We start from the raw sequence: 72,089 nt of genomic DNA, 5'->3' as shown, positions 1-72,089 counted from the left end.
ATCAGTTTGGGGTCGCTGCCCTGCTTCTTGACAGTCTGCCCTGAGGTTAGCACTCATGGTCATGAGCCGCTCCAAACAGCGTGACAATGGTGAATTACATTTGCTTACTACTTCTAGTCCCATGATCCCCATCTTTCCAGGAGCTGTCTTGCAATCCCTATGTAGCCAACAGACAGATGTCAGCATCAATCACTTTTGGACTTTGCCTTTGGGAGTCTGCTCCACTCATTCCTTACCCTTTATGCAGACTTATTTCTCTTAAACTCGCTTCATGCCTTTGCGTCTGATGAAGTGGGCATTCACCCACGAAAGCTTATGCTCCAATACTTCTGTTAGTCTTAAAGGGGCCACAGGACCCTCTGTTGCTTCATGCCCAGTGCTTTCTTAGCTACCGTGTGCACTTCCTTGCTTCTGAGCCTGTTGCTCTGTGAGATAGTTTGAGTGACATCTAATTTCTCTGGGCATTTCAGGCCTCTCTGCATCTCCTCTGTTCTAATTAAAGCAGCTTAATTTTTCTAACTTTTCCAGACAGCTGCAACTTCTTAGTCTTTATCATCTTTATCAACCTCTTCTGGGGGGAGGGGTACTATTTCCTCAATATCCCTCCAATAATGTGGCATCCAAATTACAAAACATACTTCAGCCTTGTCTATGGTGCCACACTGATGTTCAGCATCTATCCTCCAAGAGATGATTTAAAAACAAAAACTGACATAAAAAAATGATTGGCAAATGTTTTTGGTTTGATTTTTTTAAACCTTGGAAGCCACCTTTTAAATTACGAAATGCATCAAAAATAATTGGCTAGTGTTTCTGGCAGGGTGACACCAGCAAACACTCCCACCCTTTTTACGTGCAATAGTGTTGGGGGAATGGATAATGACATTGATTTTGTGCATAGAGCTGCACCAGTATTAACCCTAGATTACTAAGGGCTAAGTCATCTTTGCTGCATTTGCTAGGCAGTGACTGATATGTGTACTTGAATTAACTAACCGGTGAAATTCTCCATCTACCATGCTGGACATGCTATGACAATATTGCTTAGAAAAACCAAACTACTAACACACCACACAGCAGCTGACACTCAAACTGGCATCTTTCTTGTCTACAGACACAGCTACTTTGCCATTTAAGAGAAAGGAAAGCATCCCTCTGGCTGAGCCTGCAAAAGCTATGCTAAGCTTTTTCTGAGCTAGGAAAAGGATTGCAACAGCACACATATCACACAGTCTCTTACCAAAAGTAAAAACCCTCCCACAAAACCCTAGATCCTTCTCTAACTTCTGTTGCCACTAATAAGACAAGTTCAGGTATTGCGATTGCTTAATTGACCATGACAGCTTGGATTTAAAAGAAAACATGGATACTGTGACAAGCCCTGTGATCGGCACTTCCTCTAAAGGTGCAAACAATTAAGTCCCTGTGGCTATTGAGAAGTTTTGAGTTTACCAGAGCATTTTCTTTCTGTTGCAACATTTGGCAGTATAATTTTTAATAATTGAAAACTCTCCATACAAAGTGAATCTATCCGTAATGACTTGCTCCTTGCTGAGGTGAGCAAGGCGTAATCTTTTATAGTTAGGGTTTAAGGTCCCGCCAGGGTTTTCAATTAATCATTTTCCAGGGCAAACCCCAGGCCTCTAATCTGTCCAATTCATATAGCATGCCATTTCTAACAGGTAGATTTGTAAGATGTTCTCTTCACAGTGAGGTCTGCCGAGGCAATGCTACAGAATATATCCCACTGGAGTTTACAAACAGTAGGAAGAGGTAGTTTGTCTAGTATCAAAATAAAAAATATTTTGGGAGGAAGAAACCTGAGAAGACTAACTGTTGAATAAAACCAGACTCTTCTTATCTCCATATATGGAATCTTTGCTACCCCAGAGGTTTTAAGTGCATGATGGAACATGCTAGTCATAGCTGAAATGGACAAAAAAAGATCAGGTAAATGACTGCTGGAAGTCTAATAGTTGGTTCTCAGGTAGGCAGTATCTTCTAATAGAGTTTTCCTGTGGGAATTTTTTGTCTGAGGGAGGAGGGGACAGAACATGTCTATCTACCTTTAAGCTTTATTCACAACACGCATAATTCAGAGGTACCAGCATCTTCCATTGGTATTCTAATACAGCTCCAGTAAGTCTGTTACCACAATCATTTCTAAATGAAATGAACACATCAACCTTCAATGATCACAAACAGAACAAAGCACTGAAGATTTCTCTTATGTCAGTGTCAATGCGTGGGTCCCAATTAAAATAGATAAATAAAGCCTGTGTTAGTGGATCTAGCCTAAAGAAATATCATTTCACTACCTAACATGACCTTCCTGCTTTTAAACTAGTTCCAAAGAGCCACGTCACACGCCTGCCTTGACTAAATCTGCGCAAATAATCCATGAGCAGACTGGTTTTATATGAGGAAGATGTTGAGCAAGTAGTTGTGAACAAAAGCAGCCACATTCAGAGGTTTTACATAATGAATACCCTAAAGTGATAAATCCTTTCTAAAGATAATCAATTAGTTAGTTTGCCTGGGTCCCTACATCTCTTCATAAGACTGCAATCAAATGAAGAAAAATGCTACTTTCGCCTTTGTAACATTCTTGGGACGCAATGATTTGTGAATGTTTATATTGCTGCAGTGACCAGAGGCCCCAGTCAGGATCTGGGTCCTACTCTGTACAAATACATAGGAAGAAACAGTCCATACCGTAAAGATCTTAGAACCTTCAGTAATCAACTGCTATTTTTAATGGTAGGGAGGGAAGAAGGATGAGACATTGGAGATGTAATATATAAGTAGCAATACTGTAACATTTCTACCAGCCTTAGTTAAGTTTCTAGCTGCACACTTAATAAAGGGTCAAATCAAGTCAAGTCAAGGATTTTGCTTGAGCTGTAGAGTAGAAAATGATAAATGATAAACATTCCTGAATTATTCATTTTCTACCTAAGCAAAACTAACAGCCAGCTGGGAAACCCATTCCCTGTCAATATTAGGTCACCACCACTCTCCTTGGAAATTCTCAGATCCTGGAGTGACTTTTGTTCCTATTTATTTTCAGTCTTACATGAACAAAGGGATTTTTAGTCTATTAAGCTCCATGTGCTCAATCCACCACTAGAAGGTATAATGTGTGATGGTGTTTCAGGAGAAGAGCAGGTTTCTTGACATTGTCCTGGATTCCTGGACAACAAACAAAGATCAGTGCTATGCAACAGCGGTTTCCTAAATTCTACACACTAACAGGCTGTAGGGTTGGGGCTGGGTAAGCTCCTATTTGCTGTGCATAATGTTCAGTAAACTTGCTTCTAAAACGGCCACTGCAAGCAACCAGAGGAGAAACAGGTACCCAGTTATAACTAGCCTTTGTCTCCTGATATCAGCTCTGTTCATTGGCATCATACACTAAAGGCCCAGGCATATAAATATAGCACTACTTACTCTGAACAGCCTCTTCATTCATTGTACACAAGGATTTCCAAACCTCAGTTGAAAGAATCAAACTCTGGTCCTTGGAATAGATAAGAGAATCAAACAGATGAATGAACAAATAAAGAAATAAACTACCTGGGGTGGTATTAGGCAGGTGACTCATCCAACCAATGTCCCTTTAACGAGACTGAAGTCCTCTTCGTAAAATTAATTCCCCTCTGGATTATTGTCTCCCAGAGCAATAACACAACTCCAGCTAACATTTAAACAAAGGGATATTCTATTTGACAAATCAACAGATAGCATGTTTGCCTCCTGCAGTTATAAGTCATCCATTCGAGACCCAGCTGAGGGAGGCCAGATGTCATAGGGTAACTAAGAGGATTAACCTTTGAGAAAACAAAAGATATCAAGAAACCATCTAGGTAGGAGCTACCCCGGAAGGAGTAAGCAGTTAGTTCAGTATCCATCCTCATTCTACCCTCGGCCTCTCAGCTGCCATTGGTATCAAGCATCCCACTGAGCGCTCACAGGGACAGTGTAGGATTTTTTAAATGTAGAGACCCGCTCATCAGAGGTAAGACTGTGAACACTGTTTTGTGTCACCAAAGTGTAGCCAGCTGGAAAAGACTTCTCATCGCAACTGAACTCCAACTTGTGGCCTAGGTTCGAAAGCCTGCGCAACCCATCTCCAAACCCTTTAACTAGCCAGTCCCCCCCCTTCTGTCAAGTGCCCATTTTTACATGCCTAGGGAAACGCAGATACCAAATGTATGGACACACGTTGCTGAGAGAACACTCAAAGTGGAGCACAGTGGTGTTGCTGCTACTATCTATCACCCATTTATGTTACCATGATCAGGTGGTGCCATTTTATGTTAAATCTGGTTCAGGTTAACTGTGAAACCAGCCTAAGCCTCCTGAATTAACTATAGCTTGAACCGGTACACATACCAATTCAATTCCGTATATAGTACCATGGGGCTTTACCTTTCTTTGGAGGAAGACTCGGATTGTAATGCGGGGTTGGGATGCATTCTACTTCAAAGTGTTCACTATGTTCCTCATGACAAGAAAGTCCCTCACCAGCTTTAATGAAGCAAGTGGAAACGCTGGTTGTCTCAGAGAAACAGTGAACCCAGAGAAAGCACAAGAGAACCCAGTGAATTATATTTTAGTCAGTTACGCCCACTCTCTGTTTATTCAAGTCTTAATCGGCTTGGGCTAATGTACCATGTATGACTGTACATGCATTTGCTGATCCTCCAAAGTCCCGAAGCTCAGTTACTAGTGTGACACTGGACCCCATATTCCTCAGTGATATGATTAGGATATGATTATGACATAATAATGATGTATTTTATGCAAGATAAGTCATGTGAGGCGTCATTGGAAAAAGTATTATTTGGTGAATATTATTATCCTATTTGTATGCATGTATCATTTTTGTATCTGAAGTTATGAATATTGACTATGTACCTGTATTTCAAATGTAGTTACACCTGGGTAATGCCCACTAGACAAGAGGCTTTCAGTCTAGATAGTGGGTGGGCAAGGGCCTATTCAGGGCAATGGGCCATTAGGAAAAAAAAACAGGCCTTAAGAGAAGCTTATCTTCCACCTGCGGAGCCTTCCTAAGAACACTACAGACAGCCTGTGAGTGACGGCTGCTATGACTCTACAAGGACATGTGATGATACCACATGTCTCTAGACTCCATCTTGGGAGGTCAGTATTTTTCCACAGACTGGTCTGGTGACCAAGCTTTGGGAACAAAGGGTTCCCACCATTTGCAAAAGCCATATAAGGGAGGGAGTGACATCATCTGGGGTTCTTCACTCCCCACACAAGACGACTCCTGGAAACGCTTGAGGAACAAAGATTGAACTGGGGGAAGTGCTGGATCCAGGCTAAAGGGATTTTTAGCCTGTGAATGAAATACCTGGGCTATAAAACTATAAAGCAAGTGCAGCTCGCCCCTTAAGAATCTGCAGCCCGCTTGTATCATCCCTTAGGGTGAGAATCTGCTATTCATATACAGTCTATGTAGTATATTAATCTTAGTTTGTGTTTTTTGTTTATTTGCTAGGTATTCTGCTTTGATCTGTTTGCTATCACTTATAATCGCTAAAAAATCTCTCTTTTGTAGTTAATCAACTTGTTTTTGCTTTATCTAAACCAGTGAGTTGGAATGAAGTGTATGGGAAGCTTAGCTCAGGGGCAAAAGGCTGTTGCATAGTCCTCTCCACATTGAGGGAGGGGGTGAATTTTATGAGCTTACACTGTACAGTTCCCTGTGCAGTGTAAAACGGTATAATTTGGGGTTTATTCTCCAGGGGGGGTGCATGCCCGAGGAGCTGGTCAGAGAGACCTGCTTGTAACTGCAGCTGGGTGTGTCCCTACCTGTATGTATGCTGGTGAAAGTGCAGGTTGGAGGACTTTGCAGACTTTGGAGGACACAGCAGCACAGTGTGAGAGGGAGCCCAGGCTGATGGGTCAGGGGCCTCAGTGGTACTCCCGTTCCAAGTGGCACCCTGGGGGGAACCCGTCACAACTAGTTGGTGCAAGGACTAGCTATGACACTTGACTAACTCATTCTTTAATTAAACCAAAAAACTTCCCACAGAGATAGCTGACCTTTTGGGAAGTAATAAACCAAATATCAGTTCAGGACAGAGGAAAAGCACTGAAGGATCTCTCTTACTTCACTTGTGCCGTGGCCTAGAACTGCCAATGTGCGAGGTTCCCCAGCTATTAGCTGGCCCCCAGAGCAAACAACATATTACAAGAGTCTCCCATCAAGCTGCCAGGCTTATCATATTTGGATATTCTTGCACATTACAGCAGCTGAACCATGACCCGTGTGATCTAAAGGCAGCAGTTCTAAGAGGTTGGGAACCAACCAAGCCAGTGGGAGCGATGCAAAGCTCCTCTTCACTGGAAGGCACTATCTTGCACCACTATACAAGGTTGTCTGCTTTGTACCCAGATATTGTACGGATATAGCTCAGGATTGGCTCATGTCTGGACAGCCATTTCTTTCTGACTATGGTAGCTCGATTCATTCCTAGTCTATCCTGCAGAAGAGACCAGGCCTAGATAAAGACACTTCTCAAGCCTTTTCTCAGGAGCTCCATATATGGACAGGCCAAGTTTTGGTACAGTAGGAGCTATGGCGGAGAGGTGAGAGGGCTGCAGAGCAATGCATCACAGATCATCATCATCATCATGGTAAATCCCAAAGGGATGTGGCATCCTTGCAGATCCTTGCAGATCGAGGGCCACCCAAAGGTGGTCTGGCTGGATATTCAGTTTCTGTCCATCATTGGCAGTCTTACTGTGCCACTGAACTTTTGGCACCTGGATGCATGATCACCGGCCATGTAGAAGCACACCTTGGTACAAACGCTTCACAATTCATTGGTCTTCCGTTTTATTAGTATGTCCCTACCAAGAAAGCTGCCGATACAGAACTAGCGCTGATGGACACAGTTACTGGGTTTAGCTTTGAATATCCTAATTTCTGCTCTTGTCCTGCTACTTAATATGGAGCTGCTGACAAGGACAATGAGAATCAAAGACGCCAATCTGGTGTTCTTCTGTGATCAGTACGTTCATGTCAAGAGGATGTTTATGCTGAAGTTGACCCAACTGTGACAATCTGGTCAATTGTCCTTATAGCTGAAATAGCCAAGAGTTTCTCTGCCACTGAGGCAAAAATGACCAATGCAACCTTGTGAAATGGCTAATCTGTTATTCTGCATGTTAGCGCCAAATGCATCCTAAATAGAGATCCTTATTTATGTCCTCTAAAAACTAAAACAAATTTGTTAGTCTGAGATCCCCCTAAAAGAATTTTTAGCTCAGAGGATTCCAGAAATCTGTGATATAATTCACTGTGCATGATACACAAAGTAAGGAAGTTTACACAGAGTATTTATTTTTCCATTTAAAATACTGATCTTATAAATATACGTGAATTGGTATGCAGTGAATGATGCCGTTCATAGAATACCGACAGTAAATAAAGCCTGTTTTCTTAAAGGGAAACTGGAAGCCATTTAACAGCAGCCACACAGTCTACTGCTGAAATGAGTGTAAGCCGGAGGTGCTTCAGTCGTGGAATATAGCTTTTCAATTCAGGGTGTTGCTTTGTTTTTGAAAATGGAGTTGTTCGTTTTGTACTGTAGCGACGTGTGACCCTGTGAACACACCATCGTAATGCCCTATCAGCTCCCCGCAGCACTTGTAACCGGGGATGGGCAAACCTCAAAATGTTCAGAAGTTCAATTTGCATGAGTAGGGACGCTTCCAAACCTTCTGAAGCCTGCAGTAGTGGCTGGAATAACACAAGAAGTGGCACTCACACAGGACTGCCAGCACTCCGTTCCAGGGAGGCCAGATTTACCCCCAAAACAGCCAAGTCTGAAGTACATTTAGGCTTCTGACCAATAATCAAAAACCAGCCTCACAAGGAATAGGCACAGACACTGAGCGACCATGGTGATGAGTGCACAATCAGAACGTGAGTAAAACAGACAGGTTGCACGGTGAAGTTGATTAGGCCGCACTCATTGGCCTTATAAAAAGGTGGTAGAATTATTCTACCATAGACAAAATATTCACACTGGTTTCTCAAGTCACTACAGGAGAACAATGGTGCAGCTATAACTCCAGTGAGGGTGCTAGTTCTCCACTACACCAAACCAGCACCATGATTCTGCGTCCTTTGGCTTTATAAGTGCCTTTAGGCCACCTATGTAGAGTGCTACCAGTGTTCACAACTCTTTACAGTATCCAAACAGTGCCAAAACAAACCAGCAAGCACCTGCCCCAAGGAGCAAACAGTCTAAAGACACAATAGATACAACCAAGGACAGCAAGATAATGGACACAGACTGTCAAATGGCATGTGCTCTTCACCAGAGGAACATAGCTTTCAGAAGTCTATGTAGGGGGAGGAGGTTATGAGTGGAATATCACCACTGCAGGGAAGAGGACATAGAAGTCCAGTCCAGGACTTCACTCTGTCACAAAGGAAAGAATTAGCTAACAAAGCCCATACTAGTGACAGGCAGGGAGAGGCGCATAATCCAACATTTACATAGTTTAATTCATTTCGAATAATTCATTAGCAAGCACTTTTCACCTCCGACAGTCACAGGTAAATTCCAGGCTCATGTTTGGTGCCTCTCTCTAGCAGCACCGGAGAGATTTAATCTGTTTATCAGTCACTAATTAAATCTTTCAGAGTGATTAATTTGTTGAGATTAGTTTGCATCTTTTTGGATGCAGATTCACCTCTGGAGTATTGTATTGTTTTCTGCATTCTTTATTAATGGGGTATGTGGATATATTAAATATAGGTATTTTTAACCTTTCCCTACTGGGTAGGTATACTGGCAGTGGCAGGTTTTCCCAGTCCAGTCGATGGGACCCAGGATAATGTGGGTGTGTCTCATGCAACCCGCTACCGCTGCAGGTGATTCCTAGCAGCTGAAACAGCCACGCTCAGAGGCGTATTAATCTTTGAGCTCAGACATTAAGAGCAATGTATGGGACCACATGATTGTGGTGACACAATCTGGAGAGTTGAAATTGTTGCTATCCCATGTGACTGCAGGGAGATCATCATGATCACCTGAAGGCCACCTTTTGCCTCCATCATGGTGGGGAACCTGGTAGTGGCTTGAACCTGCCATTGTCAGAGTGGAGCTATTCTTGCTGCCCTCGAAACTGATTTCAGAAGGCCTTTGTGATGCATCATTAGACACTGTGACAGGCCTTTGCCAGGGGTTTCACCAGAAAAAGAAGTGTGTTCTTAACTCAAGTTAGCTAGTACGAGGTAAAATCCTAGTGAAGACAAGGCAGTTTGTAGTTTTCCATGAGTTAACAAGGTCAGGGTAAACCTTAGGTTACATCATAGTCTTTAACTTGACCTATTAATTCACATGAAAACTAGCAACTGCCTTGTCCACACTAGGACTTTACTTGTGCTAGCTAACTTGAATTAAGAACACACCTTCTTTCCTAGTGAAGACACACCCTTTGAAGGTCCTGGCAAAGGGTGTTGGGGGGCTGCTTGTTAGAGGTACCAACACCAGGCCAGAAGCGGAGCCAAAAATCTGGTCCTGAGTGTGTGATCTCCAGAGATTCACCCTACCACAAGAAATTAGCTAGGGAAAGAGCTGCTTGCTGCTCTCACAGTAAGACGGTTTTAAATGGGTGGGTTTTGCATTCCTGAACAGATGGAAAAGGGAGAAACAGAAGAGGGATGTGGGTGTATGTAAAGTGAGAGGGGGATATGGTGGGAGGAGGGGCAGCGGATACATGTATGTAGCCTGGGTGACTAGTCTATATTGTTTGACCTACAAAACTGCTGTCTCCTGTGGACATAAGTGGATTAAGCTTTTGTTTATTGTTTTTTGCATCTCATTACTGTTACGTTTGCTAAAGCAAAAGATTTATTTATCAAATGCATGGGGTATTTCCCCTCCCTCCCACCTTCTCCCTTCCAGTTCTGGAACATTCCTGGCCAGCATGGGAGGGGCTGGTTTTAGGTTTATTAGCGCTCTGACTCCAATAGTAAGAAATATGTGGATGTGTACAGGGGGGCCAGGTCTTTATGAGGGGCAAACACAAATCTGCTTTTCCCTACTGAGTTTCGTAAGCCCTGAATGAAAATAACCCAATTTTTTCCACTGCATTCATTTATGGCACATCAGGTCCATGGAGTGAAAGTCACCTTCATCCACTAAAAACACATTTGAGTTTTTATTGCTATAAGGAAACAAACACAGCAGTCACACTGTAGTGGCCTTTTGCTGGGCTCTGATGGCCACTCCCAAATAAATAATAGTAAAAGCACTCGGCACATTCCATCTTCAAAGCCATTAATTCATGCCCACAATACGCCCTGTCATACAGGCAAGCAGCAGCACGCCCATTTTGTAGATGGGTTAAACTGAGGCAGGAAAGTGACTTACCTGCTCCTACAGAGGGAGTCAGTTACAGTGCCAGGATTGGAGCTTCGCGCTGCACAGATCACAAACCCTTCGCTCATCTGCCAGCACAGAAAGATTGGACTAGATGAGAGTTGTGACATTAGCTCTGGAGTACACTGCTAACCCTCTCTCATGAAGGACACTAAACCTAGCAAATGGGAGAAGTCAGGAGATGGGCAAGCGTCTTAAGGATCCATTATGCCTGATTTCTGGCCTAATTGTACTTTTACACTCGACTTGCCAGAGTTTATGTTCCTATTTTCCTCAGAGTTTGACTTCCAATTTTTATAAGACGTCTTTTTGTCTTATCTGCCTCTTTTACTGTTTTTTAGTCACGGTGGCAAAAAAAAATTTTTTGGTCCTCTTACTGTTTGTTTGGTTTTTTGCAGGGGGTAGATAGATAGATAGATAGATATAGCTTCACCATCTATTACTTTATAATAAAGTTTTCATGCAGCTTGCAGGCCTTTCACTCACGACTGTTCCTTTTCATTTTTGTTTAACTAGCTTCCTCATTTTTGTGTGGTTTCCCTATTTGAAGTTAAATGCTCTTGCAGGGGTGGTGGTTGTTTTTTGTATTCTCCCCCCCCGAACCAGGATGATAAATTTAATTACATTATGGTCACTATTACTGAGTGGCTCGGCTATATTCCCCTCATTGATTTTATTCCCTTTTTGTCGTGCTCCCTTTCCACTGTGTTGCCTGCCTTCATTTTTTATTTATTGCACTTCACCCATTAGGATTTCTCTCTGAAAAGATTTTATCTGAATGCTGCAAGCTCACCTCTCTCCTGACCTGCTGCTAAGAATTGATGGACAGCAGTCCTCATTATTTTATAGTCACTCTTTACTCGGGGAAGCTTCATTGTGAGAGAGAGAGAGAGCACACATGGGTGGGTGGAGGCGGGACAGGGATTTGTCTGTCAGTGCACTAAAGTCTTCTGCAGTGGAGGAAGCTATTGCTGATCAATTATTTCCTTCCACCAGAAAAATGGGGCCAACTTCTGTGGGGGAGTCAGTACACACTGCTTCATTGGGCCCATCTATTCTACTCAAGAGTCTCTCTGGAAATGTTAAACACAGACAGTTAAATTCATCACTCATAAGAACGGCCGTACTGGGTCAGACCAAAGGTCCATCCAGCCCAGTATCCTGTCTACCGACAGTGACCAATGCCAGGTGTCCCCGAGGGAGTGAACCTAACAGGTAATGATCAAGTGATCTCTCTCCTGCCATCCATCTCCACCCTCTGACAAACAGAGGCTAGGGACACCATTCCTTACCCATCCTGGCTAATAGCCATTAATGGACTTAACCTCCATGAATTTATCTACTTCCCTTTTTAGTTCTCATTTCCATGATTTAACATCTGGGGTGAATTTAGCCCAACAGGCCATTTTCAAAAAGGCCCCAAGTCAACTTCGAACGCTCTGGCCTCTATTTTGTGCACCTACATTTTTGCTCACAGAGTAGGCCATGCTTTTGCCCTCGCAAAAGCCTGAATTTAGAAGCACACGCTGCATCTGTTTACAAAGAGGGCCAGTGCTCACCATCAGAATGATTGGGCCAAGAGACAACTGGGCATGAAAAATTGCCTGGGCACAGCTGTGGTTGGATCACATTTCCCCCACAACATGACGGGGAGATTCTGACAACATGGCCCAGTGTATTTTAGAGATGGTACCAAACTGAGTGTCCCTGGAGAGTGTCCTGTTTAGAACTCCTGCGTCAAAAGCCTGGCATACATTACACAGAGCCATGCAAGAGGGTGAGAAAGCCAAGAGAAATCTTCAGGACTCGGATGGGGAAAACTATGTGAAACAACGAGATGTCACTTTTAGCCCTCTGAAGCCTTATGACATGGCATTTCTCTAAATGAGCAAATTGCCCAGTAAAATGTGAGAGACGGCGCTTCCATTCATATTTAATGATTTTCAGGCAAATCAGTTACACTCCTGGAGAAGGCAGACACAACTGAAAAGAGTACTGCTAGGTATATTTAGAACTAAAGAAGAGAAACACAGCTGTACTGTGCAAAGTGACACAGTGAGACACCTATTAGAGGCAGGCACTTTCCCCTCAATTACAGCAAAATATATGCAGTAATATTGCAGCGCCCGGTCCAGGCCATTTAGCTGCACGGTTAGGCTATTAAATATGCATTTCTATGTAACGGCAGAAACACGTGCCAAAAGGAGAATGAAAACAACATAGGTGCATGATCTTCCCAGGATCAAGGTCGCATGCCGAGTAGGTTTCCACTCTATTGTATTTATTTTACACAGGTATAGATCAGCAGTACCAAGCAGATGGTTGCTTTGAGCATAATATAAGCACTTATGGCTGCTTTTACTCGGGGAAAAAAATAAAGTAACAGCTCCAATGGGCCATCTGTTTCTTAATTTTAAAGTAAAGGGCAGAGAGAGCTTTGAGATCCTAGCAACTATATCCACTGCATACCCATTATTATTAAATCGTCAGCATTAGTAGTTTACGCCACGCCATTTTGATTTGATATATTCCTGCACAATGCCTGAGAATCATAAGTGATTATTGCAGGTGTCACAGCAAACATCTCCATAGAATATTTCCTCCTTAAACCCAGAAAGCTTTATTTGCAAACCCACAACTGACCAGTAGCTGCGATGAAAAGCTTAGGTTGGCTCTGTGCCTAGTTACGCACACACGAAGAAGAGGAGAATTCAGCTACAGTGGGGATATGTTGGAGTTCAAGGGCAGGATTAGCTGATGGAGCTATGTAATTGTGGGTCCACAGATCATATCCCTCCTCTGGCCCATCCTTGTCTTGTCTCCTAAAAGGTCCTCTCTTTTAGGTTATGGGGAGATCATTCCAACCCACATGCAACAGGAACACTCCATTCAGGGACTGCCACATGGCCAGGAGGTGGCAGGATCTTCCCTTGGGTAATCTCAACTAACTGGAGCGTTAGCACACAATTTCTCCTGTTAGGTTCCTGAAGTGTGACACACAACATAATTACTCATCAGACATCTCAGCCTCATGATGTGAGGCACACAGTTACATGTGCAAGAGAGAATTTCCAAGGTTACCTGAGCTTTCTTCTGCAGGCTTTTCTTTTTCTTTACAAAGTGTATTTATATAGACACATTTCATAGTAGATGTGCAAGGAAGATTAAAATATCTAATTCACCTCACTAGGCACAGGCATTTAAAGCAACCTTATCCACTTGCCCATCTACTAAAAACCAAATTATATGAACTACCTCACTGACTGAGAACGCATGTGTCCCTGATATTTTGAACCAATTTTTCAATCAGCCTCCTTTTGTTGGTGCAAGCTGCACTCATGATACCTGTGCACTGGCAGGTGAGGTCCTGTGTCTCTAACTACCCAACTGAGAGTACAAGTCAGATACCTGGAGGCAGAAGTGCTGCAATTTATGTATGCAAATCACTCTGTGGATGCAAAATTGTGGGCACGAGAACAGAAGCTGGGCCTCAGCCCTTTGGAAAACTGACTCTCTAGTATACAAATATGCAATAAAAACAAAACCGAAATGCATTCCCATTAAAGTGACAAGCAAAACAATGGAGAATGTGACCAAACGAGCCTTCCTCTATAAGGAGCATTGTGGGCCTATTTTAAAAGGGAAGGTATTGCAAACCAGCCTCTGGTCTATAAATAAATGTTCAGGTACCTGCAAATTGTTATACTTGGATAAAAAAAATTAAAAAGAGCACATCGCTGAGTGTCTTAGTCATTCTCGTATTTTGAGTGGGTAGTTTTGTTCACATAAGTGTTTTTCCTTCATCCCCAGCTGTTCCTGCAGTGAAGTCATAATCTGTGTTTTCACTAGTGCAACCTTTTGGCATGGCAATGGTAGGAATGCCACCACGACAGCATCACAGAATTAAGCAGAAGATAGCCTGTGAGAACGCAAACCTCTATGGACAAAGAGGTGAGTCACCCAATCGAAGCCCTGAAAAAAATCAATTATCTCTGCTCCAGGGACACCGAAATGCTTGACGCTGTCCCACTACAAACGGATTGAGAAACCTGCCTTAAGCAACCACGTAAGAGAACAACAAAAATCTGCTTCTTATTGGAGATGGGTTTCCTAATAAAGGTGGAGGAGGATTGTACTGAAAGAGCTAGATGAGGTGGTTCTACCCTGTCTCGGTTTGTGTCTCCCTAAATATCTGCACTTGTCATTAGAGCAATTAGTAGTAGTTATCCTTATTATTCGATTTGCACAGGTATTTAGACATCTAACTACTATTTGCTGCCACAATTAATTGCAGGTTTAAAAAAATTCAGACAAAAAAAATTATTTATGGATGCAAAATTTCTCCTGAAATGTGTGACACAATATAATTACTCTTCAGAACTTCTCAGCCTCATGATGTGAAACACACATTTACATGTGCAAGAGAGAATTTCCAAGGTTACCTGAGCTTTTGTCTGCAGGCTTTTATTTTCCTTTATAAAGTGTATGTATATATACACACACACACACTATATCCACATTTTGCAGATGCAAAATATCATCCACAAAATGAAGGCCAGCCCTGGACAGCTGGCACAGTATGTCTGGGGATACTTTGGCATGGTCTCTTATGACCAGATTGTTTCGTGCTAAGTGGGGCCTCTTGTACTGATTTCACTGTATTGTCAGAGCTTCAATGACTTTGTTTCAGCTGTGTTCATCCCACTCTCCCCCCTCCCACTGCACGTATTTTCCACCATTGTTTAAAGGAACTGAGTTTCTCTGGCATAAATGTTTCTCAGAAAGCAAATGTTAAGCTTTCATGCTCAAATATCTGAGCATGATTCGTACAAGATAGGAGAGTGGTTGACACTGCACAGAGAGAGAGTTCCCAGAACTCCTCGCTTGGCAGAGACAAGTCAGATCGGGATCTGAGCACACCTTCACAACTAGGATCGTGCGTACACACATGCACTTCCTGTGATTGTGATGGGAGAAACCCTGCACCCAGCCAATAAATCTGACATTAGCTTCATTTGGCTAGGAACAATGAATGCCTTATGTTGCCCAGATATAAACCTTTTCCTGTGTTCCTAAGATTCCCTAAATCTGCTGCCTTTCCCTAAAATGCTCCTTCTTCCTGAGAGATTCAAAGCACCAATGGCATCCTCAAGCTCTCCTCCTGATAATAACAGCCATAGTCTTGGAACAGAAACAATGCCATCTGATGTACATACCCAATCACAACCAGCCAACAAGCTGTACTAGAAGAGTCTATCTAGGGCTGAAGGGGTCTCCATGCTGATAAAACTCTTAGCCCCTACACTGAGAATAATAATAATAATACCACCACCTATTTGTTATATAGCACTTTTCATCAGTAGATCTCAAAGCCCTTTGCAACCTTTAATGTCTCTATCTTCATCACCCCAGGGGGCAGGGCAGGGTTATTGTCCCCATTGCACAGATCGGGGAACTAAGGCTCAGAGAATGTAAGTGACTTGCCCAAGGTCACACAAACTCCATGGTTGGGCAGGGAATTGTACCCGGATCTCCCATATCCTAGACCAGTGATCCAAGCACCGGACCATCCTTCTCTCCCAAGAAAAGGAGAATGCCATCAAAATGGGTAGTTGTATAATATGAAACCCTGTACTAGACTAAGGCCCATGTACACAGCTCACATAAGGGCTGCAGATGGTCACATGTAGACACTACTTGGGCAGCACAGAACCAGTGATTTAGAGAGGCCACTACCATTCCCTTGAGTCAGCCAGTTCTCCCAGCCCGAGTGCTCTGAGTCGGGGAGACAGGGCTAAGGAAACCTACCTCACGTTTAATTACAGTAATTTAGAACAGCGCAGACTATAAGTACTTCATGTGAGAAAAGATGTCACAGCACTAATACGGTAACTTGAAAGCTATTGGTTTGGGGTAGGGGGTCGTCTATAAAGAGACTGATCCTCTTGCCTATTTTGGCCCCAGTTCAGCAAAGGTCTTAATTTTAAGCATGTGCTTACATCCCACTGACTTCAATAGGACTTAAGCGCATGCTTAGTGTGAAGCACCTATCTAAATACTTTTCTAAATCAGGCCGTAAGGATCCCCTTGCGCCAGAGAAGTTTCTGGCCCTTTTATAGGCTGTACATGTTAACATAGTTTCCATTTATTTCTTTATGAAAGCCTCCACTTTGCATAATTTAAAAAGAACATAACTAAACCATCTACTTACAACCCATCGTACTCTTGGCCTTTTCAAATGTTAACATCTGCTTTAGCAAAGACAGATACACAACTTCATACATGTGCGTCCTACCCCCAATCAAACCCAAATGACACTCCTTGACAAACTCGGAGAGAATGGATCCGCAAGTCTTTTGTACATGCTTCCTAGCAAACAGGAAATGTACAAAACACACAGCGAGACACATGGTTCTACTTGATCTCTTCTACAATTACCCTTTAGACAGTGAGGTTTGGTTTGCGGTAAATCTTTTGCTGCCTTTGGCTTCAAGGTGCTTGTGTGTAACAGCCAATTATTAGGGTGAACGGGTGAGATAGCAGGCTATTGCATTTGTAAAAGAACTAGATTCAAATTCAGTCTCTTTCATAATGGTGGAGTTTGAGTATCAACTCAAACTCTAGGAGACCTCTGACTACCTCTCACAGTTCAGCAGCATGGCAGACTGCTTAGAGAGGACTGGAAGGAAGTGGTATTGCAGGTCTGAAAATGTGCTGGCAGAGCACTCCAGGGAACACTGCTCAGTAGATACCCGTAGAGTTGACTCTCCGCCTCAATTCCAGCACTTCCAGGCTCTTGTCTGTAAAGAAGAGCCTGAGACATCTAAAAGCTGCTGGAAACAAGGAGGATGTGCCAGACTACCTACCTGTACTGGGGATGCTGCTACATAAGGAAAAGTGGAGGAAATAAACCTCCCTGAGGGACCAGAGCCACCAGTGGAAATGCAACTGCCAGCCACAAGCAGCATAGGCCTGTCCAAAGGAGAAGGGAACAGGTCAGTGTGTCTGGGGGAAAGTGAACCAAGTGGCAAAGGAATATACAAGGGGAGAGGAGGAAGAGGATGACAAGGTAACAGGGAAGTATGTGCAAGGGGAGGAGGAGGAAAGAAAACCAGGTAGCAGAAGAGCCGGGGTCACGACTTGGCCCAAGTCCAAAGCAGAGCTCCTTGAGTAAACAGCATCTGTCATCCCTACCTCTGGGGCATCTTCCTGCACGTTTTCCTCTCCTAGCCACGGTGCTGCGCCGTAACGAAGGTGCTGGGCACAGGAGCACGGGCACGGAGACTGCGGCTTCTGTGCACTTCAGATTGGAAGGAAAGCTCATGGGTTTATATTTCGTTTCTCTTGCGATTTTTGAATCCAACAGCTGTTTGCCATTTGGCAAGAAGCACACTGAGTGCTGCTGGGTTGCCACCCTGGGCCTGTCCTGGCCTCCGAGTCAGGCCCAACAGAGCTGATACCATATGCACTCTGGTTGGACCTTGGTATCCACACTGCTTCAGCTATCCAGTATGGAAGAATGCTGGGCACACGGCAGTTCCCCTGGACATCAGTGAGAGCCAAGGGTGGCCAGCACTTTGGAAAATCAGGTCACTTATTAGGAGCCTAAGGGCTTTTCTACAAACAAAAGTTGCACAGTTTTAACTATATCAGTGTAATTAAAGCGGTACGATCCCCTAGGGTGCCTGCAGTTTTACTAATATAAAGGTGTTTTGTACTAGAATGTGCCTGTCACATTCTGGGGTGCAATCCAAACCAGGGAGGGGTTGCTTCATCGCCTGGCCTGTAACCCCAAGTGTCTCAAAATGCTCTGCTGCTGTGGTTCTCTTGCCTGGATGCTTCCAGCCAGCAGACAAGCTAGCAGTATCCTGAGTGTCTCTGTATTATGCAGCCCTGGTGCAGTGCTCTGACCCCAGCAACCTGCCTACAATGCAACCACCCCGCTCTAGTCTTGGTCACCCAGTCACCTTCTGCAGGGGTGACCCCAACCCACTTCCAGTCCCAAATTTTCCCAAAGCTGTGTGCTCTGCAGTGCCCAGCCCTCTCCTGGACCAGAGAGATATTAAGGTTCATTTGTTCCTTTAAAAATACAATACTCAGCAGCTTGCCACATTACCTGGAGTTAGCATTCACTTTAAATCAAACACAGCACTGAGCTGGCTTAGATAAAAGTAAAACAAGTTTATTAACAAAAGGAGAGAGGATTTTAAACAAGTTCAGGTACAAAGGATAGAGTTAGAAACAGCTACCAGCAAATCAAAGTGAACAATGCTTTCTAGAGGCAAAGACTTAACAGAACAAACTATAGCCTTTGTTCAAGATAGCAACAGCAGAACCACATTCCTTTGTCTAGGGTGGAGTAACTTTAGCACTGCCTGGCAGACGTGCTTTGATAACAATTTCCAATGTCTGTCATTTTGAATTTGTCCTCCATATATACACCATGTAATAATATTAATGATCAGTGTTATTAGCTTTCTACGGATATCTTACATGACATCTTTTAGATACACGTTATGACATTAGTGAGTTGGGGTACACAGAACTGATCTGGGCATAAGTTTCAGCTGGCCTGACATCAGTGATTCTCTTGTACTGGGATGCAGTTATGGTCACCCTGCCATTAACTGATTTTTCATTTCACTGGCAGTCATGAAAAATTCTCCTCCCCCCCCGCCCCCAGCAGTTTGTTTTGGGTCAAATGAAATGTTTCGTTTTCAGGCATTTTTAACTTTTGGTTTTGTTCTGTTTTGGTTTACATAAAAGCAAAGGAAATTTTGGAAACGAAGGGCTAACTCCACAAAATGGAAGTGGTGTTGGCGGTGGTGCCCCATCTCGGCCTCGGTGAGTGCCTGAACCACTGGGCTATTGGCTTTTCTGGATGGGTCACTCTCAATCCCTCCTGCTAGAGCAATGCCACTTTATATAAATAATTACGTATCTTTTGGGAGATGGAGAGAGAGACAAAGTAGGACTCTGTTGCCTGCTGGCTAGGGTGCTCACCTGGGGGGAGGGGACGGACACCTGGGTTCCAGTGCCTACTCCCCTGACTATTCAATTATTAATACCCACCCCAGAGCAGCCAATAGCCTAGAGGCTGGGGCACACACCGAGAAGAGGGATTTGTTTCAAATCTACACAAATTCACTAAATGTTTCGGTCAAGCCAAATCTGCATTTTTTGTTGAAAAAAAAAAAAAAGTTTTGGACAGAACATTTCACCCAGCTGTACTTTATCTGGGTGTGGCTACTCCCTTACAGAAATGGGAATAAACTATACAGTTATAAGGCATCTTTATGCTGATATAACTATATCCACACTAGGGGTTTTCCTACTATAACTATTTTGGTAAAAATCACACCCCTCACCGATGTCGTTTTTTATACCAGTACAAAATGTGTGTGTAGACCAGGCCAATATCAAAATTTTGGCTTGAGACACTTCCTTACCTCTTCAAAGGAAGCGAGAGTAATGACGTTCTATTTAAATAAGAGCCAAGCTGTTTAAAAAAATTGTTAATGAACTAACGAAACTCAAATGACAAGAAATGATAGACAGTGTTTAAGACCACTTGAAGAGGAGAACGAAGAGTTATTTTCAAGGTACTTAAAAAGATAACTAAAGGAAAGTAAAAAACTAAAATCTAAAATATATGCCAATCTCTCTTTAAATAATTTAACAGGGATGTTATCAAAGTTAGCTGGCAAAATACTATGAGCTAATCTATTGTGTGTCTGAGTGCAGATGGGATGTAAAATTGGTGAAAATATGGCAGCAAATATCAAACATATAACAACCCGAAAGACACAGTCCCTTGTTTAACTCTCCACAGTCCCATTACCATCACCAGTCTGACAAGAAGATCAGAAAGGAATACAACAGTAACCTAAAGGGCCTTCTGCATCCTGTCAAGGTAAATGTCTCACAGAATAGTACATTTATCTTCAAATCACCTTTAAAAAAAAATCAACCAAGTCATTTTTGCTCTTCTCTGGTGAAGGAATCAGTTGTCCATGGTTTATTTAAGTTAGTTGACAATTTTATCAAAGCCTTCTCTTCAGGAAAAAGAAATAATGTATCTTTAAATGCCTCTAGCTACAAGACAGTCAAAGATTTATGGTTTACTCACTTGTAAATACCATTCTTCATAACTGATCCCCAGGAGAGTTTGAGGATGCTCGATAACTTTTCTCCAGGGAATGCAAGTGAAACCATCAGTGCTATTAGAAATCCAGGTTACTCATCAAGCTAAGAGTGCCAGATCCGGAAACTGACATCAGCAATGTCGTTCCCTTTCTCCTGTATCTGCAAGTTTTTGTTAATGACGGTGGTATTGTGATGATGCATTCTCACAGCCAACGCTGAACTGTAAAAGAATGTAGAGACTTTTGCAAGCCAAATGCCACTGAGCTGGCCTTGAGGACACAGCAGGGAAGATCCAGTGTGCACTTTGGGCTCTGCAGGATTACTACTAGAGAAGCTCTTTCACCTTGAACGAAAAGAAATACCAAAAATTTGTACTGAAATGGGACAGTGGCAGGGAAGATAAGAGAGGAAACCACCTCTGCTATGAAATCAGTGACAGATTTTGCAACATAAGCAGCAACATCACCAGGATTCCCATTACCAGGGCCCTCGGGGGAGGGGCAAGGTGGAAATCACAATTTCATAGACTGAGCAGAAATTGAAAAATTAGCCCAATACCATGATTTTTCCAACAGTGAGGGGGCAGAAGCAGGCACCTCTGTGCACAAATCCAGTGCAGCTAGTAGCCCCCTCCCTCCCCCCCACGGCCAAAAAAATTGCTGCTCCGACATGGTGCTGCCGTGAATTATGAGCCACACTAAGCAAGAGACTGGTGCACTGCCTCTTCGCTGTTGGAAAAATTGCAGCCGTTGGGAGACAACTCAGCAGCCAGTTTTATGCAAGGAATGCAGGGGTGACCTTTTGCTAACTGCATCCCGTACATATCCCATTGTAGCCTTTGATTAATTGAGGTTGCAAAAATGCACATGTCACTAATACCAGGTTCTTTTCCTCAGGCAGCTACTTGAGATTTGTTATAGGAAATGAGATTGGTGAGTCACATACATAGAGACATGAAGACTGTATTTTGGTAGTAAATAAAGCCACTATGTCTCTATGTACATGACTCACCAATTGAAACCATAGAAAAGATAAATATAGCAAAACGGCCTCCTTCATTGCTCATACTCAAAACCTTACGGAGACCATCAGAAGAGAAGATGCAAAGAATATGAAGAGGAGAAGCACCATAAGTGGGAATTATGATTAGGTTTCCTCTCTCCTGTCATCCCAATGTCCCAACTAGGGGTTGATCTAACAAGCTTTTATTACAACCCTTTTCCTTATGTTCCCACATCCCTGGGACCGTATCTGCTTAGTTCTCAACCTCTTGCCCACGTTTGTCATTCCAGGGGACCATAATTAGGGTTCCGACTGCTCACGTAAAACTATTCGCAGCAATACATTTCCCAAGCATTTTAAGATGTAAATGTGGCTGCTTCACGGCTACATCTACCAAAACGCCTCTAAAATAAATCTAATTTAATCTCCAACTGCTATTTTGTAGTTTCTATGTTTATTACAAGATACCAGTTGCTAACTTATAACCATAAGCACTGAGCCTAATTGTTCAAATTTTATGCTAACTGCTAGTCCCTGTTAGGCCTCAAGCTTAGGCTTGGTCTACACTTACCCCTCAATTCAAACTAAGGTACGCAACTTCAGCTACGTGAATAACGTAGCTGAAGTTCGAAGTACCTTAGTTCGAACTTACCTCGGTCCACACGCGGCAGGCAGGCTCCCCCGTCGACTCCGCGGTACTCTTCTCGTCTAGCTGGAGTACCGCAGTCGACGGCGATCACTTCCTGGTTCGACTTATCGCGTCCAGACCAGACGCGATAAGTCGAACCCAGAACTTCGATTCCCAGCCGCCGAACTAGCGGCTGGGTGTAGACATACCCTTAGTGTAATGCCTGTTCCAAATACTTTTACAACTTATTGTCCCCTATTTGCATTATAACTTTAATGGCTGTTATTATTATGTCCTTAAACAACTTAGTTTTTCCTAACATCTAGATTATAGTTTGACCCTAGTTGTGGTCCTCCAAGATCTGGTCAGAGGTAAAGGTCGACACTGTGAAATTCGCTACTTTATCCATGACACTCTCATGATTTTTTTTAAACCTGTACTTGTCTCAGGCCTTACCCATTACTAACATAAAACCAAAACAGGGAATTGAATGAGGAAGGGTTAGCGGATGATACTATTGCCAGATATATTAGTGGAAACCTGCTCAGTTGAGGCTGAAAGGCATGCCCCAAATACAACACACTGGCTGGATGCTGCCGTGGTTTGAGCATTGGCCTGCTAAACCCAGGGTTGTGAGTTCAATCCTTAAAGGGGCCATTTAGCAATCTGGGGCAAAAATCTGTCTGGGGATTGGTCCTGCTTTGAGCAGGGGGTTGGACTAGATGATCTCCTGAGGTCTCTCCCAGCCCTGATATGCTATGATTCTAGTGTAACAACACTAGAAGTTAATGAACTGATTCTGGTGCATATCCTGTGGGTGGATTTCTTTAAAGCCACTATTTCTGATTATCTCCAGGATCTATTGCAGTTATATACCTATTTATTGTGGTTTTGCATATTTACAGTAATACCACAAACTGTGTCCTAAGAGCAGTATACATGGATGGACACAAGACATACAGCCTATACCCAGCACAATGGAAAAATTCTGCGATACTGATGTTGCAAATGTGAAAATGTAGTGATTTTAGTGCCCCAATCAACAGTGCCGTGTTTGTCTGTATATCTGAGAAACAAACAGCGGCAGCACACTCCCGCAGACACACGAGGGTCAACTGAAGAACGACTGCCTGCACAGCAGTCCAAATTCCTGCAAGATGTGTTCCCATTACTCACTTCAAAATATGCTCCTGGGAGACTGGTCCCCATTAGTTGCCTGCAGATTAACCTTTATTTAAAATGAACAGATGGATGCTGGGTACAATTCTAGTTCCAGGTTAACTTTAACCTCGACAGAAAAAGCTCAGGGCTAGTTTCTCTGCTTTGCACCATGCCACAGGTGTATTTTACCCCTAAGGCAGAGATAGCCTGTTCCCATGAGAATCACCCTAGTGTAAAAAAGTGACCCCTCAGGTGGCATGGAGCTGCTGACAAAGAAGATCTTAAGCCACTCCCCACCTCCCTTCTGGTAGCACAGCAGTGTGGCTGTTAAATGGGGCTGCTACGTCATGCAGATCTCTGGCTCTGTTTCCAGTCTCTTAGAAGCCCAACATTCAAGCTGCTATACCTCCGTGCAAAGGGACAGCCTGCCCACGGCATCAGCAAGATCAGGGCAGTGCAAAGGTGCGCTTCATGCCTCCTTTGCATCCATTCCTGCCTGATTCACACACTGTGCAGTTTGGTCAGAGCCAAGGATCTGGCCCTCCCCCTCTCTCCAGTGGGTTATGCTCGCTGTGAATTTTCAAACGAGGCACAGAGATAACATCCACACTTTGCTATAGGAAATAGATCAGACTGTCATGACAATTGGTTTGAAATAGAAATGGACGTGAGCCTTCCTATTCAAACTCCCTCAAAGTTCCAGGAGGTCCTGACCCAGGATTACAGTTCCTAGTACCCATCTTAGATGGGAACTTTGTGAGTCAGGCACACCTAAGACAGACGCAGATAGCTCCATAGCTTAAGGGGCTCAGATCCGGTGTTCCAATTTCCAAGCCACCTCTAACTTATGGTAACATTAAATCCCGCCCGTAAGCATCCATCTGTTATTTTTAGTCACCCAGCACAGAGTAGAATATTTACGGGGTGATTTATGATTCTATTTATTTTACATACCTCAGAACAGAATGTGCAAATAGCTAAATATTTTTAAACTAACAGTTCAACAGTTCCCATGTGCCTGCCAACATCTGCATCCCTCTCACCCACACAGAAGAAAGGCTCCAGGTTTTTAAGTAAGAAAATGAAGTTTTAAATAATCATGTTTCCAAGAAAATTATTTCTGGTGGGAGATAACTCGCCCTTTAACGAAAACAAAAACAAAACCACCCCCCCTTAAGGATAATGCGATGAAGGGTTGAAAAAAATTCTTAAATTCCAAAAATAAGAAATAAATCAATCTATAAATAAAGGTCAAAAATGTTTGACGCTTACCCAAGTGTAAATACCATCTGCAATAAGTGATGTTCAGGGGAACTGGGGATACCAGTGACCTTTCACCACACAAGAGGCAATAAATGATGCCTAAAACCCTGGGAGGCAAAGGTCTCAGAGTATGAAAAAGGACACACATACACTAATCTGCCTGTCCAGTTGCACATGCTTGTTTATTTCCACTCATCTCTCTGCCACAGAGGAACTGCAAAACTGAAGCGTGGGTGAGGGCACGTTCCTGGTGCTGGTAATGTTGTGATTCATGCACTGAATAAGGGCAAGTCTACACTATAAAATTCAGTCAACCTAAGTTACATGGACATACAGTCACTGCCGTAATTAAATCGCTTTGGCACGTCCACACTACGCTCCCTCTGTCAGCCGTGCACGTCCTCTGTTGGTAGTGCAGGAGCACTTGCACCAATTTAACTGTCAGTGTGGGGCATTGTGGGACGGCTTCTGAAAGGCAGCAACCGTCAATGTAAGCAAGTACATCAACCTAAGCACTATGCCTCTCACAGAGGTGGAGTTATTAAGTTGGTGCAGTGGGCGAGTTACATCAGTGGGAGCTACATTTTAGTGTGGAAGCTTACTGAGTTTTATGTCAACCTAACTCTGTAGCGTAGACTAGGCCCAAGCCCATCCAGATTGGCAAGTTATTTTAGGTGCCTGTACATGAACGCAAGAAGCCTGGGAAACAAGCAGGAAGAATTGGAAGTCCTGGCACAGTCGAGGAACTATGATGTGACTGGAATAACAGACTTGGTGGGGTAACTCACATGACTGGAGCACTGTCATGGAGAAGTATAAACTGTTCAAGAAGGACAGGAGGGGGAGAAAAGGTGGAGGAGTTGCACTGCATGTAAGGGAGAAGTATGATTGCTCAGAACTCCAGTATGAAACTGGAGAAAATCCTGTTGAGAGTCTTTGGGTTAAGTTTAGAGGCGAGAGCAACATGGGTGATGTCGTAGTGGGCATCTGCTATAGACCACCAGACCAGGATGATGAGGTAGACAAGGCTTTCTTCAGACAACTAACAGAAGTTGCCAAATCACAGGCCCTGGCATCTGCTGGGAGAGCAATACAGCAATGCACAGACAATCCAGGAAGTTTTTGGAGAGTGTTGGGGACACCTTCCTGGTGCAAGTGCTGGAGGAACCAACTAGGGGCCGTGCTCCTCTTGACCTGCTGCTCACAAACAGGGACGAATTGGTAGGGGAAGTAGAAGTGGGTGGCAACCTGGGCAGCAGTGACCATGAGATGGTCGAGTTCAGGATCCTGGCAAAAGGAAGAAAGGAGAGCAGCATAATATGGACCCTGGACTTCAGAAAAGCAGACTTTGACTCCCTCAGGAAACTGATGGGCAGGATCCCCTGGGAGGCTAATATGAGGGGGAAAGGAGTCCAGGAGAGCTGGCTGTATTTTAAAGAAGCCTTATTGAGGGCGCAGGAACAAACCATCCCGATGTGCAGAAAGAATAGCAAATATGGCAGGCGACCAGCTTGGCTTAACAGAGAAATCTTTGGTGAGCTTAAACACAAAAAGGAAGCTTATAAGAAGTGGAAACTTGGACAGATGACTAGGGATGAGTATAAAAACATTGCTCGAGCATGCAGGGATGTAATCAGGAAGGCCAAACCACAATTGGAGTTGCAGCTAGCAAGGGATGTGAAGGGTAACAAGAAGGGTTTCTACATGTACGTTAGCAACAAGAAGGTCAGGGAAAATGTGGGACCCTTACTGAATGGGGGAAGCAACCTAGTGATAGATGATGTAGAAAAAGCTGAAGTACTCAATGCTTTTTTTGCCTCGGTCTTCACAGACAAGGTCAGCTCCCAGACTGCTGCATTGGACAGCACAGTATGGGGAGGAAGTGAGCAGCCCTCAGTGGTGAAAGAACAGGTTAAGGACTATTTAGAAAAGCTGGACATGCACAAGTCCATGGGTCCGGATCTAATGCATCTCAGGGTGCTGAGGGAGTTGGCTGATGTGATTACAGAACCATTAGCCATTATCTTTGAAAACTAGTGGCGATCGAGAGAGGTCCCAGACGATTGGAAAAAGACAAATATAGTGCCCATCTTTAAAAATGGTAAGAAGGAGAATCTGGGGAACTACAGACCAGTCAGCCTCACCTCAGTCCCTGGAAAAATCATAGAGCAGGTCGTCAAGGAATCCATTTTGAAGCACTTGGAGGAGAGGAAGGTGATCAGGAACAGTCAACATAGATTCACCAAGGGCAAGTCATGCCTGACCAACCTGATTGCCTTCTTTGATGAGATAACAGGCTCTGTGGATATGGGGAAAGCAGTGGATGTGATAGATCTTGACTTTAGCAAAGCTTTTGATATGGTCTCCCTTGATTGAAACTGAATCACAAATTGGGTCTGGGGTGGATTCCTAGGATAATCATATGGAACATATAGCTAGACAGAACTTAATGACATTGTAATCATTCCTTCCTCGAGTAACGGATCAAAGCACAGAGCAGTTGGCTTTTCAGGAAGGCAAATGAACCATAGAGAAGGGTTCAGGAAATGTGGCACATAGTTGATGAGATTTTTTTTCCCCATGCATGAAAATTGTCAGAACAAATTATCCATCGGATGATACACCATGGTACTAAATTCCCAAAATCTTCCTGTTTGTTGCTTTGCTGAGAACAGACTTTTCGTGAAACGCCTCCCAGTAGCTTTTCCTTTAGCTTAATTACAGAGTGTGAAGTGGCACCTGGAGCCTCAGCTGAGGCTTGGTGGAGCAGACATCCCATAACCGCAAACATGGGAGACTTCCGTTGATACCATGGACATTCCAGTAAACCAGCTACTATGCCAAGCTCATACAGCAATAATGTTTAGCACGTACATTGGACTTTCCATTCAAGGATCTCAAAGTGCTTTATTGACCTTTAAACCTCACATATCTCTGGAAGGGAAGCATTAGCAGCCTTATTTTACAGATGGTCAAACTGAAGCAGAGAAATTAAGTGGCTTGCCCAAGGTCATGATGCAAGTCAGATGCAGATCCAGAGTGTCTTGATTCTTGGCCCACGGCTCTAGCCAGGAGCCTCTGCTCATCCACACCGCATGCGTACATGAGGTCAGAAGGGTAGACTGGGTGTTTCTTAGTGACCTTCTAGCATAGTATATCTATGTGTTGCCATCTCCTCACCCTGTTCCTCTGCCATTGGCATCTTTCTCAGAGGATACCATTGTCACCTCTGCAGACACCCCGAAGGAAAGAATTTATTTTCCCCATTTCCTGCATGGCAAGCTGGCTCTCCAAGAGTTTCACTCATGTCTTATATTTGCTCTTGGTCATGAGTCCAAAGGAAAGGGGAAAAGACTGATGATACTATCTTGAAACACGAAAAGGTCGGATAGGTCTACAGTTCATCCTGGTATAAGCAAGGACCTGAAAAACCGCAACCCCAAGGAATTACTGGTTTGCTGACCTTTTAGCTGGAGCAGTAAATGATTCCACTTGGGGGGGGAACTGGTTCCTTGGGAGAACCCGTGTCCATATTTTGAACAAAAATAAACTGCTGCTTTAACTATGCTGCTGGTCCAACATTGACACAAAACCACTAGTAGACATGGATAGAATATTAAAAGAGAGGCAGCAGCCAGAGGGTCTGACTTTTCAAAGGGAAGACGCTCTGAAAGCACATAAGAATCAGACAGGAGAGGTCCATGCCAATATAGCTCACAGAGTAGAAATTAAAAATCCATCTCGGGGAATTCAGGGATTGGCAATGAGAACCTTCTTCTTCACTGATTCAAATCTGGCCTGGCTTGATAGTGTTTGGAAAGCTGTTGACATCTGCTGCCTGTGAAATAAGCAAGCGAGGTCTCCATATTTCTGATTTCTTAGTGGATAGTTGTCCCCATCACTTAAAAAAAACAACAACCACCCATCAGCACAACTGGCACGAAATAGCAACACTAGAGCCTTGTCTACACTACCGCAGTAAGTCAACCTAAGTTACACTACTCCAGTTACATGAATAATGTCACTGGAGTCAACGTAGCTTAGCTCGACTTACCGCGGTGTCTACACCGCGCTACATTGATGGGAGACACTCTCCCATCAACTTACTCTTCTCGTTCTGGTGGAGTTCCGGAGTCAACCGGAGAATGCTCTGCCGTCAATGGAGTGGGTTTTCACTAGACCCGCTAAATCGACACCCACTGCATCGATTGCGGCAGCACTGATCTACCGGTAAGTGTAGACATGGCCTGATTTTGAGCACAAAGGACAAATAGTGAACCAGCATGCAGTCTGAACTGCCCTGTCATGCCTGTCGGTTGTCCCTCCTGGTTAGGGATGAGACACTGACAGGGTGGCATGGGGGTATTCTCACTGACCGCCTATTTTGGATGTAAATCAAGTACTTTGACCTTCACCATGCTTCATCTGGCACTTCACTCTGTACACTGATGTCAGGGTTTATTGAGTTTCGAGGACAACTCAATCTCTCTTTTATGCCATTCAACATTTAGCTTACACCTCTCCCAAGAGGAAGGAGCACGGCCTAGACAACAGGCTTAACACAGGGAGAGGAGAGATGCAGTAGGGTGACTAGATGTCCTGATTTGGGGGTCTTTTTCTTATATAGGCTCCTATTACCCCTCACCCCCTATCCCAATTTTTCACACTTGCTGTCTGGTCACCCTAAGATGCAGTCTCTTGGAGCAAGAGACCAGGACAATGGATCAGACCCAGGTTTCTCCCATGAGTATAAGGGCTACAGCTAAACCACTGGGTCAGCCCGTTGTTTCATGTTGAACTTGGTAATTCCTTTTGGCCTGAATTTGGCACGATACGGACGCAAGTGATTCTGAACAGCAGCAAGAAAACACATGGCTTTTTATAGACTAGCAAATAAAGTAGATTTCTTGCTTTCTGCTCAATATGAAATAAAATTACTTTTAAACATTTGAAACCTAAAAGGGAGGTGGAAAACATAAAACCAGAGCTATTGCCCACATCCACTATCAAGAAGCCATGTGCCTGGGGGAAATGTGTCTTTTCTGAAGGGATGGGAAGGTCACTCTGTCTTAGTCTTTTGTATTAGACAAAACCAAGACATTTCCAAACTTGGGCCCTGACCTTGCAATGAGCTCCATGCAGAACCCTTGTCCTAGCATGAAGCCCCTTTCAGTTCACCAGGGCACTGCCCGCACAGAACTCATTGCAGGATAATGGTCTTAAATCTGATCTTAGAAACATGTTGTAACACATTCAACAAAGCTGCCCAGTCTCTGTCACGACAACCCACACTGCAACACCACCATGCAGGACAGACTCACTCCAAAAGGTCTTACCGAGAAATGGGACAACAAGGGGAAAGCCAGGATTCAAAGGCAGAGACAGAAGTGTTTGGGAACCTAAAGCCAGCAATGTGGGGGGGCATTGTCTGAGCAGGACAGGGTCTAGATTGCGGGGTATGTGTAGGGGACACTTGCCCGCACAGCCAGCCCCTCACTTTCCCAAGCACTAAATTCACAGAGGCATTTAAAGCTCTAGTTAGAAAGGGGATTGTGAAGTTTAGATCAAAACCCCTTGGAGGGCTGAACTTCATTCCCGAAATTTGCACCGCGTAACTACACGGATCACCCCATCTTCAGATCGGTGCAGCATGTCTTCATTAGAAGTCTGCGCCAGTCTCAATGTGGTTAGGCTGATGCAAAGTTTGTAGCTCTTCACATGGGGGAGGAAAGCCAAGAGTTTGGACGATCAAGATTCTGATTCCTGAGCTCATATTGAAAAGAGGCACAAAACGTTGTATCAGGGATGCTGACATTAGCAGACGTTCCTTGACTGAGGCTGCGTCTCTTTCACTCACCGTCCTTCTGACAAACCTGATCTTGGAGAGGAGAGGAGGAGAGAAAAAAACATCTCCGATTGCTCTTCTTCAGAGCATATATGGATATTACAAAATTGGCAGTAGAAGGGCTTTCAATCCTAGCACTCATTACCCCCCAGTCTAATGACCACAGTACAGAGGACTCCAGCCCGTGGCCATGATCCGCAGAGAGCCCGCATGAACTCCTAACGATGAAACAACGAGAGAGAAAGCATGCATTATCAAAACATTTTTTATCAGGCCAATGCCTCTTGAGAGGGCCTCGCTCATTTTCAGAAGTCAGCAGAGTAAGGCATTTACTCAGAGCCTCAGTATGCCCACGCAATTACTCGTTTCAAATTGAAATCTTGGGATTTGTTCCCTGGATGGACTTTTCTTGTTTCTTAGTTCCCAGAAGAAATTATCAAGCATATCAACTGATGTCAAATCAAACACAGTTTAATGGAGAAAAGGGCCAACTTCTATTTGGGGCTGCATAGGCAAATCCTTCCCTCCAATTAAATCTAAAGGTGCTTTTCTCCCCACTTTCTCAGCAAATGTGAGTAACAGAAGGAAAATCACTCTCTCAAGTGATCTGAACGCTGGTCAATCAACCTGCTCACAGCCCACTCAAACATTTCATCTGCAAAGAGTCAAATGTATGACCCGAGAGCCCACACATTCAAAGGAACTTCTTTGTTATCATTACTTTGTAATAGTGGTAGAAGAAGAATGACAGCAGATCAGCCCCTCTCCCCGCTAGGCGCTGTAAGTACATGAAAAAAAGAGACGGTCTCTTCCTGGCAGGGGTTAGAATGTGCCAAGACAGACTAAAGGGTGGGAGAAAGGAAGTGCAGTTATCCCCATTTCACAGATGGGAAACTGAGGCTCAGAGAGATTAATGTCAGATTTTGAAGACAGCTCAGCTCCTATTTAGGCTCTTTTCCAAACGTGCTCTCAGGTGCCGGGTGACTTGAAAATCTAACTACTTCATTAGCGGTGTAAATGCGAGCAGAGTTCTTCTGAAAATCTGGCTCTAAGTAATTTGCCCAAGGTCATACAGGGAGTCTATGGCAGAGGAAGGAATTAAACCCAGAGCTCTCCAGTCCCAGTCCTCCTACCCACAAGGGCATCTTTCCCTCTTCCTCCCTAAACTGTTCTCTTTCAAATGAGTCTCCTAAGGCACCTAGTACTATTTCAGCCATACATAAATAATACATTGCAATATAAATACTTTATTCTTACCAATGTGTTTAATAAATAATAACGGTCGGCAATGAAGAATGAATAATAAGCGTTGCCCACAATACTTACCCGTGCATGTATTTTCTTGCACAATCCTTCCATGTGGACATGCAAAAGTGATGCATGTTCAAATCTGGGGGGGTGGACGATAAACAGCTCCTTTGAAAGCAAGGCCCTCTCTTCAGAAACAAGTCACCGAGCCACTGCTGATGTTTATCTCGCATGTACCAAAAGAATAATGTATCTGAATGTAGGTGGTTTGAGCTCAGTTTGTCTGGGAGAGCCCAGTAGATTGATCATGTGATGGCTGATGCCACAGACCGATCTGCCAACTGCTCATAGGGGAGGGACCTTTGGAAGAAAGTATGATTTCCCCTGCCAAGCAATCCGACCAGGCCTCACCACACCTCAGTGATTTAGGATATCTCATGCAGGGTGCCAGAACGTGGGGGCCAGGGAGCCATGGCCACACCACTTTTAAAAGTGGGAGATCTATGCCCTTCCACTTTTTACCTGCCTTACGGGTAAGTGATGGGGAGTAAAGAGGAGCAGGGTCTCAGGGGAAGAGGAGGAGTGGGGGCGGGGCATGGTTCAGGCACCGGTGCCCTGCTCACTTCTAGAGAGCTTGCAGCACTCCTGACCTCATGAGGTAATGTTTATTGACAGGCCATAGAAAGCCAGTGCAGAAAGTTCTCTCCCCTAGCACAGGACTGATTGGCAAATAAGCATTCCAGATCTTAGAATCATAGGAAAATAAGGCAGAAAGGAACCTCGAGAGGTCATTGAGGCAAGACCAAGTATACCTAGACCATCCCTGACAGGTGTTTGTCTAGCCTGTTTTTAAAAAAAACTTCCAATGATGGGCATTCCACAACCTCCCTTGGGAGCTTATTTCAGAGTTTAACTATCCTTATAGTTAGGAAGTTTTCCTAATATCCAATGTCAATCTCCCTTGCTGCAGATTAAGCACATTACTACAGTGGAAATGGAGAACAACTGACCCCTCTTAATATATTTGAAGTCCATCCCTGCATTCACTCTTCTTTTCTCAAGAGTAAATATATCCCTTTTTTAAAAACATTTCTGCACAGGTCAAGTTTTCTAAATCTTAAATCATTTTTCATTGCCCTCCTCTGGACTCTCTCCACTTTGTCAACATCTTTCTTAAACTGTGGCTCCCAGAATAGGACACAAACTACAGCTGAGACCTCACCACTGCTGAATAGAGCATGACAATTACCTCCTATGCCTTACATACAACACTCCTGTTAATACGTTCCAGAATGATATTAGCCTTTTTTGGAACTGCTTCCATTGTTGGCTCATAATCCCCAGATCCTTTTCTGCAGTACTACTGCCTATTCAGTTAGTCCCCGTTTTGTAGTTGTGCATTTGATTTTTCCTTCCTCAGTGTAGAACTTTGCACTTGTCTTTATTGAATTTCATCTTGTTGATTTCAGACCAAATCTCCAATTTATGAAGGCCACCTTTGAATTCTAATACTGTCTTCCAAAAGTTTGGTGTCATCCATGAATTTTATATGTATACTCTCCACTCCATGAACCAAGTCATTAATGAAAATACTGACTAGTACTTGACTGAGGACTGACCCTTGCACATCCCCACTGGATATGCCTTCCCAGTTTGACGGCGAACCACAGATGACCACTCTTTGAGTACAGTCTTTCAATCAGTTGTGCATCCACCTTATAGTGATTTAACCTAGACCACATTTCCCTAGTTTGCTTATGAGAATGTCACGTGGGACTATGTCAAAAGTTTTACTAAAATCCACATGAATCACATCTACTGCTTCCCCACAATCCACTAGGCCAGTAACTCTGTCAAAGATGGAGATTAGGTTGGTCTGATGATTTGTTCTTGACAAATCCACGTTGGCTATGCCTTATAGTCCTATTATCCTCTAGGTCAGTGGTCCCCAACCTTTTTTGTCTGGTGGGCGCCAGACGACGAGCCATGGAGGACCATGGCAGTGAACGAGCATCCGCCGAAATGCCGCCGACAAGCCGACAACCGGCATTTCGGCGGATGCTCGTTCACTGCCATGCCGCCAAAATGCCACCAACAAGCAGCGTCATCCAGAAGCGTCGCCGCCAAAATGCTGCCGAAAATCGGTGGCATTTCGACGGCAACGCCTCTGGATGACGCTGCTTGTCGGCGGCATTTTGGTGGATGCTCGTCCGCCAGCCAGTACGTGGGCGCACTTAGACGCCCGGCCCCCGCCGGCACCGCGTTGGGGACCCCTGCTCTAGGTGTTAACAAATTGATTGTTTAATAATTTGTTCCAGTATCTTTCCAGGTACTGAAGTTAGACTGATTGGTATATAATTCACCAGGTCTTCTTTGTTCCCCTTCTTAAAGAGAGGTACTATGTTTGCCCTTCTCCAGTCCATTGGGACCTTACCCATCCTCCATGAGTTCTCAAAGATAATTGCTAATGTTTCCAAGATTGCTTCAGCTAGTACATTAAGTAGCCTAGGGTGAATTTAATCAGGGCTTGCTGACTTAAATACATCTAAATTATTTACATATTCTTTAACCTATTCTTTCTCTATTCTGGCTTATGCTCCTTCCCCTTTTGTGTTTAATATTAATGGTGTTAAGCATTTGGTCACAATTAACTTTTTTAGAGAAGACTGAAGCAAAATAAGCAAGAAACATTTCACCCTTCCTGATGTCATCCATTATTAGCTCTCCTTCCTCACTAAGGCCTGGTCTGCTCTGCTGCTTAAGTCAATGTAAGTTACGTCATTCAGGGGTGTGAAAAAAATCACTTCAGAGTGACGTAGCTTACATCGACCTAACGCGGTGTCTACACCGTGCTATGTCGGTGGGAGATGCTCACCCGTCAACATAGCTTCCACCTCTCGGGAAAAAAGGGAGGAGGTGTTGCATTGTACATCAACAGCAATGCCAGCGTCCTCACATTTCCTTGTCAAGGGGATTGGAAAGAAGTTCATTGAATGATCAGGGCTATAGTTTTTAACTTGATCTTCTGACCATTTTTTAAAAATAATTAATATATAAACTAAATTTTAAAATGAATCTCTGTGCATCCTAGAATAATAACTGACTACTCTAAATGAAGCATTTATGCTGTTGTAGGCATAAGAAACTACCTTTGCTGCTTTCCTGATTTCAAAGCCATCGCTGCATTCCCTATCTATTGAGAACATTTCTTTCTGCATTCTCCACAAAAAGATTTGTAAGGCAAGTTTCTCATTTTCTTACAGCTGGCAAATTCTGAAGTGAAATTCATTTTTAAAACATTTTTCATCTTTACGATTAAACTTGAAGTAAAGCCTGAATGGCATTTTGGAACATATGCAGTTTTAAAAGCTCAAGGTGTATGAATGCAAATTGAGTGATGAGTCTAAAACAAGTTCTGAGCTGTGTAGTTATAAATATTATTGTACGACCACAAGCCAATCAAATGACTTCTTTCCCCCACCCCCAGCTGATTTTTTTAAAGTCTACAGCATATTACCTCATGAGCTTCCATGTTCGTTATTTATTATGGCAACTTTCAAATACAAATGAGGACACAATTCATTTATATTTCATTGCATTAATAGGGACATTATAAGTGTGACACTATAAATGGCAAGTTTAACGGCATTTAGCTTTTTCTTGCACAATCGATTAACAGGAACTGAAATGATTGGAAGGTGCAGGCCATCGACTCCATTCAGATTCCAGAGGATTAACACACCCTGGGATCCAGAGGCTGGATTCCCCTCACAGCAGACTGGTCAGCCGCTGGTAGGGGGAACCCAGCCAGATCTGTGACAGTAGCTTTTACGGCATGGTCTGCAGGGGTGAATGTGAGGTGAGGAGTCATGGAGGTCAGGAGTTTTAATCCCAACTCTGCCACTGACTATGTCACTGCCTCAGTTTCTTCATCTGTAAAATGGAGATAATAATGATCACCCATCTACCTCACAAGGGTTTTGGAAGGACTAATTCGTTAATAGCTTGTAATCGTGTGAGTCGGGGCTCTACCCTGCCAGAGGCGGAGGGGAGCCACGCCGACTCACTGCAGGTGTAATCAACAGCCGGTTAGCTCGGGGCTCAGGCCCTCTGGTGTGGGGGCTGAGGAAAACAACAGTTACCGAGTCCAGGCCCTCTGGAGCAGGGGCTGGGCAAACACAACAGTACAGGAGCCCAGGCCCTCTGGAGCAGGGGCTGGGCAAACAGCAGTTCAGGAGCCCAGGCCCTCTGGAGCAGGGGCTGGGCAAACAAGCAGTTAGAGGGGGCCCAGGCCAGGGGTCAGGGCGGGGCACAAACAGCCACGGCTCAAGCCCTTTGGGGCAGGGGTTGAGCAGACAAGCAGTTAAAGGGGCCCGGGCCCTGGGTCAGGGCGGGGCACGAACAGTCACAGCTCAAGCCCTTTGGGGCAGGGGTTGAGCAGACAAGCAGTTCAGGGGCTCAGGTTCCTACCTGGGCGTTGGGTGAGGGGGAAGCCTGCCACCCGTGAGTGGGGGTGGCAGGGGGGGACGCAGGCCCACCCACTCCACTGCGTCCCAGCCCGGGGCCCTAGCAGCGATTACTATCGCTGCTGGTCAGTGGGGTATCCTGACCGAAACACACTGACATGGGCTCGTAGGCCTCTGCAGCCTGACCGGGGTCGGCTACCCCCGGGCTACTTCCTTCGTCCCCCTCGGGGCTTACCTCGGCGGCAGTGTTGGGTTCGGGCCAGTCCAGGAGCATCGGCTCCTCGGGAGCGGGGCTTGAGGGCTGGTCCGGCGGTTCTTCCTCCGGATAGCTGGCCCGGGGCAGGCTTGACTCCTCCTCGGGGCCGCTGGTCTGGGGTCAGCTGGGCCAGTCTCCCTCGGGATAGCTGGGTCTCGGCAGGCTGGGCCAGTCCTCTTCGGCGTGACGGGTCCGGGGGAGGCTGGGCCAGTCCTCTTCGGCGTGACGGGTCCGGGGAAGGCTGGGCCAGTCCTCCTCGGGGTACCTGGCAAGAGGAAGGCTCGAGCGGCGCGGGCCGTTAGCAGGCGGTTCGCGGCCGGCCGCTGACTCCCAACCGGGAGCTCGGCCCGGAGCGTCTGCTCTCTCCGGCAGGCTGGCCCCTACTGAGCTTTGGTGGCGGGCTTTTATACTTCCGGGTCGGGGCCGTGACCTTGGAGGGGCGGGCCCCGGACCAGGTAGCTCCGCCCACTCTAGGGATGGAGGCAGTGCTACCCTGCCAGAGGCGGAGGGGAGCCACACCGACTCACTACATAGCTGTACAGCGCTTTCCAGGAAAAAGGGTGTGAGCGAGAAATTTACTTCTTGGCAAGGAAACAGCTGGTGGTTCCCATCCCCACAGACTTTGTCTCCTGACCCCCAAAAGGAAAGGATTCTCAAAGAAGAGGAAAAAGTATAAGAAGGGGGAATAGATGCCCCAAGTGTTCCCTCCTTTTCTCTCTATGCATAGCAGCCACAACTCCCGAGGCACAAAGAAACAGCCTTGGACTGAGGGGGGGATCCTCGCAGAAAGGAATTCAGCCAGTAAGACTGCTGAAGCATGTGATGAGAGAGACTTTTGCTTTGAATTCAATTAGCTTGTTAAGTTAGATATTAGTTGCATTTACTTTTATTTTCTTGCAACCAATTCTGACGTTTATGCCTCATTACTTGTAATCACTTAAAAACTATCTTTCTGTAGTTAATAAACTTGTTTTATTGTTTTATCCAAACCAATGTGCTTGGATTGTAGTGTTTGGGAAACTCCATTTGAGATAGCAGCATCTGGGCATATCATTTTCTATTAATGAAATGATGGACTTTATATGAGCTTGAGTTGTCCAGGAGGGTGCTGGGGAGTACAGGACACACAATTCTGGGGGAGAGTCTGGGACTGGGAATTTGCTGGTATTGCCCTGCAGTGTAATTCAAGAGTAGCTGGCCATAGCACTCATGAGGTACAACTGGGAGTAATTTACATGCTGGAGGCTGTGTGGGCAGACCAGGCGTGGTTGCTTTCACAGTGAAGCAGTGTAAAAGGCACCCCAGGTTGGAAAATTGAGGGGACACAGCTGTTCAACAGCCCAGATTGCACCTGGGGTAATGTCACAGAGCCTCAAACTAGGGCTGGGCTTCACGGGTCCTAGGTCAGCAGTTGTCAGCAGGCAGCCAGGTGGAGGGTTGCCGAATGGCTGCTCATGTAAACCCTATGGACCCGGCTCGAGGCCTGTGGGTCACAACACTCCCGTTAAAATCAACAGATCTCATCCCCAGTACTGGTAATCTCTCTTTTTTCCTAAGCTTCATTTTATACAGAGGTGGCTATTTGTGGTCTGCATAAAGGACAGTCAGGACTCCTACCTTTTATCTCTAGCTCCCACCATTGACTCACTCCTTCCCTGTGCCCTTATTTACCCATCTGTAATATGGGTGCAATAACTCACTTGGGTATTTTCATTTCAGTAGAGATTGTAAAGTGATCACCAAATGCACTGAGCCCACTAAAGCCAGTGAAAAGCCTCTGTTCTTATTTGTATTGCAGAAGTGCTCTGTTGTGCCAGCTAGCATACAAATACACAGAAAGACAGTCCTTTCTCCTAAGAACTTACCGTTTAAATAGACAAAGAATGGGAGGGGAAACAGAGGAACAGAGAGTGGAGGTGACTTGCCCAAGGTCACCTAGCTGGTCATTGGCAGAGCCAAGAACAGCACCCATATCTCCTGACTCCCCGTCCTATTCACTAGGCCATTTGGAGTTTCAAGGAAATCAAATGGGAATTTAATTGAATCTAGCCCTGCAAAAGTGGCTATAAATGAAACACAAAATTATTCAGAGTAGTGTTGTGTTTCAGAATACACACACACACCCCAACAGAAGGAAAGCTTCTTTATTTTAAACCCATTTGTAGGCCTCATTTGCTTTTTGAATTGTTGCTCTCTGAATTCATAATTTTTACCACAGGGGAAGCACAGAGCAGTTGCAAACTGGGGGTGCTTACAGGACTGACCACAACAACAAAATAATTAGACTGCAGGAAGAGGAAATCACAGCTCTGCAGAGTTCTCATAGAAATATTTACTGCAGCAACCATTCCTGAAATCTGGATCTCAGAAAAAAAAATTTACACTTATGTTCCCTTAAGATGACCTTTAAGGGATCAAAGTGCAAAAAATAAAGTGCTCGGCCCTTGGAAGCTCTTTTTTTTACATTTATGTTCAAACCATGAAGGAAATGAGGAAATATTTGCACTTCACGTAAATCCTCCTAGATCTTTAATATTTCACTTTGCCTCTCTTGTTTGACCAATATTTTTTGCTACTCTGAAGATTACATCCCTGCAAAGCAATCAGAACTGCTGGGAGAGAGAATAGCAGGACCAGGGAAAGGATTCAAAACCTAACACCACCCTCCAGGTTCAGGTCTTCCTCTACACTACAAGGTGGTCTATTTTGGGGGATGCAGTTGCGACATAGTTGACCCCAAGACGGTGAACACACAATTTGCGGTTGTAGCCAGAAACGGCTCTCGGTGCCCACAAAGCCCCAGGGCCTAGAATTGCTGCAGATAAAAAAGCATCCATCCCTTTCCCTTACAGATGTTTGCTTTGAAACTACTAAAAAGGTGCCAACCAAAGTAGAGCTGAAAGTTTGTCGCCGCAATTTTCCCCTAAGGATCCAACATTGCCAACCCCAAGTGTTCAAAAGTCATCAGTCAGGAGATTGGCTTAAAAATCATAACGTTCTTTATGAAAATACACACACGGGGTTCTTTTCACTCACCTCTGGTTTTGGAGCCTTTAGGGATCATATTTGGAAGCTTTTTTCCTGAAAACATGAGGGCTAGACACTCTTTTTAAAATGAAAGCAGAGATTCTTATACCATTGAAGGGCTCCATGGGCTGCACGCCAAGAAAATGACCAATTATCACAAGACTTGTTAAAAAAACCAAGAGGGCTGGCAACACTGCAATTATTGCAGGTTATTCACTTGCTCTCCTCAAGTTACCCTGGGTGCCTGCACATTTAGTATTGCTGCTGGTCAAGTTAGATGCCTACTTTCATAACGCCCATAGACAGTCTCTTGTGTGGAAGAAATCTAAGTGATTCTAACACTGCTTTCTGGCAGTCACAGAATCTTCCTGCTGTCTCTAGCACCACCTTCTGATTGCAGGCCCTCATCAATAGACGAGCTGTGCACAATGCAGCTCAGAGGGATGGGAATGGCAGAAAAAGTGGCAGAAGAGTCATTGTTGTACTCTCCCGATCCTGCCGCTGTTGCATGGGACTGGTGCCTCTGAGCTGAGGCAGCGCAGCCCGAGAACTGCTCTCCAATTTATGTCAGACCGCAAATGGCCACAAGAGCCTGAAAATGCATCCTGGCATTAGCACGGTGTTAGTTACCCCAGTCCCACCCCCTTCCTCTGGCCACACCCCTTTTTGCCTGCTTCCTCCTCCCTAAGGAGCTGCATGTCAGCAGTCCTGGCACTGGGTGATACTCCAGGGGCTGCTTACACCAATGTTTGGGCCGGATTGCACCTGCAATGGAGATAAAAACAGTCATGTCATGTGGCCCATTGTATGCAACTACGAGCATATAAACATCTGTCTAATAAAACAATTATAGCAGAGGTGGGGAGGGATAGCTCAGTGGTTTGAGCATTGGCCTGCTAAACCCAGGGTTGTGAGTTCAATCCTTGAGGGGGCCATTTAGGGATCTGGGGCAAAAATCTGTCTGGGGGTTGGTCCTGCTTTGAGCAGGGGGTTGGACTAGATGACCTCCTGAGGTCCCTTCCAACCCTGATATTCTATGATTTTCAAAGTCACCAAAACGCTAAATAAAATCAGTAATTTCCCAGTCCCTTGTCATTCCGCTCTGCAACACAAGCTCCCCAAAACACGATGCTGATCACAGGCTCAGGAGGACCCTCCTTGTCGGAATACCTCTAATGGCAGCACATTGCTTTTCAAGTCCAGCTTCCTTGTAGGGTCCTATGCTACCTCAGAGCACAGATAGATACTCACGGGTGGGTTTTTACAGCTCTGTTCTACTGCCCAGGCCTTCAAAAACAAGCCAGATGGGAGGCACACCCCGTGCGTTCAGTGAGAAGAACTCAAAGAACACGCGAGCAATGAACCTTTGGTGTCCTCTCTCAAGAGCTATCTTCCTAGAGTGGCGCCACAGTAAATCCTGCAGACTGGAGCAGACCAGAGCTTTACAGATAAGCTGTTGTGCATGCATGTGCAATAGCTTCTGAAATCTGCCTGATTGCAGGCTAGGTATTTAAGTTAATTTCAGAATCCAGCGCTATCATTTAAGAGGGGGAGGAAAGCCCTGGTTGTTCTTTCATCTGCGTATCACACTGCAGCAATCTCCAACCCAGACATCAAAATAATCATTAGGGTCATTACTTGGACTTCCCTAAAAATGGTCATCTTCAGTGCCTGCTTGTAAATTAATTCTGTGCCTGATGCCAAGCAAAATCCTTCTGCCAGCATCCTCCATTCTTCCCCTTTTACTTTCCTGGTCCCTACAGACCCAACACACTCCCTCCAGCCAAGGCAGGCATGGAAGCTTGTTGACACAAGCTAGCAATCTGTCAATCCTTTCCGTGTCCAGGCCGGGTGAGGTTTCCCGTGTTGGGTCAAATTAAGCCGCAGGCTCCACTCCTGGAGAGAAGGGACTCAAAAGCAATGCAGAGCCGGCAGAGGTTGAGACTGCTGTCTCAAGTATTCCCAGCTACCGCCAACCTAGAGCAGGAGGGGTGAGATTGGGACCTGAGTTTAGATCCTTGATTTAGCATCAAATCACACCACCACTGTGCTAGGCCCCCCTCTTGCAGTTCTTTTAAAGCCCTAGAATACATCCACTTCTGTTCAGGACCGTATCACTCAGCTGTTTAGTGGGTACCTAATTCCATCCATACCATTCCTTCAGCGACCAGAATGAGAACAAGTTAGACTGGTTTGGGTTAAGCTCTGAACGGGAGGAGTTTGGGGGATTCAGATTATTCCCAAGCCTCAGAAGTGGCTCTGCCCGCTATGTGACGAGTCTTTCAGCGCCCCCTACGTTCCCAGCACAACACCTGTCCCTCAACATCCTGATTCCACCTCACTTCGCAAGCGGCACCTCCTCTTAGGCGTCACCTCTGGAAGTGCAAGTGGTATCCATGCAGAAAGGATTTTAAATTAATGGAGATATCCTAGAACTGGAAGGGACCTTGAAAGGTCATCGAGTCCAGCCCCCTGCCTTCACTAGCAGGACCAAGTACTGATTTTGCCCCAGATCCCTAAGTGGCCCCCTCAAGGATTGAACTCACAACCCTGGGTTTAGCAGGCCAATGCTCAAACCACTGAGCTATCCCTCCCTGACAATGTAACTAATACCCCAATCTTTTTACTCCATTCAGCAGCTTGTAGGCTCTAGACCAAAAAACCCACTGCTGGAGCCTAGTGAGTTCTCTTTCTTGCCTGCTAATCTGACATTGTCTTTTGCTCTCCATAGGCTTTGATAACCTGGCTCGTTAATGGGGTGACCTTACAGCTACGGCTTGCTATAGCTGTGACCCTTTACTAGGCAAAAAATGAACCCAATTTATACCAAGCCAGGGAGCATAGATTTGCCTTGCTGTCACATTTTTCACTAGTTACACCAAAAGTGAGACGAAGGTAATAGGGGAAGCAGAAGACATGCAAAGAAGGCCAAGCTATAAATAGTTTTCCAGCGATTTACTGGAAAATCCATGAGCCAAATTCACCGTGTGATACAAAGCACCTTCTAACTCAGCGTAACTATCGAGTGCCTAAGTGGCACGAAGCAATGCGTCTTGCCTCTCCTATGGAAAGTGATGTTAAGAGACAGGAACCACCCACTAATTCTCCCACTCTGCTTTTACCTAAACCAAAGCACAGATCCCACCAGCTGACAGTGACATTCAGCCCAAGATTCAGACAAATAACCTGTTGAGAAGTCAGTCAATCGGGGATTTTTGGTCTTTAGGATACCCAAAGGCAGGTATTTCCCAGTACATGTAATTGCATCACCGACAGTCACTGTAAGCAGCCATTAGGATGGACACAGCAGAGAGCATGGGAAAGAAGAAACCAACATGACTCTTCTGTAGATTTCCAGAGAATATTCCCATTTCAGGGTTCTTCTGTCAGAAACCTTGTTGGGGGGCATCATCCCTCATCGCCTTGCCCCTCGAGGAGTCGTGTATACCAGGCCCAGTGAGTATGAAACACTGCCAAGTCAGACTGGGAGCATTGTAAACCCACATTGCCCAGGTGCGAATGATGACCCAAGGTGAAAGGCAGTGGAAATCAGGCTCTGTGTATTACGAATTCATCGTAGAGGGAAAGGTTTAAACGTTAAGCACAGGACTCCTGGGAATGTAGGTGTTTTGGCTATAGAAGAACTGAGCTGTCAGAAGCTAATATGTTTTCAATTTGTGAAAATCCATGAGATTGGAGCAATCCTCACTGGGGAAGCTTTATTTACTTCTTTCCCAGCAAAGTCCAATTACGGAGATGTTCCATGAGTGATGCTCCCAGCCATCACAGGTGACAGCCAGCTCTGCTGGAAAAAGAAGAGGCTTTTCTGGCTTTTGTGGAGGGATCCATTTTATCCTTCGGCAGCTGGCAACAACAACAACAAAAAGCTAAACATCTTGGGAGGAATGGTACTTAAGGCTAGTTTTCCATGTATGGAAACTGCAACAGAGCTATTGCTTGGTAACATTTCATTAACCATACAACTGCAAACAGCATTTGATATAGCTGGTTTACATGCCACAGGATGGCTCGTGCTAAGATGCAGTGGTTTTCAGGGAGATCCCTTCCTGCTTGCTGACACAAGAGAAGGGACATGGCTTGCTTAAAGTCACACAGTGCATTAGTGACTAAGCCTTTGAAGATCTCATTGGCCCCTAAGCCCTTTTCTGTAATCACCAGATCATAGGGCCTCTATCTTTGGCCTTAGCAGCTTGACTACACAATCAGAGTTAGAAAGATGACTCAGAAGATATCAGGTACACCAGGGAGCTTTTCCCATATTCCTCTCCTACTTTCTCCCCATTGCCTATCCCCCCCCCCAAAAAAAAACCAACAACGGCATGTCCAGAAACAAAGGCAACAGTTATAAAATGAGCAATATCAGCAGCTTGCATTATGCTTATCTCAGTGTGACCTGTATCAATTTTATAAAATTAGGTTCCAATTCTTTTCCTTGCATTAGGGCTTCGCTGATGCAAAGATGCCCTTCAGCCAGCCTAGCTGACCATAGGTGAATCGCCGCCGCTCAGGGGATCCTTGCAAGGCATAAGAGCTGCCATAACGGGAGAGAGGGAGAACAAGAAAACTACAGAAGAGGCATCCTCCATTCCCCTGCCCTTATACTGCCGAAGTGGCAGAGAGACATAGGCGCTATTACCTCTGGGGAGGGACGGCCTCAGCATTCCGGATGTAGAAGCCAGCAATCCTTGTTAGAAGGGCAAGCCATGTGAGCAAGCCCTGGCGTATAGTGAATGTGTAGCCTCCCGCAGAGTGCCAGATATGCAGAACTGTGCCAACCTGTGGAGTTGAATGGGGGAAAACAGCAGCAATACTAGCTTTGATTTGTTCTTTGTTTCATGGTGGCGGGTGTTGGCAGTCCCTTACTTTCTTATCTACTGGGCAGAGGAAACTTCGTCCCCCAGCGTAGGTTAGGGTAGCCCTGAGCCCTGCCCTCAATTTGTGCACAGCTACCCATAGCCCCTGTGGGCCTTGTGGCTGCCAGGGGCACACCCAGGGCACAGGCCTGCCCCAGCCACACCCTCCTCTACCCCTGGGATGCCCACCTCTGCCTGTCTCCAACACAACCTAGAAAGGCCCCTAGGGCTGGGATGTGGGAAGAGCCGGCAGAGCATTATTATTTCCTCTTCGTAGGCAGTGGCTGTCGAAATCTGCACTCCTGTGGGAGACACGCTGCCCAGAGCAGATCTAAGGCTATCCCAAGCAGCAGCAGAAAACGTTCCTAGGCAATCAGAGATAGAAAGAACACTCCCACCTAACACCCCACACCTTACAACAAGAATGACTGTCCAGAGCATATGTAAGGCAATTACTGTTTTATGTGACCCATGGTCTACAAACCACAGTTTCTCTATCCCACAGATCAACCAGCTGAAACATCTCTCTGCCGCACAAGGAGAAGTGTAATAAAGAGGAGTGTTTCGTTTCTGCTTATCTCTCCCCTCCCTCCGTCCCCCCTCGCCCCAAAAAGGACAGCCATTCTTATCATTCCACTGCCTTCTCGGGTTGGAGTAAAGAATACACACAACATCTGCTCTGTTTTCTAAGCACTTACACTTCACAAGAAGAAGGTTGTTTGTGAGGAAGACAATGCTGGCTTCATTCCCAGCTGGTAGATTTTATCCCCTTTTTACATACACACAGTTTTTTCATCTTTAAACACAGGAAGAGCTGCTCACCAACAGGGGCTGACGACACATGTGTGAGAAAAATAAATATTCCCGAAAGGAAAGGAACAGGGACCTCCAACATACCTTGCAGGTTTGGAGATGAACTGTCTTTGAACCCAAATATTTGGTTTTCAGTGGCAATGTTGTATCTCAAAGACCTCTAGAAGCCACAGTTCATCCAGCATGTTACTCTATTTATGTAAATGCAGTTCAGCTCCTGTAAGATCCTCTCTAAAATTCATGGGACAAGAATTTTCGAATGTATACAGTGTTGTTGTAGCCACGTAGGTACCAGGATATTAGAGAAACAAGGTGGGTGAGAATATCTTTTATTAGACCAATGTCTATTGGAGAGAGAGAGAGAAAGAGCGCGCGAGACAAGCTTTGGAGCATACACAGAGCTCTTCTTCAGGTCCGGGAAACGTACTCAGGGCTTGTCTTCACGTACAGTGCTACATTGGTGAGCTGCGCCGCCGTAGCATTTGAGTGAAGTTGCTACTACTCTGACGGGAGAGCTTCTCCCAGCAGCGTAGTAATCCGCCTCCCCGAAAGGCAGTAGCTGTATCCATGGGCGAAGCCATTGCGGGTTAGGTCAGTATAACTATGTCGCTCACGGGGGTGGATTTTTCAACCTCTGAGCAACGTAGTTATACTGATATAGTGTAGACCTGGCCTCACAGTGACACAGCTAAATCCATGGTGGGACTGATTGTTTAGCGTAAGTAGTTAACATATTTCAAGGGACCATTCAAGGTGAAGTGGCCTGTTAACACCTCTCCAGTCATGGGGGAGGGAGAAGGGGGAAATGGGGGGGCAGGTTTAGTGGGTTATAGATTGTTGTAATAAGCCATAAATCCAGTGCCTCTATTCAGTCCATGATTTTTAGTGTATTGAAAAAAGTTATGGGAGCTTAAATGCATAACTTTGCTAAACACTAAAACCATGGACTGAGTAGAGGCACTGGATTTATGGTTTATTACAACAATCTATAACCCACTAAACCTGCCCTCCCTCCAGCTTCCCCCCACCCCCAATGACAGGAGAGGTGTTAACAGGCCACTTCACATCGAATGATCCCTTGAAATATGTGACGAGGTGGGTGAAGCAATATCTTTTATTGGTCCAACTTCCATTGGTGAGAGAGGCAAGCTTTCAAGGCACTCCCAGTCCCAGACCTGAAGAGGAGCTCTGTGTAGCTTGAAAGTTTGTCTCTCTCAACAACAGAAGATGTCCAATAAAAGATATTGCCTCACCCACCTTGTCTCTCTAAGGGTATGTCTACACTAGCACTTGTGTCGGTATAACTTATGTTGCTCAGGGATGTGAAAAAAACACCCCACTGAGCAACATCCAAGTTACACCGACCCAAGCGCCAGTGTGGACAGTGCCATGTAGGAGGGAAAGCTTCTCCCACCGACCTAGCTACTGCAGCTCATTGGGGGAGAGCTCTCCCGTCAGCATAGAGCGGCTACAAGAGAGATCTTACAGCGGTGCATCTGCATCAGTACAGCTATGCCGCTGTAAGCTCTCTAGTGTAGACGTGGCTTAAGAATCATAGTAAGCAGAGATGGAAATGACCTATCATGTGCTGTCTAGTCCATTTCCCCCCACAACTACCAATCCAACCTCACTTGTCCAGTGCAGGATTATTCTCTACCCTCCGCTTCTCAATTACTCTAGGGATGAGGATCCCCTGGTTTCTCTGAGAAGGCTGTCATGCAGCATAAAATGCTATGGTTCCAATCCTGCAAGTTACAATGCATGGGTGGACCCCACTGATTTCTATGGAGCTACACACGAGGGAGGGGGCCACCTTTGTGGTTCTACTGGCAAGATGGGGGCCTATTTGTGGGAAATTTACAGAAACACATTTTCAGATCATATTAGAGACTATTCAGAGGGTGAATTTTGAATGTGTACAGTGATATTCTCACTGGAAATCGAATGATGAGAGTTACATTCATCTGATCAGGGAACAGAAAGAGTACCATGTGACCTATACGTCCAGTCCATGCAAATCAGCACCACTCAGATTTTGACTACTCACAAAGAACTGCCTGCAAACCATCCAACAATGGAACAGGATTGGTAGGAATTATCTGAGGCCACATTTTGCCAGCTTATCCACGCTGAGTAGTACCTTACTGATAATAAAAAGTGTCACTCACCGAACAAAGGACTAAGCGATATTTTGCCCCAAGTCCTCAGTTTTTAAAAAAATATACATTTGTTTTAAAAATGTACTGAATTTAGCTCATGTAAAGGATGCCACCGGAACAGCCCATAACAAGCATACCATGAGCAGCAGCAATGCAAGCTTCCTCACCCTGGCCTGCCCATGTCACTCGAGCCTATTCTGAAGGATCCATCTGTTGTGTGTATATATATATATATTAATTACGATTGGACATACAGATCATATATTGCACAGCCTCAGACCCATAGAGTCCTTGCCAATAAAGAATGTTGTTATTTATGTTACAATTGCATCTATAAGCCCCAGCTGAGCTCAGGGCCCTCTGATGCTAGGCACTGTACAAACATAGGGTATGTCTACACTACCCACTGGATCGGCGGGCAGCGGGGATCGATTTATCGTGTCTAGTCTAGATCCGATAAATCGATCCCCGAGCACTCTCCCATCGACTCCTGTACTCCAGCGCCGCGAGAGGCGCAGGCAAAGTCGACGGGGGAGCGGCAGCAGTCGACTCACCGCGGTGAAGACACCGCGGTGAGTCGATCTAAGTACGTCGACTTCAGCTACGTTATTCATGTAGCTGAAGTTGCGTAACTTAGATCGATCTCCCCCCCTAGTGTAGACCAGGCCTAAGCCAACAAAAGGCGGGAGAGGAAACAGTCACAGGGAGGGGAAATGACTTGCACAAGGTCATATAACAGGTCAGCAGCAGACCCAAGAACACAAGTCCTGTCTTCTGAGTCATAAATCAGTGCCCTATCACTAGCTCGCACTGCCTACCAGCACAGCCGGCAATGGTAGTTGTGATGACGTCGATATCTGTTACCTAGAAACTAGACCGAGTTAAACAACTACACCTCTACCCCGACATAACGTGACCCGATATAACACTAATTTGGATATAACGCGGTAAAGCAGCGCTCCGGGGAGGCGGGGCTGTACACGCCGGCGGATCAAAGCAAGTTCGATATAACGCGGTTTCACCTATAACGCAGTAAGATTTTTTAGCTCCCGAGGACAGCGTTCTATCGGGGGTAGAGGTGTATTAGGCCTTTTGTTTGCAATCCAGATCCAGTTAGCTGCTGAACTGCTGACCCTAAATTAAATTAAATTAAATTAATGGAGATATCCTATCCCCTAGAACTGGAAGGGACCTTGAAAAAGGTCATCAAGTCCAGCCGCCTGCCTTCACTAGCAGGACCAAGTACTGATTTTGCCCCAGATCCCTAAGTACCCCCCTTAAGGATTGAACTCACAACCCTAGGTTTAGCAGGTCAATGCTCCCCCCCCACTGAGCTATCCCTCCCCCAAACATTTAACCCTGAGGTTAAATGTTTTATGCGGCACTATTGGTCATGAGCAACACAGTTTACCTTTCAATTTAAAGATGAAATTTATATTTTCTCCATACAAAAAAAATCCATTTATTGGCCTGGGTGGGGTGCGGGGGGGGAGGCGGGGAAGAATAGGTTTTACATTGTGCTTAAAACTTAAAATAAAAAGAACAGGATAATTATTAGGTATTTGAAATGTCTGGGAACACTCGGGTGATTTAGACCTAGAAACGCTGTAGTATTTAAGATTTACATTTCACTATTGTATCACAAGGGCTGATGGAAAAGCCATTAACAAACTCTGCATACACTGTATTAGAAAGGCTGCCCATATCCAGGCTCAGTTGGAGCATAACCTGACAAAGAGGCTTAATACCATAAATGCTTGTTTGTGTTTGGAAAGTTCTTGGGGCTTAGCCAAACAATCAATGCGTTGAGAAAATACTGAGAGACAAGGGCCTGCTTTTAAAGCAATCCTTGTCTGCAGGTCAGTATTATCCAGAGTGACATGTTGTCAAAATACAGTAACAACACACGGGCCTGCCTGCTGCTGAATGCAAAAAGCCAGATTTTAAGGCTTGATGGCAACACTTGTGCTTTTAGGGGTGTCTGGACTGTGACGGGTCCCTGTACTCACCGCTGATGATGCCACTTCCTGGCCGTTCTGGGGATTAGCTCAGTCAGGACGATGCCCCTTCCAGCAGTTACACCCTGTCAGTTTCTCCTCTGCAGCCCCTCTCTCGCTCTCAGGAGCCACAGCATCCTCTTTGTGAGTGTGCCCTCCAGCCAGGTCACTATTGTGGTTTCCCCTGCCGGGGTTCCTTCTCTCAAGCAGTCTTCTGCTTCACTGCCCCACAGTGCCACTCCTGCAGTGCCTGGCAGGAGAACCCAGGCCCACCCTCTACTCTGGGTTCTGGCTCAGGGACCCTCTAAACTGACACCAGGATCCGTTCCCTGCATCTTGCTGCCTTTCCCTGAACCACTTCCATACCCCCTGGCCTTCCTCAGTCCTCTGGCTGTACCCTCCCAAGGAGTAACTTTAGGCAACAGGAAGTGACTGTAGCCTTTCCCAGCCACCCCTTCTGTTACCCACCTCCTGGTTTTTGTAGAAGCCCTGTCTGTCCCTCACCTGCGAGCTTCTCTCTAATTAGCTGCCTCCAGCCTAAAGCTCCCCTATTTGCAGCTTAATTAGCGGATTGGGCCCACCTGGCCTAATTCAGCTCTTGCAGGGCTAGTGTGGGGAGCACACCCCATCACACTGACTTGGGAACATTTGTTCTGCTTAAAATAATATTCTGACTTTCCTATGTATACATGAGCTGTTCTTCAACCAAACCGCCCAGATACTGGGGATATCCTCCTAGTTGGTACCTAAATGTTCTTCTTTAATAATAATACCTACCGCTTATGGAGCACTTTTTACCAGCAGATCCCTAAGCGCGTTACAAAGGAAGGAAGGATTGTTATCCCCATTTTCATATGGCAGAAACTGAAGCACAGAAAGGAGAAGTGACTTGTCCAAGGACCCCCAGTAGCAGAGCTAGGACTTGACCACAAGTTTCCTGAGTCCTAGTCTTTGGCTCCATCCACTAGGCCACAACTTCCATGGCGCTTAATATGCTAGTTCTGTTCCAGCAAAGCACTTAAGCTTCTGCTTATCTTTAAGCATGTGCTTCTGTCCTAATGAAGTCAATGAGACTTAAGCATATACTTCAAGTTAAGCACATGCTTAACGGCTTCATTGGATTGAGCCCATAAACACCAGTATAAACAATGGCTCAACTAGCCAGTCTTACTGAAAATGGTGTAACATGGTATCTGTCCCATTTTCTTTATCCCTCGGTCAAAGAAGGTTGGAATCTGGGGTTGAGAAGTTCTAAGGGGGAGTGGGGGAAAGGACCCTAAGAGTAGTCAAGCCTGGGGAGAAGCCTTGGGCTGGAGTTTGAATTTATTCTGAACTTCCTTGATAATAAATTAAATTTAAATTTAAAATCATAAACCCAGAAAGGGTGAGGTTCGACCCTGTATGGAGTGAAGGGCCTTTCTTTGGGGGAACAGGGCAGCAACATCATCTGCTTGCACTGTAACAAACCAACATATCATTTTAATGCCCTTCATGAGTAGTTAATTGTGTACAGCTATGCCTATCTTAAGCACCACTTACAATAAACAGCCTAGTACAGTACCTTGGGCAGAATCTTTGGATTCCTTTTTGCATTGCTCCCTTAAAGTTCTGCAGCGCCCCCGAGCGGCTAGCTGTGGGCCCATCACTTTTACTGTCTCACACTTGACAGACAGTAATCCCATTACGAGTCATACAGGGGTGGAGTATGGGCGATTAACCACAAGCACCGAGCCAGGGCTGGAGGCAGTTCAGAGCTGAGTCTTCCTGAGGGAAGAACTGGTGAGATGTATCTGCTGCTGGTTACTGCATAGAATGCTTCCCTCCCCCCTGCCCCACCCCACAGCCTGGGTAGGACCTGGAGATTACAGTGGACAAGAAGCTGGATATGAGTCAGCAGTGTGCCCTTGCTGCCAAGAAGGCTAACGGCATATTGGGCTGCATTAGTAGGAGCATTGCCAGCAGATTGACGGAAGTGATTATTCCCCTCTATTCGGCACTGGTGAGCCACATCTGGAGTACTGTGTCCAGTTTTGGGCCCTCCACTACTGAAAGGATGTGGACAAATTGGAGAGAGTCCAGCAAAGGGCAATGAAAATGATTAGGGGGTTGGGGCACATGGCTTACAAGGAGAGGCTGAGGGAACTGGGCTTATTTAGTCTGCAGAAGAGAAGAGTGAGGGAAGATTTGGTAGCAGCCTTTAACTACCTGAAGGGGGGTTCAAAAGAGGATGGAGCTCGGCTGTTCTCAGTGGTGGCAGATGACAAAACAGGGAGTAATGGTCTCAAGTTGCAGTGGGGGAGGTCTAGGTTGGATATTAGGAAAAACTATTTCACTAGGAGCGTGGTGAAGCACTGGAATGGGTTATCTAGGGAAGTGGTGGAATCTCCATCCTTAGAGATTTTTAAGGCCCGGCTTGACAAAGCCCTGGCTGGGATGATTTAGTTGAGGTTGGCCCTGCTTTGAGCAGGGGGTTGGACTAGATGACCTCCTGAGGTCTCTTCCAATCCTAATCTTCTATGATTCTAAGGTCTTGTCTCTTCCTAGCCCCTTTCAGCTACCTTACTGCCTGGGTGTGGGGAGGGAGGCAGGCATGTTTTGTCCTTGTGATCTTCAGAGAGCAAGGGCTGCTATTGTGTCTGCCCAGGAGTAGCAGGACCAGGAGGTGGGGGCAGTTTTTACACACCCCTTGTCCTGTGCACGTGTAAGTGCATGCCACAGACAATCTGGCCATAACGTGACAGGCAGACGGAGAGGTCACAACTGGCACAAGTGAGTTCCCTTTTACACAACTTCCTATATCATTCTGACTGAGTGCACAACGGTGTTTCAGGCCTTTTTCCATGCTCAGTAAAATCTTCGTCACAAGAATTACTCATCACTGCAAGTTTAATTTTCTGTACAGTCTGGCTCTCGTGTACCTTCGTTCCGGAGATAAGGGACAATACACCAAGACGAAACTGGACAGAATTAACTCTCTCTAGGCTCTTGACAATCCACAACAATAACAAAAGTGAAAGATGGCAGAAAATTAAACTGCTCCTGACAAAATTTTGACGACCTCCAAGAACACCTCAAAAGTAAGCTGTCCTGGGAATGGGTTCCAGATTGTAATCTCAAGGATATTCTTTGCATACTCTCACTGAGGGATTTCTAGCCAGTAGATAGCAAGTCTTTAATAAGAATCAAAAGAAAGAAAGAGGTTAGCAATAGTATAATTACCAAGGCAATAACCTGAAAACAGAGTGGTCTGATTAAATACGAATATACGGTGGAGTGAATCAGGGGCATATTCCAAAATACAATAGAACACTAGCTTTCATCTGGATTATTTGTAACCCTGATTAAAAACAACTTGAAGAAGTTGTACAATGGGACTGCCCAGATCCGTGTCAAACTTAAGAAAGCTTTGCTCGTTTTTTTTAAAGGTTAACTGATTTCAGATAGAAGAACAGCCTTAATCAGTCACGCCCCAAAATAAATAGATAGCATCAATCAAAGGCAGTACAACATTAGAAGGAAGGGCAGACTCAGACAGGGTCAATCTCTGGAATAAGACGATGTCCAAAATCAGAGTGTTTCCCCTGAACAAAAAAAATCAGGTGCTTTATGTGCAGTCTCTTTTCTAAAGAGGACAGTGAGGTACTCATCTTGCTAAGGAATAATTTTTTTTTTAAAAGCACACAAAACCCTGTTATTGTCCATGTAATAATGTCTGTGTCATTATCTGGGCTATTAAATGACCTTGTTCAGAATCAATATTTTGAAAAAGCGTAGCAGTCTCCATTAGGATAAAGAAGAAATTAAAAGGGAAAGTCCCTAAATTAGAGAGCCCAAAATGTAGTCTTCAGATTAATGCTGTGTGTGGGTGGCTGGAATCTCAGTCGCAAGAAACTGTCTGAATAATGAAGTAATAACCCCGATCCTGATGCACATACAATTGATCAAGATATAGGGACAGTCTGAACACGGGTTACTCCCTAGGATGAAATGGGCTACTATTCTGAATCGGAGTCTAGTAATTGGTATAGAATATACATCCTTAATCTGGTAGTCAATCTCCCCAAGAAGAGAGGGCATAACCTTTAATGTATTTCCACTAAGTGAAAAACAGACCACAGTTTATGGCCCATGGGTCTGACTTGCTTCTTTGGAGTCAATGGGAAAACTCCCATTAATTTTGGTGGGACCAGAATTTGGCCCAGATTAAGACGAATGTATTGTTTATACGCTTTTCTATGGCACTCATCACATAGTATATTAGTTGAGCACCTAACAAATATTAATGGATTTATTTTCAGAAATCTTATGAGCGTGGGAAGTACTGTTACCTGTTATTTTATAGCTGGGGACCTGAGCCACAGAGACATTAAATGATTTGCTCAAGGTCACCCAGGAGTCAGTAACAAGCTAGAAATTAAACACCGATCTCCTGAGTCCCAATCTGTGCTTTAAGCACAATATCATCCTTCCTATCGAGATGACCAATCATGGTAGATTTTCTGGATAAGATATGGAATTCTCTACAGGATTCCTGTAAAGAAAAATACTGAGAGAGCCTCAGTACCACTCTATATGAAACCAAGCATGTCAGAGTTAGTCGTCAGGATAAATCACTCACAGTGAATCAAATTCGGGTTTCAGTGATATGGATGATACGCCCCCCACTGACTTCCCTGAGAGCTGCACACAAGTATGTAACACCACAAAACCGGGCACAGTCTTTTCCACCTCTGTTGGATATGTCTCAGTCAGAGTCAATCCCCTAAATGCTCTGTTAATGCCATTCATGGGAGATAGAGCAAGAACTTTTGCTTGTTCCATGAGTTACATTGCAATCATGCCAAGTGAAAACAGTAGGTACTTTGATGCCTCTGCATCAGATCCCAGTTCTTTTCTTTACAGCTCTTTTGATAAGAGTTGGCTTTGATGCAAAACAAGCAACCTGCTCTAGAGACATGGGAGATAGCGGAGTTCTGGAAGGTACTGGGATCCCTGTGTTGTAATCCCAGGATGAACCATTAGACAAAGAAAGGTCAGAATATGCAGTAAAATAAAGGAAATGGTTGGGTGCAAAATGCAGTTAAGACTTGAAAATGATTTAACATATCAGAAGCCAAATCCAGTATCTGCTGCCACCCTCTACCCAATTTCTTAAAACTGATTTTGTGACGAGCATAAGGGAAAGAAGCCCGGTAATTTCAATAGCCCTTTCGGAGTGTCAGTTAGATTGATTACAGTTTTCTGCAAACAATACATTTTAAATAGTTCTTTATAGGATTTGTTTTACGCCCAACATTTTTCTCTATTACAAAAACCTCCTAACAAATGCAATCACATTTCTATTCACTATCTCTCAAAAGTCTCCCTCCACTCTTTGTCTCCGGCCACCTGTTAGCGCTTCCTTCTCTATATTTAGCTCCCTTAGCTTTGTTCTGTAACCTTTCCCTTCTGGCCTTCTGCCCTCATTATCCTAATTCTATTCCTGCTGCAGTAAAACTGTGTCTGTTTTTTTCATTCAGTCAATAAGGTTTATTTATGGAAGTCATCTCCCGTTATCAGATTACTTTCTCCCTACCTATGATGACTTGCCTTTTACTAGGAATTCACAATGGAACTATAATGGTGGGTTATATTATGATGCTTCAAAAACTGTGCCTGGCCTGATTTTCCACTAACCTGCACCTCGTGTAGTCATTCACACCAGTGCAAGGGAAGTGTAAAAACACTGCCATTCTGCTTTGCTAGTATTGATACCCACTTTGTACTTGTGTAAATGATCGCATTAGGTGCAGGACCATGGAGAATCTGCTTTCCATTTAACTACACCACAGCAAAGTCTATGGAAATACATTAGTAGGAGGACTGCAAAGAGCTGCAGGGTTCCAGCTGAGACAGTCTTATCAAGGTTTCTATTAGCTCAGCCAGAAGGCAGCTCCCTTTTGGCTCTCCTGCAGCCTACAAGCTAAAGGGTCCCAGCTCAATCCTTGGCCGTGGTGGTATACAGCTCGCATACTTAGCAAGCCGAGTTGCCGGTTAGCAGCTCTGCTAATTGGTGATGTCGGCTCCAGTGTCTGGCTGCCAGTTGGCAGACATAAAAGTTAGGAAGAAGAGAGATTAGAGAATAAATGTATTGTTCAGGGAAAAGAAGGAAAGAGAAATTAGAGTGAGCAGAGTCGTGGAAAAATGGCTTTGAGCTGAGAATAGGGCAGTTCTAACGGGAGAGCTTTGTCAGCTGTCATTTCCCATCAAGGATAATAAATGGAGTAAATTCATGTCACTGAATGAATATGTTGCTCTAAATATTGCATTTTATTTGTCATAATCTCTTTTCCCTCATGGCATCTCCATCCAACATATACTCTATGTATTGGAGCGTCTTACTCAGAGCCTAGAAATACTGACTCCTAGGTTATTTCTAGGCTTGGCAGAATTTGATTTTTATTTTTTTTTAATCTCGACACCTATGTTTATTTTTAAGCATTTTTTTTTCAATTTTTAACTATTTAAATTCTCATTTGTGCAAAATTAAGGGGTTTATACATTTTTTTATGTTTATTGATTTACATTTTCACAGTTGCAGTAAATTCTGGGGGCAGACAATAGGGGAGCTCAGACAATTATTTAATGACTGTTGACATTGAGGTTCAAAACATTAAAGCTTTTCAACCGTTAAAATGCAAATGGTCAACGTCACATGTCAAAATATACAAAGTAAATATCCTTAGAACAAACTGTAATAAGTTCTCAAGCAGCATTTCTCTTATTTTGCCGGTCTGTAAATTTCAATTATTGATGGAAATATGTTTGTTGTTTTTTGTGTGTGTGGTGAAATCAACATTTACCAGTAAAAATCCTACCCTTCCAAGCCTAGCTATTTCACTGTTCACTAGTATAGATACGGCCTGTTCACAGATAGAGAGAAAAACTGAAGCTGAGAGGCTGCACCATAATGGAGACCAAGGACCCATGGAGAAACTGAAGGACAACCATTACCTTTAGAGAGGAAGGATGATTAGTGCCTTGGGAAATCCAAGTTCAAGTCCCTGATCTGCTACCAGTTTTCTGTGTGATCTCAGGGAAGTGTCTTAATTTTTCCACTTCACTTCCCCATCTGTAAAACAGGAATAACACCACTTCCTTCACTGTCTTGCCTATTTAGATTGTAAGTGATTTGGGGCAGGGACTGTCTCATGCTGTGTGGGAGTACAGTCCTTAGAACAATTTGGCCCTGATCTTGGTTGGGTTCCCTAGGCACCACTGAAATTATAAATAACAGCTTCCACCCATTTATTGGCAACATTGCTAGAAGATCCAAGTAGGAAGCACAACGTATAAGGAACAAACAAATAACATTATTCTTCCTCATCTTTCCCAACTCTGACAACACTTGCCATGGGATCTGAATACCCAGGATCACCGAACCGACACATTCTGGTGACACGAGTGAGAGGAGCTGCTGCGACGTTATTTAAAGTTAGCCGTCCACAGAGTTTCCACCTAGGTGAAAGGCTTTCATTTGCAAATGCCTGGTGTGTTTTGGGGCATGCTGCAATTTGACATGAGCCAGTGAAATAAATGATTCCCAGCATTGACTTTGGTGGTGGGAAAAGATAACAAGTGGCCATGCTGCCACAGACGGATTTCGCTCCATGCAACCAGGTCACTTCAAGATAGAAGCAGAAGTCATGGGGACTGTTCTATCTGTGAAAAGCACAGCATCGCCCTGCTTACAGAATAGGCAGAGATCTTTTTCTTGTAACCAGGGGTGGCTCTACCTTTTTTGCCGCCCCAAGCACGGCAGGCAGGCTGCTTTCGGCGGCGCGCCTGAGGGAGGTCTGCCGGTCCCGCGCCTTCGGTGTACCCACCGCCGAATCCGCAGGACCAGCGGACCTCCCGCAGGCATGCCGCCGAAGGCAACCTGACTGCCGCCCTCACAGGGACCGGCAGGCTGCCCCCTGCGGCTTGCCACCCCAGGCACGCGCTTGGAGTGCTGGTGCCTGGAGCCGCCGCTGCTTGATACACTGGCCATTTCAATAAGCAGGACCCCTGGTTTTGACCCAGTTGTACCAACAATGGTGGGGGAGAAAGCAAACCCCCTCCTAATCAGATACCGATTTTGCCTATTTTAGTGTGCAACTCTATGAAGTGGAGGACATCTACACCGCAGCTGTAACAGACATGCACTAACTTTGCTTGAGCAACCACCCTAAAAACAGCAGAGCTGCTGGGGGTATCATGGGCAGTGGCTGGGGCTAGCCATCCGAGTATGTAGCCAGGGGGTCCAGGTGAGTTTGCACTCAGGTGACTAGCCTGAGCTGCTGCCCATGCTACCATGGCTACACTGCTATACTTAGCATGCTAGCCGATGTCGGTCGTGTCTGGGAAGCACGCTCTAGCCGCAGTGTAGATGTGCCCTGCGGGAGCGGGAGTAAACATTACACTGACACACTCTGGGCCTGAGCAATCACTGGGGCCAGTGTAACTCCATCAATTTCAGAGCAGTTACTCCAGTATAAAGCACAGTGGCCAATCAGGGCTACTGCCGGATAAAGAGATCAGAGGCCCCTGTTTTCCTGGGCCAGGACTGTGTTGGTGATGATGTTGGAGCGTTTATTTGTTTGTTTTTTCCATTTAATCAATCAATAGATTCCCTTTATACAGATAACCACAGCACGTCTATTCAGGTCATATTGCTGCACAGATCAAATGTTTTGCACCTCCCTTTTCCCCCTCTCATCCCAAAGCCAGTGTGTGTGTTTCAGAACTTGTCAAGTGACAACATTGCAATACAAGTCCAGTGAGTAATAACAACATATGGAGATATACACCTATCCCATAGAGCTGGAAGGGACCCTGAAAGGTCATTGAGTCCAGCCCTCTGCTTTCACTAGCAGGACCAAGTACTGATTTTGCCCCAGATCCCTAAGTGGCCCCTCAAGGATTGAACTCATAACCCTGAGTTTAGCAGGCCAATGCTCAAACCACTGAGCTATCCCTCCCCCCGTTTGTCAGTGACCCAGGCTAGTCACTGCAAAACCTCTGCTCTGGCCCCTTAGGAGAGAGATGAAAAGGGACCGGGTGAGTCCCTGGCAGTCCCTCTGTAACTCACTTTCTTCTCTGTGGCTGTGAGGCCCGGGGGGTAGGGGAGGGGAAAAGAGGCAAGTGAAGGCCTGAGGAGGAAGAGGCAGAGCTCAGCTTTTCTTTGATCTACGCCTCCACTCCAGGAGAGGAGTTTCTAAGGGCTTGTCTAGACATGGACATTTATTATTCCGGAATAGTTATTTCAGTGAATTTCCAAGTGTGGACAAGGCCTAACTGAGGTGGAGCAGACCAAAGAAAGGAGCCAGAATGCCGAGTGCTTGAGTATTCTGTGGCCATAACCTTACCACAAAAAGTGTCCCATAAAGAAACTCTATCTGCTGCCAGGTATAGTTTGCGTGTGCTTCAGCACCTTCAAGCACTTCATGAAGCAATGCTGAAGCACATGCGAACTACGCCTGGTAGCAGATAGACATGCACTCAGCTCTCCCCTTGTACCTCCTGAAAGAGCTAGAAAGTTCAGTATGCAAATTAACCTGGCTGCAGGTGGGAATATACTCTTTATGTTCCTATTTCACCCACAGAAGGACCTAGAGAACTTCTGTTCCCCACCCCCTGAAGTGCGGCTTGCAGGGATTTGAAAATATGGCCCTCTCACTACTGGGACCCGCAGGGAAGATATTCTTAACAGGCCAGAGCTGCTTGCTGGCATGACACCAGGTACTGGTTTAATTTCGCTCTCACGTCTGCTTGAAGCCAAAGTGAGTCATCTCCCCCATGAAATACAAATCTGTACACAACGCTGGCTGTTAATTACCTTTCTTGTCTCCGTTAAAGAGTGAAGTGACAATTCCAACCTCTCCCTGGGTGACCGCTGCGTACTCTCACGCGCTTTCTCTCCCCCGCCGTCAACGCTGCTGCTATAACTCGACTGGCACTTGGAAAATTCAATCTGGCTTTTCAACAACAGCATCACACCCGCTGATTTGACAATGAGACTCCATTTTAGATAAACTCAAGCCATTCATGGTTGCAATGGAAAACAAATGTAGACGTCTCTCCTATCTTCTCATTATCCTCCAGCTGATTTACTCTGCTTGTCAGTAGGGTGACTGTGGGGCTGAGCGGTGGCCAATGACAATGGAAGCTGACCAGCTTCCAGGCTCTGGAAATGTCACTGAGTCAGATAGGGTGTCATTTTTTTAAATCTACACTATGTACGGGAGTCCTGCTATTCTAAAATCAAGACAGACCCAGCCACACACAACCCGCTCCAGAACACCCCAGCTCAGTCCCCACAAGAAGAGCTACCTTTGTCGGGGTCTTCCCAACTGCCACAGAACCTCCCCCACCTGTCAGGAGCCCAGAGAGGAGCAGTAGGCACCCTTAGCAGACCCATCACATTGCCCTCTGCCGACTTTGGCTAATTTGTTACCATATTATAAAATGCTAAGCTGCCTGTTCACCTGCGCATGGTGAGACAGTGTCACAGGGTGACTGGCCCTTTAAGAGGTAAGGGGTCTAGCCCCACCTGTGACTCATTCAGCCGTTATTGCCAGCTGGGGAACATTTGTGTAGCCATATGAGAGGATTGGCCACCATCGGAAGACAGGATACTGGACTAGATGGACCTTTGGTCTGACCCAATATGGCCGCTCTGATATTCTTATATCCAGGTAAGTGGCGAGGAGTCAGAAAATCAAATCTCTTACCCAACTTAAGCAAGAGAGCACTCTACCCATGGAAATATTGCACCAACTCATATTTCACAGATGCTGCCACAGCAGAGGCTTCTTTCCAGCTGGAAGAGTTGACATTCTGGTCTGGTTTTTAATTTCCTCTTAAGCTGTTATTTTTGTACTCTTGTTATTTTAATACATCAAGTTGCCACTTATTTCATGACAGAGCAGGTTAGAGATAAGCCTCACTTGGGTAGCTCTGGATGCTTTTTGCACCGGTGACTGCAATAAAGAATGTCATTGCATCTCCACGGTTTGGGCTGGGAGCAATATGTTTGAAGAGCACAATGGTCAGGAGGAAAACGTCTCCTTTGCCGAGACGGGGTTGGCTCCCCTCAAGCAAGCTAGGCTTCCACAAACATTCCCCTTCTGCTTCCTCATCAGATTTCTCCAAACTTTGTCCACAACAGAGGAGCAATGAAAACATTTAGTGTCTAATAACAATTAATAAAGTCTGGAACTCATCCTGACACATGTCCAGCCACTGTACTAAGCTGCAGATCACCTGAGCAATCTAAATACACTGAATGATAATGAGGGCTTCAGTATCCTTGCCTGTCCCCCGAACTCCACCCGTTTCTTCTTCATCACTGGACAAGCCTGGATGGAGTCCATAACCAAGAGCTCTTACGGCACTCAGGAGGATCTGAGAGTTTGCAGTTGTGCCTGTAACAACCAGCCAAACAGTTACGCATCAGTTACACAGGCTGAGGAGGACCCAAACACACAATCAGAGAGAGGCTCTTGGGACAAGTTCCCCGACTGCTGTAAATCAGCATAGCTCCATTGATTTCATTTACTTCCACTGTCAATTTACGCCCACTGTAGATCTAGCCCCGAATCGACAGGGGAAGCACAAGGCTCTGAAACAAATTCTGAGGGGATTATTCTAATCAGTGGACAGCTCACATCTCACTGAACAAAAATAATGGGCTTGTTCCTCTCCCCTGCTGCTATTCCCCTCCTTCTCACTAGCTGACAGTTATACAATTATTACAGCCCAAGCCCAAGCCTGCTTTCAGGCAGAGAGTTGATCCATCTTAATGGCCGTGAATTCAAAACACCCTTGCCTGGGGTCTTTGGGATGACTGACTCCTTTATAGGATCATAGAATATCAGGCTTGGAAGGGACATGAAGAGGTCATCTAGTCCAACCCCCTGCTCAAAGCAAGACCAATCCCTAACTTTTTTTTTTTTCTGGCCCCAGATCCCTAAATGGCCCCCTCAAGGATTGAACTCACAACCCTGGGTTTAGCAGGCCACTGCTCAAACCACTGATCTATCCCTCCTCCCCCACTAGTTCACGGTGCTGCACTCTGAATCCACAAACCTCAGCTTTGGTGGCCAACGAGTTTTACCTTCCAGACGACTTAAAACAATATTCATAATGCATCTGGACTGCTGGCTGGATGTGCTGGTGGGCCAAACCCCCTTTAGCACATAGATGCTCTAGCAGTGACATGTGATGCAATAGAAATGGCCTAATTGATTGACTGTTATACCCTTGCATGCGGCTTTGTGGAACACCAGTCTCGGGGTGCTAAAGCGGAATTCTCTGTTCTGGTGCTAATCCTTCAATTCAGCGTCTAGTACTCAGTGGTAGTGTTAATCATCAACAAACATCTCCCGTTCTTTAGCTCATAGGTGCATCCACTGCCAGGAATGAGGGGGAACAGGAGTCCCTAGACATTTACTAACTGGGGGATCTCTCCCTCTGGACAGATGGAACACAGATGAATTCTCACCCCTGGCCCTCCCCAGCTTTATAAAGTGATTGCATCACTGTTCACTGCTTTCCTTCCTGCCAACAGATTGGTGCATCTTGGAATGAAAGCAACCGTGTCCCGATGGAAACACATGCTCTTCCATCAGCATTTACTGCCACTCTTCTGACATATTATCCAAGTGATTTTCCAAGAAACTGGTTTAAATGTGGAACCTGCAAACAGGACATCAGAGCTGGGGAAACCCCAAAGGGCCCATGTGGCTTTGCAGCTATAGAAGATGCGAGAGAATCACAGTGAATTCTAGGGCAGGAGAAGGGAGAAGGAAGATTTGCCAGTGGGGCTGGAAGGCATTGTTTCTCAAAGAGGTTCTCTCTTAATACATGATTGTTTGCAGTGAGTGGCTGAAAGTTTTAGAGAATATAAGATCAGGAAACCGTTGTTCAGGTGACAGCAGCAGAGAACTCTGTACTAGTTGTATTGTGATAAAGTGCCACAGTTAATGAATTGCCTTCTGCCTGTACTTTGCTAACCTAATTTGACTGGCTAACCTCGAAGGATAAGAGTGAAAAAGAAGCATTCATAAAAAGCAGGAGATATACATACCACCAAGATTCTTCTGAGGCCTGCGAATACAAGATGGAAAATGCCCATTGGTGCATTAGGTTCATCCTTCTTTCTCCTCTGCTTCATACTAGAGACATCTAGCCAGACTACTGGCCTATCCTCCAGAGATGATTATGTATTGTAGATACACAGTCAGAAGATCATTGCCCAGATGTTTGATCTCTAACCAAGGGATGTTTTGAGTGTTGAGGATGAGTGCCAGTTACCAGCCAATACCTTGAGAGCAAGGTAGCAAGAGTAAGGAGGGGATGGATACCATATTATGAAGGGTTTTATTTCCAGGATTATCATTTCCTGTCAGCCTGTAGCACCCCTTTTATCAAGTACAATATTCTGCGTAGTGTGAGAACAGCAGCTTTACTCTGGACACAGCATCCGGGTGCTGCAGAAAACGCTTCTGAAATAGGCCCCTGACCCTGAGGGTGGATGGGCAGAGCTCCAGCCCTGGCTCCCCCAATATCAAACTGATAAGTCTCGCTCTGGCCACAGGCACCAGGCAGCACCTCTCCCTCTGCACATTCTGTGATCCCGGGTAGGCTGGATGGGAGATTATTGAACTTAGTAAATCTGGCATGTAGTGATCTGTGCAGCATTCATCCACTTACCGATCAATCATTCATAACCTAGTTTGCGCCGAGATGTTCTCAGGGGCTCTTACGCTTATTACTAGGACCTGGAATGCATTGTAACTGTCACATTTGGTTTGATGGCACCATCTGTGTGATGTGCCCTATTGTAACTGTCACATTTGCTTTAAGAAGCTGCCACCATTGGTGCTATCATTTGATTTCAACTGCATTTAGTGATGTGTTTGCTTTCGGGAATAGACACTGGACTTGTTGCATCCACGTGGGCCAAGGAGGCTGGTTGGCAAAAGGAAAGAGGGAGAGAAAGAGAAAGATGTAAATGCTCTCATGTCACACTGAGTACACAGTCTGGCCACTGGAAACTTGGTTTAGTTTTACAGTGTTGCCTTTTAACAGCAGTTCTAGCCACCCTGCTAGAAAGAAGAGAAGGAAGAGTTGTTCCCCGAGCTATCTCCCAAAAAGGAACAGTCGCTTCTGCGAACAAACAATTGAATACATACAATTTGGAGCTGCAGCCCGCTTGAAGCAGCTGTCTCAGGTCTTTAGTGCAGGACATGTCTTCCACAGGGAGATGGACGTTCCAGTCTTTGGGATGCCACAGATACTGCTTGCTCAGAACTTGTGATATTTTACTAGCCACGGGGGAAATCTATTCTGGTTTGAAAAGATGTAATGTGTTTGAATTCACCCTTGTGTAACTTACAATAAAAGTTTGGCTATTCAGCATGCCACTAGGCAAGGGTTTATTTAGTCTGCAGAAGAGAGGAGTGAGGGGGGATTTGACAGCAGCCTTCAACTACCTGAAGGGGGGGTTCCAAAGAAGATGGAGCTCGGCAGTTCTCAGTGGTGGCAAGTGACAGAACAAGGAGCAATGGTCTCAAGTTGCAGTGGCGGAGGTCTAGGTTAGATATTAGGAAAAACTATTTCATTAGGAGGGTGGTGAAGCACTGGAATGGGTTACCGAGGGAGGTGGTGGAATCTCCATTCTTAGAGATTTTTAAGGCCCGGCTTGACGAAGCCCTGGTTGGGATGATTTAGTTGGGGTTAGTCCTGCTTTGAGCAGGGAGTTGGACTAGATGACCTCCTGAGGTCTCTTCCAACCTAATCTTCTATGATATGATCATGGTGACCTGAGCCCAAGAGCAGGCTGGGGAATGGTCGGTGCATGTCTGGGGAGGGAGTGAGTATTTTTCTAAAAGTTCACCAAAGCCAAGATGAAAGGCAGATTATAGTAGACTATGACAGGGTTCACTTACTGCAGGTGGTGCCTCCTTGTGGCTGCTCTGGGGATCAGCTCTTGCCCTGTCTGGTGCCCTCTTCTCTTCGTTATTCAAGCTGTGACCCCTCTCTCTCTTCACACCTCAGGGTGCTACCTCTTCATGACTCGACCTTCCGGCCAGGTCATTATACAGTCCTTCCCCTCCACGGTAACAAAGCCTCTTGGGATCAGCTGTCCGGTTGGCATCTCCAATGCTCCTGTGCCACTTCCCAGTGGCTGGTAGGGGAACCCAGGAGGAAATTAAGTGGAAGAAATTAAGCTCTATAGACCAATGCTCCATGGGAGAGCATCTCTCTGTATAACTTGCTGTCTTTTGCTCTTATTCCATCTGTAGAAAACCCTGCTGTGCAAAGCTGTGTCAGGGAAAGAGCGTTCTTAAAGAAACAGATATGTCATCTCCTCTGTCAGACACCCATGCCTTCCCCCTCGATAACCACTTAAAATTAACAGGTGACAAATGCCGCGGTGCCAAACCTGGCAGAAGGCCCATGGGACTCGTCTTTTGACACCTCTGCAAGTAAATGAAAGTGTGACATAATGGCATGACAAGGCATTAAGAAAATTAAATCATGCCAGACATTCCCTGGAGGTGCTTTTGCTATGAGACACAGGCAGGCAGCGCCGCTGTTCATGAGATGCCATGGCCCCAGATTTCCTTGTTTTACAAGAAATGGATTTCTCTGGTTCTTGAATCTTTAATGTGACAGGAGAAAGAGACTCCAACTTCACTGCTTTACCAGTGATATGGTGCAGAGGGTTGGGTTGTGGGTATACAAGGTGCTTTCCACATCTCTCTTGGACCTGCCCACAGCATAGGAACCAACCACAATCTAGGTAGAGTGGGTAACTGCTCTCAGAAAGAAGCTAGCTGAGGGGAGAGTGGCCAGTGGACTGTAAGGGTGGTAGAGCAGAAGCAGCCAGGTTTTTTCCAGGGACTCCCACTGGTATCTAGTGCCTCTTAACTCCTCCCAGCACAGCAGGCAGCTTAAAGCTACACTGTCTCCTGGATGTATGACGTCTCTTTGTGCCACCATCATCATCCTCCTACATCTACAGCCAGAGAGCATATTTTAGCCTCTGACAACTGAAGCCACATTCCAAATGGCTGTCTTCTTGCTTCTCCTACCCATCACTGTAAAACATCCCCCAGAGCGGCGCTTAAGAGAAGGCATCTACATCAAGAAACAAAACAGGTCAAAGTTGCAATTATGATCAGTGAAGCAGGCATTGGTATGTTGTGCATAATTAAAATGCTTGTAGGACTTCTCCATAAATATCAGCCGGAAGAGTGTCTATGCGTGGGCATAAAAATGAGGTGAAGGCAGCAGCCTGTCGCTGATGTAACAACATGACCTTGGAAAAAACTTTGTTGCCTCCATGCTAGAGTAAATTCCTTTTTGTTCATTCATTTGATTGTCCCCTTCTTGCTGTCAGCCACACCCAGGTCCTCGCAGCAATAGACACGTAACCACTAACTGTGCAAGAAAAATCCAGAGATGTCCATTTCATAAGGGCTCTTCATTGGAGTTTTCCAAACCTGCTGCCACAAAAATTCTGGTTTGTTCCTTTAAAACTCTCAACCTGCCTCGGATATGGAACGTGCTCAAGATGGAAAATGAATCCCACACAAAGCTGGTCTCACACACATTTTGAAATGTTTTACTTGATGCCCATCAATCTTCCCCATCAGTCCAAGTGTTCTCAACTGCTTAGCAGTAACAGAGCAAAATCTTTCATGCTGTTTCCCCAGGCTGCTTTCTGGGAAGTAAAATTCATTCACACTCATTCTGAATATCCAAAGATGATGGGAAAGGAACGGTCTAATAGGCACCCTTTTCATAATCCCACCTTTGACTTGATGCTATTTTTAAAATGTCTCAGCTGGGGATAGCTAAACAGACCTACAGAGTCACTCCGAATCTCCCTTTGTATTTGCCAGACAATACAATTCCCCTCTGTTATACTGCCTGGGGATTGCCCAAGAGGGTCCTAAAAATTTAGTCATTTCTATGACATGTGTTGCCTCTCAAGGTTGTAAATATCACATTTGACTTGAGTTTAAACAAGGCTAAGCAGACAATTGAGCTAGAAAATGGTTTAGACACATTCAAAGAGTTGCATGGGAAATAATTAGCCAATTCTGATTTTAATGGGAGCTGCATGGCTAAGAATCTTTTTACAGTGTATCCTTAGCTCAATTTAAGCCCAGCTAACATAGTTGTTATAAACAGATAAACTAGTAGAAATCATTTTAGCTGTAACCACACTTTTTTTTTAAGTGTTTTTTCAAGTGTATTTAAAGGCAGGGGTGTGTTGCAGCATTGTTACACCTGGGTGAGTATGTAACAGGCTGCAGAAGTTGCATCTGTTGTAGGAAGGTGCAATGGTGATCATGAAGCTCAGTTAAAAGCCTAGCACCGAAGGGGCCCATGCAACTCTCTGTAATGTTGGTGAGTTGCAGGGCATGTGACTGTCACAGGGTGGCTAGCCCTTCCAAAGGGAGATAGGTCTCAGCCCACCTGTGACACAGCTGATATGCCTCCTAAGGTGGAGAATATGCAGCAAGTCATGTGACAGGCAGTCTTCTGACTTAACCAGGCCTCTAGGTGGGAGTAGAAAAATCAGAGGTCTGTGGACAGCCAAAAGGTGGGAACTGCAGTGTGAAGCTGCCGGGGGAGACAGTCTCCTGTAGTGATCCTTGAAGAAGGTTGGTGAGGTTGGGTAGAGATCCAGCTGGAAGTTGTGTTTCCTTTTCGGGAAGGCTGGCCAGGTCTCGTGTCTTCTCCAGTGGCGCAGAGGAAGAGACAGTGCCTCCATGAGGAAGCTTTTGGCTATGCTCAGCTTTCGGTTGGGTGGAAAACTTTTTTCCCTGTGTGTTTTGAACTTTGTCTTAATAAAACCAGACCCCACGAAGGGCTGTTATTGGACTTGTGAAAGCCTCTATTTGTGTTTACTGAGGAACCAAGAGGGGAAACTGAGGCAGGATGATGCAAAACCACCCCTGGCTACAAAGGAGTGCGTGGGAGGTGGTTGACAGTGACACATTTGCTATTCTTGATCTGCTGTTTATGCTGCGCAGTTGGCCATCTACGTCACATGGTATTGTTTCTGCTTTCCTGCATAAGACTGGGGAAGCAAAGGCCTCCAGGGAAAGAAGAGATGGGAGGTCTCCCAGCATGGTCTGGAGAGAGGTGGCTCATGCCCTCTCCTCATGGATCTATATATTTAATTCTTTTGGTCCTGGTCCCCTGCCAGCTGGGCTCATGTCCACAGATCAGTGGGATTTGTGCTTAATCTGCCACTGCTTGATGGCCTCTTGGGAAGTTTCTGCTCCAGCTGCATAGACCCGTCCAAGCCTGCTGCTTCCTGACTGTGCCCACAGAGCTTTCAGGCGGATGCCATGAATGTTCACACACGTGTGTGTTCCAAAGGCATTTCTGCAAACAAGCTTCTTCGTACAAATGGTCACAGAAAGGGACTAAGATGGGCTGCGGGTTTACGACAACATATGTTGGAGAGTAACTTTCTGCAGTGCGCTTCTGGATCTAGGTAGGGGATATGACTGAGACCCTCATTCAACACAGCACCCATGTGCATGTTTAACTTTAATCCCATTAACTTCCAGGGACAAAGCTAAACACGTGCTCAAGTTCTTTCCTGAATCAGGGCCAAAATAACTGGATAAATAATGAAACATAAGACTGTCAATGAAATGTTTATTTAAATGTCTCACTGTTTCCTTGTGCCCTCCTCTCCCCCGCCCCATCTATCTGTCTCCCTCCACCTGTTGTCTCTTGTCTTATACTTAGATTGTAAACTTTTTGTTTTCTGTTTGTACAGCGCTGAGCACAATGGGGTCCTGGTCCAGGACTAGGGATTTTGGGTGCTACCTCAACACATATAAATAAGTGCTCTATCTTCGAGGAACAATGTTGATTTTTTGGCAAATTTATCAAGAGATCACAGATACACCCACAAAGTCCATGGTGGAACTCATTTATTCTGTCACCTGCACAATTGGGTCAGAAAGTGCTAGTTCAGAAGTGACTGATAATTCACACCTGAAAAGCCAAGGACCGGCTCCATTAGAAAACTCCAGAAGAGAATAATGTCCCTATCAATAGACCACATTTGAAAAGCAGTATTGTAGATATCAGTGAGACAAGGCAATGGGCAACATACATAGGGAAAATTTAATTCCTAGCCAGTCCAAAATACAAATAGATACTTTAACTGATTTAATTGCTCATTTCCCATTCAATTAGCTAATTACCCCCTTTTTGTTCAGCATAATGGTGTTACAAATTTATATTGACCCAGTACTAGTCTCAAGGGACTTCGGATAATTTTTCCATTAAATTACTGGGTTCTAGTCAGATACTTCTTGGGCAGAAGGGAAATATCAGAGTTGCATGTATACTATAATATGGAATGGAAAGACCTATGCATTGTTCTTGACATTGCAATGAAAATGTCGGGTGGATGCAGAAAGGTGGTGAAAAAAAAGCAAACAGTGTTAATTGGCATTTTAAAAAAGGTCTACTGAAAACATTGTAATGCCTCTCTCTCTCACACCCCTTTTCCCCCCATACAATGTCCTTCCCTTGAATACTGTATTCAGTTCTGGACACCCCATCTCAAAAAATGATATACCAGAAATAAATTTGGCCACAGAAGGATAAGAAAAATGATGAGATGATCAAACCCTTTATGCTCCTCTAGTCAAGGAACAGAAATATACCATGTGACCTGAATGTCTACTCCAAACTGATTTACATTTTTAATATTAAACATTCACACTGAAATGTTCATATCTAGTCCACAAACCAAGATTTATTTGCCATAATTAAATAATTTAGAGCAATGAATGAATTCAAGAAAATTGTGATCCATTTGTGAGCCATTCACAAGCTGGGAGAGGCAAACTGTGCTGAATAAATGAATCAGTGAATTATTTGGCCATATGAAATATTAGTGCACTGGACAACTTTCAACAAGCTGTTAAATCATGAATAAAACACACAATACAGTAAAGTGCATCCCCAAAAAATCCCCAGACAGGTATTATTCTTATTTTGTCTAGATCAAGTATGCAAGTTTAGGATTTTTATTTTTCTGGATATAAAGAATAGTGGCTCATCTGAAATGGTTATCCACTGGGAATAAAGTGTAGAAGGCACTAAAAAAAAAAATCGAGAAGCATATAACACGATTTATTGATGTGGTATGGTCAGGTCAGTTTATTTTTTAAAAGGTGTTTTGTTACTAAAGCTTCGGCTGGGAATTCATCCTAATAAATTCCCTTTTTATGGTCTGTTTCGGCACCAATATCAAGAAGATGTTATGAGAAGATTCACACTGTTGCTGGAAGAGCCAAATGGAGCCCATAACCCCTACAGAAAGGGGCACAACAGTGTCTTGATTACCCAAACAACTTGTCAAATGCCAAACTTGACTAGACACCTGGGTGTTTATGGCAAGGGAATCCAGAAGCAGTGAGGGATGCTGGCAGGTTGTTAGAAGCTATACACCAAGCTCCACGCTCTAGGAAACCCATAGCACAGGGAGAATGCTATCACGCCAACTGGGCTTAGCCAGGCAGCACTGAACAGGTACAGAGTGACCACAGAGAGGATAAGGGAATCTTGCTTAACTGGGACTTGTGTTAACTGGTGTTTTGGTCAACTGGGGTTGCATTGTATAGACAAAAGGATCCCTTTTCTAATTGGCTCCCATTCTCTTGAGTTCAGGACCAGAGAAATATCATCTTCTATACCTTGATTTCATACTAGAAGGACTAACTAAAACTGTGACAATCATCCTGCAAACGAGCAGAATGTGCCCTTTTCCCCACTTTATCATTTTTTATTGGTTTCAGTTAAGTCCATGAGTATATACGAGAACAGCGGACAGCTCTCTCTGCCCTGGAAAAAGGTGCAGGCTGCAGTGAAACTCTGCACCTGGGAGGAACAAAGACCGAACATCACAGGGAACAAATCAAAGAGAGTTTGCAACATCCTGACACCAATGCCACTGTAACCTAGTGCTGTGCTAAATAAAATAGAAGAAATACTCTTAAATCTGTGTCTCTACAAGGTATTATTCCCAGTGATCCCACTTGCATAGTTCACTCATCAGGCTGGTTTTCCAGGAGCGCTCTTTATCAGGTCAGCTGTCGCTTGTTACTTGAACTCCGAGATAAACGAGCCCTACCTACAAATGCATTCTGCTGTCAAAGCCCGTTAACTCCCCATCTGCCATTTTCCATATTCCTCACCCTCTAGCATGAGGCGGACTCGGTTCAAGGCCAGCAACATGGAAACAAAGACAAGACACCAAAGCTCATTTCCTTTGAGCTTATTTACAAGTTTTACCATTAAACTTGCCCGCATTATGCAAGCAGCTTGCAATCTTCCCCTAATTCTCTGACTTTAATGATATAATTGAACAACCCAAAAAACTCATTTTTTCCAGGAAACATTAAACATTACCATCTTAATGAAATGGTCCACTCTGCATGCAAATGACTGGCAGTGGATTTGCCATTGTCTTATCCCATTGCTAGGCAAAAGGACAAATGCCCTCTCTTTTGTCAAACACACACACTTCGCTGCCACTCCTTAGTTGGATAACGCAAAGAGACTCAGAGGTGGGATGAAGACAGATACAAGGAAATAATTGGGGAAGGGTCCAGAGGTGTGAATGAAGTAAGAACTGTCCCATATTCAAACCAAACCTTTCAGAGGTTTAGAAAAGTTCCGTGAGACTCTGATTTAGCAAAGCGTTTAAGCATGTGAGTAGCCTGACTGGAGTCACGTGCTTTGCTGGATCAGGGCTTGAATGTCTCTTTACTTCCTGGTTTCTGCAAGACCAGAAAGCATGGGGCAGACACCATCGCCCCCATACACTCAGAATGGCCCCCAACTCCAATGAGCATCAATTCTATCTTGTCAGGAATGAGTTTGGTAATCAGCTTGATCTTGTCTAAGCCCCCATTCCAGCCAAATCCTGGGAAAGCAGAGGCACTGCCCCTGCCGGAGTGGATAAGCACTTTTCATTCTGAAGAATTCCAAAATGCTTTATAGACATATATAAATTACTGGGCCGTATGGTGGGGAATCCATGAGAAACTGCAGAGGCATGTGAAAAAACTGCCCTTTTCATGCATCTTCAACTGTCTCGCCTGCTCTCTGCCCACTGATCTATTATAACGGAGTCTTAGCTTTTTATTACATCAATTGGTTGGTAGAAAAGCTTCTTGTCTCAACATTTTGTGGCCTATTTGGTCCGGTGTCATACTTTGGCATCTGCATGGGAGGACCTTTGAGGAATCACAGGAAATCATTAGGATGGAAGATGATCCAGGAGCCATTACAAATTTGATTCCTTGTGTTGAATTAGGATTTGAACCTTGCAATACTGTTTTCCAAACACAAATCTCAATTTTATTTTAATTTTTGCTGTATTTGTGTTTTCCTATATGGATGCCTTCAGTTACTCACCTTCTTGTACTGTACTGCGCGACCCCCCAGACAAAGAAATTCTGGCATGAATCTTTCAGGGTGCAACAATTCCTTAGCTTTAGTTCATGCTCCCTAGTTTTTGATACCACTTCAAAGAACCTGGGAAAATCTTTAATTTTTATTCCCATCAGAAATGTGTAGAGCTCAAGGAGGTGACCTTGGCATTTCTGCTTTTGCCAAGGATACAGGCCTCACTTGGGCACCTCTGAGTCAGCCTGCCGGCCCTTCTTTTAACTCTAATATTCTTTCC

This window comes from Terrapene carolina, unplaced genomic scaffold (genome assembly GCF_002925995.2).
Source record: "Terrapene carolina triunguis isolate 2854851 unplaced genomic scaffold, T_m_triunguis-2.0 Scaffold629, whole genome shotgun sequence".
Lineage (NCBI taxonomy): Eukaryota > Metazoa > Chordata > Testudines > Emydidae > Terrapene > Terrapene triunguis.
This window is presented reverse-complemented; position numbering follows the sequence as displayed.